The 61,491-nt window shown below is 38.5% G+C and overlaps 1 pseudogene; it reads left to right on the forward strand.

Annotated features, from left to right (window-relative positions):
* Positions 1-22,726: 22,726 nt before the first annotated feature.
* Positions 22,727-33,786, forward strand: LOC110745289 (DNA-directed RNA polymerase I subunit 2-like; annotated as a pseudogene).
* Positions 33,787-61,491: the final 27,705 nt, after the last annotated feature.

Raw genomic sequence — 61,491 nt, forward strand, 5'->3', positions numbered from 1 at the left:
CTATTAAGGGAATATAATTGTTCCAAATTATGTTACACTGTCCCCCAACAACCAGATTTGTGTGCCTTTTGTATGTATTTTAACATTAGTCATTATCTGCAAAGGACCCACTAGTGTAGTAGTTTGGAATAATTGCTCCTCTCTGAAAAGGTGGTTCGAGTCCTAACATCCATGTAGTGTGTATGAGTTTAGTATTACTATCGCCCCTCTCAATAAAGGTCCTTAAAAAAAACCATTAGTCATTATCCGAATTCTAATTTGGGATTAGATTGGAACTACCAACAAGTAAGAGAACACATATAATATTAATGACTAAAAATATAATATGGAATTTCATTACGACCAAAAACTAGAATTTCATTTTGGTCTTCATAGAAGAATAAAGAAAGAGGGGACATTCTAGTCTTGCAAGAAGCCCCAAACAACAATTCATTCTAGCATTAAATTCATATTTTTACTCAAAACAATTTATGGCTTTTTACTAATTTAGTCATCTCATGAGATATATAGTGTGGGATGTAAAACACGATCAACCGACCGAGCTAAGCTCAAACTTAATAAGAAAATTTACGTTTAACATACTTATATCATATATGCATAGGCAAAAAAAATTGGGGGTCCTAAAAAATTGGATTTGCAGTGGCTTCGCTCAAGCCCGTCTCTAGATCCAAATTGTTTATTATTTTTTATTTATTTATAGAATTAGCGATAGATATATTGCATTGGGGAGGGGGCACTTATCCTGGGATTCGAACAGGTGACCAAAGGGGGGAAGGGGGAGGGACCTCACCACTAAGGTAAACCCCTCGGTCCAAATTGTTTATCTTTTAGTCTTCTATATTGGTGTTTAGTTAGTTTTTTCTGTTCTTCTTTTGTGGTCTGGGTTGGACTCTTTTGTTAGTCATTGGTATGTGTGGTACTCTTTCTTAGCCTGCGATTTGTCCCAAGTTTGTTTTCCTAGAAAGGTTTTAATGAGACTACTGTATTCATGTCAATCTATGCATGCCATTTTGGCTTACGAATGAAATATTTTCAAAAAAACAAAATATTTATGAGAAACATCTAAATAATCACAATGATTGGACGATGCCTCAGGCTTTGTCAAATAAATGAAACATTGTCGCTCTCTCAGTTTCTCAACATTGGACGGTGCCTTAGGCTTGGATTACTCAGATCTAATTTAGATATGGATCTCAATCAAATTAGACATATCCAAGTTAGATATGAGATATTCAGATATGAGCCATCTCGTGCGATGCTTGAAGGTCGTTGCCTTTAACTTGATGTTGCCTCTCATCTTCCAAAACCGACGAAATTGACATACCAAACCAACACACAACAATGTGGTCGGGTTTGGTAATTATCACCACCGTTTTTCGCCGAAAACAAAACTTATCCGAACTGACAAGGTGGCAGCAATTTGGTCAGTTGTTGAAGGGTGGAGGTGGGATTTGATTATGGCGGGGATGCAAGTAGAATAGAAAAACTCACATTGAGTTTAGGGATAATCAGGCTCGAACTAAGGTCAAACCGAACCGTGCCCACCTATATCGATTACTTCAAGTGATATACTAAAAGAAAAATAGAAATATATGCCCAGCTAAAGTAGCAAATTGAGCCTACGAGGCTGGACCTTGTTTCATGTTTTGTGTCATATTTTAACCTTAATTGGTACCCAATGTAACCCTAAGTAGGACTTTTAGGGAGTTATCAAAGTGATCTTTAAGCTGTATGAGGAAAACACTTGACTGCGTGCACTTGTTTTTCATCTTTCTTCTATATTGAATATTCCTATATATACAATCTAGGGACACTCGTACTGAATGACCCTCTGCAAATTCTTTTATATTTATGTGCGATTATTTTTCTCGATCGCGTTTATATTATTTTGCATTTTTCCTTTCCAGGAAAATCAAGGGCCGATTTTCTACCATTTAACTTTTCGAGGTTCTCTTTTATGTTTTGCAATGTGAGCCACCGCATTTATAGTGGCCCTAACTTTCTGGTCCAATTTTATTTGTTTCTTTGTCAAAGAGTATTAATTCTGATGTATTTGGGATTTAAGCTCATAGCTTAAACATGCTTGTGCAATCTTATTTTGTTTAGTAATATATTCTTTTGCCGTCGGTTCATGGAGGCTTAAAATTGAGCGGTGAACCATACTTTTTTGGTTTCAAAAGGAAAAAGTTCAATGCATAAAGCAATATCAGAAAGCCCCATTTTCCTAACTCATATATGGCAGCATCTTTGACATTCCTTAGTTCTGTTTCTGTATGACAATGGAGAATGTGATTGGCAAACAGACGTAGAAAATCTTCTAATTTCATTATGCTTATCAAAAGCTAAATGTTCGTGCTAGGGAACTTTAGATGGCTTTGTAAAGTTTAAAAAAGAAGTCGAACCCACTCACATTTTAGATGGTGCTATGATAAGAAGGATTAAATATTTTATTTACTAAGTCTAAGATCCATCTAAAGTTGTTCCCAAACAAGGACCAACTGAGTACGCATTAATATGTGTGTACCAATTTTCTTAGCAATACCAAAAGCTTGATGTTTCCTTTCCTCATTTTTCTTTATACATATGGTGATATTTTATTAACCAACTAATTTTTCGCGAAAGTTGTATTTCTTTTCTTCAATGATATAGAAGATCCGCAAGCAAATCAGGCAGTTCCGCCATCCAAACAACAACATGATTTAATCCCACAGCATAACGTGCTAGCCTATGAGCTACCCGGAGCTTAGTTTGTTTCTAGATATATTTAAGTATCCTTGTACATTCTTGAGCATGTTTGGGTTTGTCTTTGATTGTGGAAAGCATTACTGCGCTCGTAAGGCTGGGCTTTATTGTAAATCCCCTTTGCACACAGTTTTTAGAGAAAATAAAGTCTGAAAAAAAGGTACAGACTTTACGTGAGTTGAAGCATTCTTTCATCCTAGTCATAACACACAGAAATATATATCCAACAAAAACCTCTTGCCCCCAATGCATGCATGTCCAATATGGTGGACAAAGCAATGCATGTCCAGTATGGTGGAGGACAGAGCAAAGAGGAAAACATGCTTTTATTTTATTTGAATTTTTATTCAACCTCATTTCTCAAGAGACGGAAAGATATTAAAGCAAAGCATGCAGAGAATCTATGTATTTTGTGCTTTCCTTCCTTTTGGGTTGCTCCCAACCTTTTTTATTTGTTAAAGTGAAAAACTTTCTAATGTGGAGAGAAGAAGGTTGCCTCACACCAGTACCCCCTTCTGCTTTGTCTTTGATACAGTCCAAAACCTTCCTAAATGCCCCACTGAAAAAGCTAAAATAATTGAAGTAAAATAAAGGGCCTCGACAGAGCACAACAGTACGAAAGTGTGAACATCCACACGTGTACGGTGTATGTACGTACGTAAAGCCCAAGAAGGAGATGGTATTGGGTTGCTTGCTGGTATGGTTAAAGTACATTGATTATAATTGGATTGGATTTTGGCAATTGAATGCTTTCTATCTACTCTAATATTTTAATGGCCATTCCACTTCAATATAGTTCTAATACTACTATGGAATAATCTAATATTGATCAGGATTGGTTTGCTAATTAGAAAATAAACATGCCTCCAATAAGGTCTAACTCAGTGAAAAAAGGTATTGATTTACAAACAAGAGGTCTCGGGTTCGAATTCCAATGACATCTTAGTTGTGTGTGTGTGTGAGAAATCCCCCCTCCCCTCTAATTTAGACTATCACTTGTACTAAAAAAACCAAAGCATGCCCTTAAACCAATTAGAAGAACATAATTCTTTTTTAATTTCAACCTACATATAATGCAACTTAGATAAACATCACCAAGTTTGAGCCAAAACTTTGAGTATGAGATTAGGATATGAAAGAAAATAAGCAAGTGGCCAAGGGAAAACTTATGTCATCCCACCAAATTCTTAAGGCACCTCATCTCATAAAATATATAATCACTTCTTGATCCCAACAAGAAGAAAAAATATATAATTGGTTTTAAAAACTTTAAATCCAATGTAACTGTCGGTTAGGCAAGTTGGACAAAACGGTGTGTCTGCCCCCTTGTACTCGAGTTCGATCCCCTTTTCGTATATTTAGAGCAGTTTATAATATCGCCTTGTAATATAAAAAAAAAAATTACATGTCCAAAAACTTTGATCAATTTAATTGAACTATATAGGTGAGATGTTTTTTCTTCCTTTTTTCGGGTGTAGGCACCTAGATCATCACATGCACCCAGCTTTTATAACATGAAAAGAAATTGGCACCAGAAAACATATGTCCCATTTGTAATATGGAAGTTGAAGGATAGTTTGATTCGGAAATATCTATTTCTAAACAAACAGGCTTTTGGAAAACAAAACTTTTCTTTTTGAGATAATTACTATGGAAGATATGATTATGTTTTCTGGAAACCTGAAGTGGGATATACCACTGTGATTGACAATGTTAAAAGCCATGGAACTAGTAAGTCTTCATGCCAAGACCGCGATTCTTCTGCCTTATACGGCAACACACTCACAAGGATGAATTGTCGTCTGAAGATAAGTGAAATCAAAATAAAGGGGATTCAGTTTTTGTAAGAATGATCGCACAACCACGTAGTCCGGACAGCCAGTTATAAAGGTTTCACTTGAAAATAATCATCGTTATAGGTCAAGACTCAAACTCTTATTATAAGACATTCTCTGGCCTATTTTATTGTATATAGATAGACCAAGGATGGGTCCATTAACCCTGCACTATGTATAATTGATGGCCAATTTGGTGGATCTTATTTTTTTACTTAGCCAAGTTTGGTTGGTTGGTGTGGTCGTTGAACAACATCAATGAATTATGAACGATTGTTTTATGCAGAAAACTGCAAATACACAATAAAATGACAAAACTGAACATCTTTATGTGTTTTCAACAGATTCCATCCAGGTTGTCTTCACTTTGAATGATATCTATTTAAAATCACTTCTGCTGGTGCTCGGAAAAGAGAAAAGAAGACAACATGAATAGATTAATGCAATCAGCTGCTAGATTGCTCAAGTCCTTTTCATTGTCGGCACATCATTACAGAGCCCAGTTCAAAGCTGTAAGCAACAGAAAAATCATTACAATAAAACTGGGTACCAGTCTGGACAAGAAAATCTCTCCTTACCTGTAAGTTGGAACTCCTACTTTCCTACCAATCACAATTTGTTATGAGTATAGCGATTTTTCCTTGTATTTTTTATAAGTTATTTTTGCATGTGTCAGACTGTGATTTGCTGCTAAATTCTTATGTCATTGCCTAGAATGCCAAAGAAAGGTTTAGCAGTGAGTGTAAATGTTTATACAACGCCAAGTTATATTGGCCAGTAGGAAAGTTACTATGACACGATTTATTTGGGGCCAATATCATTCCGAAAACAATAATACTAGACGTCACTAACTATTTTTACCACATGCTTGAGATTGTTTTTGAAAATGCTAAAAGCCTTTTTTGACAACGAAAAACTTTTCTAATAGTGTTTGTTAGAAACACTCACAAAGCTTTTTCTTAGGAAAATCACATTATAGGTGCTTCTTCAAGAATCACTTCTAAAGGTTTTTTATTTTTTTATTTTTAAACACACTTTGAATTTTTAATAAAGATTTCAACGTTCTTCTAATAGAAGCGACTATGAGCAAAAATGTTTCCTGCAGAAGCAGTTACAAACGAACATAGTTCTACTTTTTGAAAATTCAAGAGGTCTATATACTTTTTGACATGTAGTTTTATTTGAACCTAGTTATTCCATAAGTAAATACAACAAATTTGTTTGGGTCAATAAAATTAAATATTTGTCCTCCTTAGTAGTTTTTTTTTTGGTTGAGAAAAGATGGTATTTCATTAAACCGAAAGAAACAATACATGGTAAGAACTAGCATGTTAACGACAACCTTGTTAAAACCTTTCCGGAGAAACCTAACGGAAGAAACATTACATGCTAACTAAATCAAATACTTTTTTTATATTTATAAAATGGGGGGAATAAACCCCAATAAACAACTATACTTTAACAAGGCAAATCTAACGAGAGCGAGGGACCCCTAAAAGGTCATCAACCAGAGCATCATTTGCCCACACATGAGCATTATAAAAACAAATGCCTAAGTCCAAGTTATAGCTCCACCTTGCAAGGCAGTCAAGGCCATTCTTTTCCCTATGGATATGCTGAATCAAATATTTTGATCATTTAAAAAAAAAATGATCGAAAAAAAAAGAAAAAGAAAACTCCAAAACTATGATAATCTTATATTAGGTCCAAAAGGTTTTCTTAAAATAAAATACTCCATTGAAAATTATAGAGTCTAAGTAATGTCATGTATTATGTCCTAACACTGGACACACGCAAAAGAACAATTTTGTGTTGTTCCTACTATGTTTTTCTACACTGCAAGTTGATGAGCTGGTCCTTGAGGTCTTGATTGACTGTTTTCCTATAAATTAATCAAACAATTAAAAATAATACTGATGAAACTTAAAACAAAAAAAAATATAGAAAACTATATATGTAGTGAATTCAATAAATTAAGATAACAAACCTGTAGATGTATAAACGAGTAATTGGAACAATGATTGACAAAAAAAAAAAAGAGTATTCAATGAATGCTACATCCATAAAGAATTGTTTTTTTTAAAAAAAACTTAACATTCTTCCACTTCCCATGAAACTGTTGGCATCCCAATCTTAACGAAGGACATGAATTGTGAAATTCGAATTTGGCCTTGATACTCAGAAAACTAAATAAAGCAAAGCAATCACCAAATTATAAAAAAATTAAAAATAAAAAAAATAAAAAAGCAATACATAGTACTAAAAAACAAGTAACAGCATAGATGATACCTATCTTTTGCTTGAACAAAGGAAGGAAGTCTGTTGAGCAGTCAACTCTTGGAGCTATTAAGTCTTCAAATATGAGCGCCCAAATTGTGGATAATCAAGAAACTATAAATTCTCAATTCAAGGGACTTCTGTGTTTTTTTAGGAATAAGAACGTATGCCTTTTCAGTTTCTATTGTTTTAATTTATTTTTTATATTAAATTAATCAAGAAAAGTGGAAAGTTTGTTGGATTAATTAATAGAATAAGGGTAAATTAGAAAAAATCTTATTAAATCATTGTTTCTCTCTCACATCAAACAAATAAAAAATAAAAAGTTAACTGTAGTTAAATCCATGGACATATGTCAATTTTTGAGAAGAGTAGTGAGGGTACACCTTGAGTTAAAGTGATGAGCAAAAATGCTCCCCTTTTTTTTTCCTCTTTTTTTTTTTCCAGCATAAGTCAATGTCTCAGATTGATATAATAAGCACTCATTCTAGAGAAACAACACGTACAGAAAAGATCAAACCAATTGAATAAGAAAGATTGGGAAGACATTTCTTACCTCTGGCGATTGGCCAAGTCATTGGTGGTGGAAATTGGAGTAGAAAGAATCGAGATTGACCCTCCTTTGAGTTTAATATGTAAGAGTATTTCAGAAAAAAAAAAAAACGAAACGAGGAATCAGGAAACTGGTGGCATTACTTTTTTTTTTGGTCATTGCTGATTGGAATTAATTTTATTGACTGGTGTTGCGTTACTTCTAATTTTATATTTATGGAAAAGCCCAAAAGAAAAATCTGAAAGAGGGTTTGGGTGACCAACCCCTCTCTGTTTTTGTTTTTTCTTCTAAGCCCTCTCTCTCTCTGCCCCTTAAACTTATCAAGACACCAATTGAGGGTGGAGTGGACATTGGGTTGAAGGTGGCTTGCGGTTGGGAAGGCTGGGAGGATGGATCTCGGGTGGTTGGTTGAGGAGGGGGCTGGGAATCGGTCCGGGAGGGGCAAAGAGAGGCAGAGAGAGTAGAGACAACAAAAAGAGAGAGGGGTAGGGGAAGGGAGGCGGAGGAGGAGGCGGAGGGAAGGTTAGAGAGGGGGAAGTTGGAGCTTTCTATCGGTTTTTTTAAAATTCACATGGTTAATTTTATTGGATATGTGAGCTCCACTTAAATTCCACATCAGTAATTTAATAGACTTTTCGACGGAATCTTACGATAGAGACCAATTTGATGTAAGCAGGGTAACACCAACAATGTCACGGAAAAACATAAAAAACCAAAAGTGATAATTTTGTAACTTTAAAGATCATTTGTTTAAAAAAACAAAAACAATTCCACTTACTTATTAGGCCCATTCAAACATAATATCACAGGGCCCAACAGGCACAAACAAAACAAAACTTAGAGCCCAACCCATAAAAAAGGAAAAACCAACATACCTACCAATGGGTTTATCTGGATGTTTGGGGTTGGGTCTAGGTTGGTAGTTTAGTTAATTAATTAATTCTTTCATGCACGTGATGATATGAGCCCGTCATTATGCCACACCACCATTTAGCAAAAAAGTAAACCCTACATGACACTGTCATGCAAATATAATGGGTTTTGCTCACTGTGAAAGTGATAGGAAATTCAATGTTTAAGCACAAAATTGACGAAAACAAAATTGAAGTAAAAAATGGTGGAACTCGGTAATAAAGTGAAAATTACCCATCCTTTGATTTTATCAACAATTTTTTTAATCCTTATAAGAATAAATAACCACATAGTATCGATACTCACTTTAAATCAATTGTCGGAAAGTTATTTAGATAGCAATTCATTTTAGGAAGTAAATATGTGGTTGATTTCCCAGTTTTTCCTGATTGCTTTGTTTATAATACTTACCTCTAGAATAGTTCTTGATTGTAGGAGAAGACTAAGCACGATTACTCTATATAATCATCCTTTCAGTATCAATGAAAACATACCTTGACGAATTATCTAATACCAATTTTATATGGTATCAGAGTAGGGGAAACTCTAGCTCGCTGCCCCCCATTATTCTCCAGTTTCTCCTGCTGCAACCAGTGGCTTCTTTTTTGTCGTCGTTGTTGCGCCAACTTTCTTGACATGGACAACAGACAAACCAGCAGGGAAGGGATCCAGATTGATCCCCCCAATCCTTTCTTCCTCTATCCTTCCGATCACCCTGGAATGGTCCTTGGCCCCAAGAAGCTCAATGACAACAACTATTCTACGTGGAGTCATTCTATACGCGCCGCTCTTAGTGCAAAGAACAAGTTAGGGTTCATTGATGGTTCTGTGGAGGCGCCATTCGTGCACAAGAAACCAATTGATTTTTCTTATTGGTAGCGTTGTAACGACATGGTGGTGTTGTGCAATTGATACCACGCTTAACTTGAATTGTTAGAGTAGATGCCATGCTTAAATTGAATTGTGCTTCTTGCAATTGATACTAGATAACTCAAACCCAAAACTTACACCATCTCCTTTAGATCTTTGTTTAAGGGTTAAAATACTTTTTCGGTCACTAAATTTTACATGAGATTTCAATTTGGTCATTGAGCACAAAATTTGGTCAAATTGGCCACTTTATTAACCAAAATTTACAATTTTTAGACTTATCATAAGGGAAAACCCACCCACAAGGCTTATGAGTTATCCATGCCAAATAACATTGTATAGGCAATGAGTACTGGTACCGAAACTGCTTTTGGGGCTTTTCTATAGGGTCAAATAATAGAGTTCAATTTTTCTGTTTCCATTTATGATGTGTCCGCATGTGTCTTTCTTACTTTGTTGACATGTGTCCTCTAACTTAACAAAAGGTTAACACTGTTAAGTGTCATTTTTATTAATAAAATATTAAATGTTAAAATAAATTTATTCAAAAGCACGGTCACTTCATCTTCTCCGGCATCCACTACCACCCCTCAGGCAGCGATGGCAACATATCCAGATCCACATCCTATATATGCTTCATCTTTTATGGTCCCTTCATTTCAGCAAACATGCCCTCTTTTCCCCCCCCCCCCTCTCTCTCTATCTCAAGTAATGGACGGGCTTAGACCAGCCCGAGGTCTTATGGGTATGGCTTGGGCTATGTTTTTACACCCTCAAAACACCCGGCCCGATTATAATTAATTAACTTTATTTCTATTAATAATGATTATAATTAAATGTAGTTTTATTTAAAAATGCATGTCTACTAAAATATTTGTAAGAAGTCTTAGGATGAAGCTTTATATGGGACTCCAACTTTTGTGCCATCCATTTTCACATCACACCAACATGTGTGCCATCCACAATCATGCCGAAGAACATTCCTTCGTGCTATCATTTGTATGCACACAAATATTCATATATACATATATACTAAACATAGGAGTATATATTAGTTTAAGAGTATGTATTTTTTGCTAACATGCTTGTTTGAATACAACAAAATGCATGTGTGATTATTATATTCAACCATACTATATGACAAAAATGCATGTACACTTATATATTCTATATATGTGTCTATCTATTTTTTGTTATAATGTATGTGTATATATAAAACATACATACATGTATGCATAAAAAGTATACACATGCCTATGTATACTAAAAGTTTATTATATATACATATATGCGCATATGTACAAGAGTAGTATCTATTACAAATATAGGGAGTAGTGCACAAGAGCATATGTGTACTTGTTATTTCCAAATATATAATATTATTCCCTTTTGTGTATTCCATTTAGTATTCCAATTGTCTAGAGCAAGACTAATATTTTGTTAAGAATGATAGTCTTGCTCTAGACAATTGGAATACTAAATGGAATACACAAAATGGAATAGTATTATACTCCCAATATTTGGAAATAACAAGTACACATATATGTATAACAAGTACACATATGCTCTTCTACATTACTCCCTATATTTGTAATAGATACTACTCTTGTACATATGCGTATATATGTATATATAATAAACCTTTAGTATACATGACAGGACCCGACCCGAATTCCCTTTCGAATCCGTGCCAAATCCTGCTACCCTTCCGACACCCTTAGGGTGCCGGGCCCATTTACTAAAATAAAGGTAGAGAAGCATAAAAGGGTCAAGGCTTCTACTAAAATTTCGGCAGAGAGTCTCTCCTAAAAAATGAATATTATCAAAATTTACATCTGCAACAAAAGTACAAATAAAGTTCCCAAGTGCTAGCACACAATTTAAACATACTACGTACTAATTTAGTTAGTTTACAAGCCGAAAACATAAGAACAGTCACAATACAAAAAATCCTACAGATAAGACAACCGCAGAGAAGGAGATTCTGGTCTTCATTGTAAGTTTCTTCAAGTCATGGCTTGGGGAAAAAGGGGGGGAAACCATAAAAGATGTGAGTGGACAAAAATTAAGATTTAAACATAAATAAAACAACATACTAACCCCACCCTTTTTTTTGTTGAAAATGTTAGTCCAAAAGCCATGCATGTAAAACCCTTTTTAAAGCGTGCCTGATTTAAAAACCTGTTTGATCTCAAGAACCCTTTTATACAAATAAACCCACGCACATCCATAGTTATGTACCAGGGGAAAAACAATAAAATGCGGGGATTGTTTTACTAGACCACATGGCAGAATCCTCAATGCGCATGTGGCTAGGGAATGAGCAGTCCAACCAGGGGACTATTGCTCCCCAGACATGCACGGTAGATGGCCCGTCAAAGCCTTCGGTACACCCTGTCAAGGGTGCCCAGTTCTCGACATGCCTTCGAAGAGTTACCGTGTGTCAAAAATATAAATATACAGAATAACAGTAATGGGGGAGGTACACACTATGGTAAGCATAAACAACAATCAAACCATCAATAATATATATACACATCGCATGCACAAACAATACTAAAATTCCTTTTTACTTCCAGATAGTGCCACAAGATCTCTTATAATTTCTGCATGCAAATATGCATAAATTTTCAATAGTTCCCATATCAAAGTAAAAACAAATATTAATTTAAAATCCCTTTTTATGTATGAAATTTATACTTAAATAAATGCTTATTTAAAACAAAGTCCACTCACAAAAAGTTCAAGCTAGTATGGCACGATGGGGGTCCCGCCTGCTAGCTAGCCATAGCCTAAGCACCTATTGAAGAAATATTGAGATATGTTAACAATTTTATTTCGAACACGAACTTTAAATTTTGGAAGAAAACTCTGATTCCCGGGATTTAAATGTGTATTTTTAGTTAAGACGGTTTCGATAGGTTTGTAGTTGACAATTTGGTCAACTCGGGCCCATGGGGCCCACGACCTCTGACTTCCCAACCGAGAGTTCCCAAAGGTCCAACTCAAAATAAACAACAAGTCCCAAGGGTTTGGTATTGATCGAGCAATCGAATTACTCTCGAACGCACAATCGCACGGATATTGGTTACCCAACCTTAAACTCCTTGAATCGAAGTATCCGATACTTTGATTCCCGATCCGCGAATTCCTACTCGATCGTAAAGGTACTTAGATCAACATACTTGGAAATGGAGCCGATTCAACGGTCCGAACATATCGAACCCGGATATTGCCTAATATGCATAAATCCGATCGATCGTCAAACGATAACCAAATTCGAATCCGAGCATACCGTCGTGCTTGGGATGACATGAGGAACATTTTAGAACCAAATGGGCCACCCAACCTTAGTCCACGCGCCGGCAGGGCTTGGGTGGCTTGAGAAATTTTCGGTGATGGAAATTTCTCAAATCACCCAACAAATCTATACCTAAGTGATTAGGGCAACTAGGGGAGCAACTTTTATAACTGGGCCGACCTCAAATTTGGTCAGGAAGTGGCCGAAAAACGCTGCCAAAGTTGGACAAAATCTAGGTTCCTAATCGAACACTCACGGCTCCAAATCGATCCAAACCAACTATCAAAACAGCTTGAACACGAAAAATGGAGGAAGAAGCATACCTCACACGTCAGATTCCGTTGCCGGAATTGCCGGAAACGGCGAAGGAAAAATCAAGTTTTGCCTCTCGTTCCAGTCGCTTCACTGCTCGAAATCGGGTCTGGAAATTTAGAGGGTTGTGTAGTGGAGGTGGAGAGGAGTGTTTTGCAAGTTACGCCATTGAGTTTGATGGCTGGATGGCGCTGGAATAGCCGTTGAAACCGACGATGTCGCGCTAAAAAGAGAGAGAGAGAGAGAGAGAGAGAGAGAGAGAGAGAGAGAGAGAGAAGAGGGAGTCGTGAGGGAGAGAGAGAGTGCGTGAGGAAGAGAGAGAAAAGCCAGATTTTTAAAACTCAACTTCAACAAATTTACGGTTGTGCCATTGCACTTCCGTTGACCATAACTTCTTCGTTAAAACTCCAGTTTGGGCCCACTACGTGTCTAAGAAATCATAAGAGCGAGCTCTACACAATGGCACAACTCAATTCCCCAAATTCCTTTCCAAATTAAAAGTGACCAATTTACCCTTACCCTTAAGGGTAAAAATGTAATTTCACAATTAAAATTTTAATTTAAATAATTATTAGATATCGGGATGTTACAATACATAGGCATGTGTATCCTTCTTATGCATGCGTGTATGTATGTTTTATATATACACGTACGTTAAAAAAAAAAATAGAGAGACACATATATAGAATATTTAAGTGTACATGCATTTTTGTCATATGGTATGGTTGAATACAATAATCACACATACATCACAAACTATATTTTCCATTACTGTGTATATATAAAACATAAAACATTTATACAAACCAAGATTAAACTATATTTTCTAACTTCAAGTTAGTGCATGACAACGTGTATCTATATGCACACAAATTAATTGAAGATCTATCTATTAGAAAGAACCAACACAAAGCATGGTGCATCAAAACATAAGTAAAGAGTGACTCATAATATGAGTCATCTTATAAAGGGTCTTGCCTTGGCTTTTGAGGTTTTATGAGAGTGGTGGATGTCCCACATCGCCTGCAAACAACCACTTCAGTTGTTTTGTGCTTTATTATTATCTTCACCCACACCATCAAAGCTTCACAGAGACTTTAAGGCCAACTAACTTATGTACGTGGGCCTGTAATGTCATGTGTAGTTGGATTATGCAATTTTTGCTGAATTTTTAGTTGAGATTTTTGATAAATGCCTTAATTGGTATTTAAATTCTTTAAAAATTATAATTTTTCAAAAAATGGCATGGGCCGTATAGGCCCTAACCAAAAGCCCTAATTTGTTGAGCCCATGGGTAGGGCCTGGGCTTAGCATATTTTATATAGGGTCAGGCTGGCCCGACCCACTCTCTTCCTATGGCCAAAAAAGCCTGTTATAGGGTAGGGCTTGGGCTCACTCATCTTAGGGCCGAGTTGAGGAAAATGCAAAGGCAAGCTCAGTAAGCCAAGTCTTAGGGATCTAAACGACGTAAGAAGGATTCGACATTAGTCAAAAAGCCTTCTACTGCAACTGATAGGTCAACCGGAAGAAAGACTTCAACTAGAAGTTCCAAACCCGAAAAGTTTAGGCGGAACGGAAAGGATCCCATCAAGGTTATTCTCAGCTAGGAGGAGTTAAAGGTGCAAATCCAGAAGGAACTGAAGGACGGCACAATTAACATCTACCGTGAAAAGGATCCTCCCTTTTCACATGCTGGATTATCATTCCTTAAGGAGTTCCACAAGAGATATTCGGATATCAATCTCTATGGCATGGTCCCTGAATGTCGAGGAAATCCGCATCACCAAAAGCTCTGATCCGGTGATAAAGGCCTTGTATGAAGTGAATCATGAAGCCATGGCCAAAGGGTTGCCGTCATACTAGCCTAACATGGAGAGGTTGGAAGCTAGAGCTCCCTTCACCAAGGATGACTTGCCATATCTGCGCCAATACTTCTCAGTGACTCCGATGGATGTCCTGTTCGGCCCAACTTTTGAGGAAAAGATTCGGATCAGAAGACTAGATGAATATCTCACGGCTAGATATTCCTTGACAGAGGCCAAGAAGCTTCTGAAGAAGGACGAAGCTTCAACCAGTGAAGGCTCGACCACTAAAACATTCACGGCCGAGGAAGATCTTTCTGAGGAACCAACCAAGACACTAACTCATGGCCCCCCAAGACTCCAACTGAAGGTCAAAGCTTCAACCAGTGAAGGCTCGACCACCAATCCTCACGAGCCTACTATAGACTTGTCTAATGATGAATATTGAGGTGACTTTGGACATGCCGAGTAGGAGGGATATATCACTGAAGAAGATGAGACCAAGAACGTGTTTGTGCCTGATAAATCACGGCCATAAGCTGGCCGAGGGAGCCCCTTCTCTCGGCCCCGGCACTTGTTCATAAAAACTGAAACGCAGCGTTTCACCAGGGTACTTCGCCTTCCTAAAGATAAAAGAAGAAATGCGAAGGCATGATCATCTCGGCCTCAAACGCAGGACCAGGCCGAGGCCGAACAAAATCACGGTCAAGGCAATAAAGGCAAATCATCACGTGACAGCAGGGTCCCAGGCTTCATTTAATGAAGTAGTGCCTGTTTAATGCAGCAAACCCATTGGCCACAAAGAAGCATTTAATGCATGAGGGAAGGTGGGAAGTGATTGAAGTCAGGATTTGGTGATGAGGATCAAAGTGATTAGACGTAGACATTCTCACAAGAATTCTGACAGCCTGAGATATTGGTTCACCAGCTATCCAGGCCATAAATGCGTCTCCACGGCCAGAGGCTCAGAACCCACGATCAAGAGCGGCGGCCGAGATTCACCGGGATTTCTGGGGTCACACCACCATACTTCACGATCCCAAATGTCGATTGGACTGCCCATTTGCGCTAATCAGACTCCACTATGCGTAAATTCAGCCTCGATTACTCATTCAGGGACTCTTCCTATAAATACAAGACTCGAGCTACATTCAAAAGGTTCAACACCAAAACAAAGCCTCCCACGGAGGAACTTATTTTTTCCTGTAATGCACTTTCAATATCTTTACTTGCTTTCCTAGGAGTAGTGGTAGATTGTAAGGAAAATCTATTCATCAATATATCATACGACCCTTGATTTTCAAGGCGCCGGAGCACCATCCTTGTTGTTCGTTCACTCACCCCATATATCACACGACCGTCGCTCCCTGAGCAGTGCGCCGGAGCACCGCCCAAAACCCACCACCAACACCATCACTCAACGGCCTTGTAGTTCAGGCCGTGAACCTACCAGCCGAGACCAGTTCCTCTCTCGGCTACAATCGTTTGACTAGGAAGACAGATCAAACAGGCGCACCACTTATCCATCCAACACTCATCAACACATCGACGCATGGTAGACCGTGCTGGCACGCCCGCGCACAACCGTACCGCACCCAAAAGCAGGAAACCGCGTGTTAACGCACATCCCCTCAGCCCGGAACCCCAGGCCGTGAGATTTGCGAGGCAGACAGAACGAGGACCTATTAGGGCCGAGGAAGATGAACATCAACATGGTCTTGGTCTTGCCATTGAAATTTTTGGCCCCACAAAGCCAAGGGAGTAATATTGATGGCAATGTTATTGAAGAAATGCCAGACTTTAGGCTGAAGTCAAAGGAAGAGTTGTTGGCCATAGCCTTCCACAAAGTCATTCCAAGAGATGAGCCGAACAAGTACCGACACCTCAAACCCCTATATATCTCGGCTCATGTGAAAGGCGTTCCAATTTATAGAATTTCATCAACTGTAGAGCTACAATCAAAGTCCTTCCTTATTCCCTGATGAAGAAGCTGAACAAGACCAAGGAGGATCTCATCCGATTGAGGTGGTCATGAGCAGTTTTGTCAGTAATAAATCCAAAACCATTGGAGTGTTGCCGTTGAAGATAACTGTGGCCGACCAAATGCTAGTATCAGCCTTTTATGTTGTAGAGTCAAACGTAGACTACAACATTTTGCTCGGCAGTGACTAGATCCATCAATCCAACTGCTTTTCTTTTGGGACGGCCCAAAGGTGTCAATTCACCCGACTGACGAAAGCCCTTTGTAGCTAGGATGTTAGATGGGTTGTTATAAGCGGCCATGATGCAAACGGCCGACCCACAAGAACTTTAGCCAGGAAGGTCTTGAAGCTAGGTGCTGAGAATGTCCGGAAGGACTCGATCTATCAAGTTGGCCATGGCCGACCTGATGGAGCGACTGCTGGAGCACTAGATCGAGGAATCTTTACGGCTGACCTAGTCAATAATCTAATCGAATTCTTACATGAATCAGACAACGACGATGTATAAACTATCGACCACTTGGATCTTGCACTTTCTGAGATGGAAGACATCCATTCCGAAGTTCAAGATCTTTTGTTGGAAATAAATGTAGGAACTGAGGCAGAATCACAACCACTCTTTACTAGAAATTTTTTGAACCCTAAGCTTAGTGCCGAAATTATCGGCTTGCTCCATGAGTATAAAGACTATTTTGCTTGTGATTACCACGAGTTGCCTGGATTGCCCAAGGATTTGGTGGAGCACGAGTTAAAAATCAAAGACAGGTTCAAACCTTTCCAACAACCACCACGACGATTTTTCTTTGAGGTACAATTGAAAAGTTAAGGAAGAAATTTGAACGGCTTCTCAAAGCTGGCTTCATTCACACTGCTCGATACGTTAAGTGGCTGGCCAACATTGTGCCAGTATTAAAGCAATCTGGAGCTCTAAGGATTTGCATAGATTATGAAATCTTAATCTTGCAACTCCCAAAGACGAGTACCCTAAACCTGCAAACAAACCTGTCAGTGGATGAAGCTGCAAAACATGAGTTTCCATCCTTTATGGACGGCCATGCTGGGTATAATCAAATATTTATCACCGAAAGTGATGTTCATAAAACGGTGTTTAGATGTCCAAAGGCTATTGGAACTTATGAATAGGTAGTCATGTCATTCAACATTAAAAAAGTCGGGGCAATGTATCAATGAGCTATGAATCTCATCTTCCATGAGTTAATCAGCTGAACCATTGAGGTTTATATTGACGATGTTGTTGTTGAGTCAACTTCTAAGCCCATCATGTGGATCATCTTCCACAGGCATTCGAGCGAATGTGAATGCACGACCTGAAGATGAATCTTAAGAAATGTGCATTCGGTGTCATGGCATGGAACTGTCTGCCGCGCAAATCTCACGGCCTGGAGTTCCGGGCCGAGGGGATGTGCGTTAACACGGGGTTTCCTGCTTTTGGGTGCGGTGCGGTTGTGCGCGGGCGTGCCAGCACGGTTTACCGTGCGTTGATGTGTTGATGAGTGTTGGATGGATAAGTGGTGCGCCTGTTTGATCTGTCTTTCTAGTCAAACGATTGTAGCCGAGAGAGGAACTGGTCTCGGCTATCAGGTTCACGGCATGAACTACAAGGCCGTTGAGTGATGGTGTTGGTGGTGGGTTTTGGGCGGTGCTCCGGCGCGCTGCTCAGGGAGCGACGGTCGTGTGATATATGGGGTGAGTGAACGAACAACAAGGATGGTGCTCCGGCGCCTTGAAAATCAAGGGTCGTATGATATATTGATGAATGGATTTGGTTTACAATCTACCACTACTCCTAGGAAAGCAAGTAAAGATATTGAAAGTGCATTACAGGAAAAAATAAGTTGCTCAGTGGGAGGCTTGTTTGGTGTTGAACCCTTTGAATGTAGCTCGAGTCTTGTATTTATAGGAAGAGTCCCTGGATGAGTAATCGAGGCTGAATTTACGCATAGTGGAGTCTGATTAGCTCAAGTGGGCAGTCCAATCGACATTTGGGATCGTGAAGTATGGTGGTGTGACCCCAGAAATCCCGGTGAATCTCGGCCGCCGCTCTCAATCGTGGGTTCTGAACCTCTGGCCGTGGAGACGCATTTATGGCCTGGATAGCTGGTGAACCAATATCTCAGGCTGTCAGAATGTCCACGTCTAATCACTCTGATCTCAATCACCAAATCCTGACTTCAGTCACTTCCCACCTTCCCTCATGCATTAAATGCCCCTTTGTGGCCAATGGGTTCGCTGCATTAAACAGGCACTACTTTATTAAATGAAGCCTGGGACCCTGCTGTCACGTGATGATTTGCCTTTAATGCCTTGGCCGCAATTTTGTTCGGCCTCGGCCTCGGCCTGCGCTTGAGGCCGAGATGATAATGCCTTAGCATTTCTTCTTTTATCTTTGGGAAGGCGAAGTACCCTGGCGAAACGCTGCGTTTCAGCTTCTGCGAACAAATGCCAGGGTCGAGAGAAAGGGCTCCTTCGGCCAGCTCATGGCCGTGGTTTATCAGGCACAAACATTGCCCCCACATCCCTGGATTCTTCGGCCTCGGCATGTGTAGGGGCCGAATGGATTCCAAGGGATGGACCCTTTGCATTCCTTTATGAAGTGATTGACAACTGGGGCATTAAATGCGCAGGCCAGTCGGCGTATTCCGCGCATTTAATGCCTCAAGCTCGTCGTGCAGGCCATCATTGCCCAGGGCGTCGCTTCGCTTTGTCAGAGGAAGCGACGACCTCTGGGCTTTTGACACGTCGTTGCGCCTGTTGAGCGTGCTGACAGAACATTACGTCTCTCGAGAGAGACACGCCTTTTCGTTTCGACTTCTAGCGCCAATACAAAAACCCAGACTTCCTTGCTTTCTCTTTACGCTTTCAAAATCCTCAGACGCCCAAGCTTTGTCAAAGACTCATTTCTCCAAACTTCAAAACCCATCAAAACCTTCGCACCTCCAAGGTTACCAGAGAACTCCTCGTGAGCTCGCGATTTTTCCAGAAACTACAGACCTTATTCCCCCTTTCAAACACTCATCTTGAACCTGCTCCAATGGCCTCCAATACCCCCACATCTGTTGAGGTTCGGTCCCAAACCTTCCAAACTAAATTCGAGGCTATTTGCCGAGATATTCAGGGCTCAATCCTCCCTGACATCATCGCGCCCTGGGCCGACGACGATGGCGCCCCCACTGATTCCTGCGTTCTCGGCCCCTCCATTAATGGCGGAATGCCAGAGAGGCTTGTGGCCCATCTAAAGAACAACCTGGTTGATCACTCGGCCTTTGACGGGGGAGACTTCCAGGACTGGAACGTCCTCAGGCCGCAGCAACAGTGGCCAACCGTGACCCCAGACTGGGAAAAATGGCTGCCGAGGATGAAGCATTTCTTCGGTTAACAATGGAAGGATCAAGGCATCTACCACTTGATCAAGCTATTCGATCGGCCACTCGTCATGGATCGGTCGCTCTTGGCCGCGGCCCTGTGCTTCTGGTCGTCGGCCACCAACACCATGAAATTTCGGTTCGGCATGATGACGCCGACCGTCCTAGACATGGCCGCCCTATCCGGCCTGTCCCCCCTCGGCGTGGAAGTAAACGCCGCCCTGGTTGCTCCCGAGGTGGAAGGGAGCTTTAAGGCTACGTGGCCTATTCTTGCGAGAGTCGCTGGGAGCAAGACGAAGAACATGCTCAACTACTCCAGCTTCTACAGCAACTTCGGTGTAGAAGACAGTGATGAAGACGACGCCGTTGCCCCTCTCGGCGAGGTTGAACACGCCGCGTTCTTGCTGTACTGGTTGTGCAAGTTCGTGTTTTGCACCCAGGAGAACAAGGTCACCCTGGAGTTCGCCCACCTGGCCGATTACCTAGTGCAGGGCGGTAGGTTAGCGCTCGGCCCGTTCCTACTCGGCCACATCTACCGCACGCTTCATGACATCGTCACCGATGGGATGAAGCCGAAGCACGGTGGTCCACTGTGGGCCTTCCAGTTCTGGCTGCAGGCCTACTTCCCAGAGATGAGGGGGGGTGGCCGCCCCCCAAGACAACGAGCCGCTGGCCAACGCATTTGCTCGCGCCCCCAAGAAGCATAACGCCACGGCCTTCTGCTACAAATTCTTCTACAGCTTGGCCGAGAGAACTGGTACGCAGTTCCGAGTCTGCCTTGCTCGGCTGTTCCCTCTGTTCCTGACCCACGACCTCTCCGTCGTTCCTGATGTCGAGACGGAGAACGATCTGAAGGAGATCTGGGGCTCCTTTCTGGTTTCGCGCGACCTCCATTGCTGCCTGTCCAAAGCCGGGGTCGAGGTGTATCTGCCGAACCTTGTGGCACGGCAGTTTGGCCTAATCCAAACGGCCCCACTCCCACCCTTGTCAACCAACCGGCTATCGTCTTGGAGGGCCGACGTCTCTCAGCAGCACGGCGTGGCTGAGATCACCTTCCAGCTCCAGAAGGGAATGACCTTCCTGACTCTGACGCCTTGGTCGCGCCGCAATGCGTATGACGAGGATGGAAGGGTCTGGTATGAGGAGTGCATCTCGGCCAGATTTATTTGGCCTGTTGAAGAGGCCGTGAGGGCAGCCCTGACGAATGCAGATTGGGACCCTCTCACTCCCAAGGGCAGCAAAATGAAGAAGGTATCAGCTGGGCCGTCTCGGTCAAGTGCCCCGGCCGTGGTCGCCCCCAGGGTGCCGGCCCCTCCCTTGGCTAGATCAGCGGCCGTGGCTTCCATCGTGGCCCCATCATCAACCGTGGCCCCAGCTCCTAGGGCGACGCCTGTGGTGGGGGGTCGCAAGACGCTAGCGCATAGGACCGTGCCGGCCTCCCCAACGTCTCGACCGTCCACTGTTGCTGGTAGGCCATGCTTATTTTTTTTTTCTTATCATTTATTCTTCACCGGCCTCTCTAAACCACTTCTGTCTCTGGTCATCTCACTCTTGTCCCTTCTCTTTGTATACGCAGCCTCGGGTCGCAAAAGGAACCGAGAGGCGTCGGGTACTGAGGCCGCACCGGCCCAGAGTGCCGCAACCGAGATGGCGGCTGTGCAGCGGCCGAGGAAGAGGACCCTCTTTACCTCCTCGTAGGGCAGAGGTGAAGAGGAGGCTCTTTCCGCGACTGTGAGTGAGGCCCCCCCTGCGAACGTAAGTATTACTCCCTGGCATCCTTTTTCCTCTCTTGTGCATTCTGGTAATCTGGTTCTTTCCTTAGGTCGTGGTAATAGTCGAGGAGGAGGCTACGGTCGAGGTGCCGTCCACAACGGAAACGGCTGCTGCCCACATGGTGGTCGAGGAAGTGGGAGCCGCAGGGGCAACGGTTGAGGAGGCGGCCGCTGCCGACGAAGGGGCTGAGGTCCAAGATGCTGAGATGGCGCCCGCAGAGGTGCCGTCGGTCGAGGAGGCTGCAGAGGGGGCGACCGAAGAGATCGCCGAGGAAGTCGCCGAAGAGGCCGCTGAGGGAGCTGCCGAAGAGGCTGCTGACGAGGGCGGTGAGGAGGCCAATGAAGAGGCCGCTGAGGAAGTAACCGACGAGGCCGCCGAAGAACCTGCTGTGGACGTGCCAAGTGGGCCTTTGACGTCCACCCCTCGTCGCCCAAGCGGCATCTCCTTTCGCTCGGTAAGAATCCACTTTCAATATACTTGGCTTTATTGTTTTCTTTTGATATGTTCTACACTTCTGACCGAACTGTTTGTCTCTAGCCTCCCCAATCGTCGCCGCCGCTGGCCATGGTTGCCATGACCATGCCTCCTACGCCGTCGTCCCAAGACTCAACGGTCGTGGCCGAGCCAGTGATGACTAGTGCCACGGTCGTGAGTGTGCCGAGCCTCCTGCGGACTACCTCGGCGGTGATGACCGACCTTTCGCTCCCCGTGAGTATTCGACCTCCTTCTTTGTTTATCCCTTTATGTCCTAGTTAATTATCTCTTACCCTTACTCCCTCTTATGTTCAGGAAGCCACCTCATCCGACGATCTTGATGAGTTATACGCCAGCCTCCATGAGGGAGGGGGAAGCTCGGCCTCGGTTCCTTTGGACGAGGATTCCTAGACCGTCATTGAACGGCTCTGGGAGTTCCTTCTCCTTGACGTTCGGCAGATGACCGCTGCTGGGGCGATTTTGGAGTTTAGGTCCTGCTTGGATACGGCCATGGCGCTCGGTCTGCTCGACTCGGCTCAACTGGATGAAGTGCAAGCCCGCCTGGCCCAAGGCGAGGAGATGATCGGCCGGTATGCTGAAGCCGTCACGCGGATGGCCGAGGGGAGCTCGCTCGAACAGGATCTGGAGGTGATTAAAGAACAAGTTCATCCTGCAATGGCTCGATTGAAAGAAAACAACCTCGTCGTCCAACGAGAGAATGAAGAGCTTGCGCAGGTTGAGGCCCAGATTACCGAGCTCCAGGCTCACCGAGATCTCATCCTCCAACGCCGAGATGGCGCAGTCGCGGCCGGGAGCGAGCTGAAATCCTCGGCCAAGCGAATCCTCAAAGCAGTGACTGAGACGAAGAAGGCCCTGGCTGAGCGGAAGCTGATTCGAGCGAGATGGCAAGCGGACATCAATGGTGGGGACATCGCTTGGAGAAGGATCACCTGCTTGATCTGGGGGATGTTCAGCGAAGGGGTCTAAGCGGGCGAAGAGCGGCCACCTCAACTATTTTTTTCTTTTCTCTTTTTGGGATGTAAATAAATAACCACATACAATTTTAAATTATTTACACACAAAGTTTATCTTTTGTTTTATTTCGGCCGTGGCTGGCCGTTTTCTGTTTGTAAGTAATGCCCCTTTTTTTTTTGTTTAAATACAAGGGCCTTCTTTTCTGAAAAGCTATATGTATATTGTTGTTTTATTTTGACCGCGCCGTTCGCTTACCCTGGTCGCCTACCTTCCTCTTTTCTTCTTTTTGACTTTTTTGTCGTAGGTCCTCGGCGCCATCTTTTTTTGAATTTGCGCCGAGTTGTAGGCGTCGAGTTCCGACTGTTCTGAATTCTCTGAACTCCTGGGCCTCTTCTGCGAGTGGCCCTTCTTCTCTTGGCCACGCTGCCCGATACTTTGAGGAAATAGAACCCTCTGCTTTGGTATTTTATCGGGGTCATGGCCGTTGGCCAAGACATAAGGGGTTATACCCACGGCCGAAATTTCTGAGATACGGCGTGCCCAAAAAACCTTAGGAAATAAATTGTGCGCATTGCTAAGTTCCTTAGACAGATGCGGCCTTGGGTAATCTGGTGCCCCCAGCTCTCCCTTTATTAAATCGTCTTTCACAATAGGCCGGATGTCCTTAAACCGAAACCCTTGACGCGGCCTGCTTCGCTGCGCATTGTTTCGCGGCCAATCTTGCCGGGCCGTCTGAGCAACGGTCTCGGTCGTTATGACCGAGCCGGGTAGTTTCAGCGGAACGTCGTGGGTTTGGCCGAGATAATCTCAGTCGGTTAGCCATCGAGGCATGGTCACCTACCTAGGCGCGTTTGCATTGTCGTCTGAATGGCCGAATCGTGTATTTGCAATGATAGTGCAACAGTCGTGCCTTTTTGCTCGCACCGTTGTGGTAACACTTCGGTCATACTGCTTTGGCCGGACCGTGCTTGATTGGCCAAAATATGAGCTGGGCCGAACTTCTCGGCCGCTGGTACCGTAGGACTCCTTCCGAACGCTTTGGTTAGAGCGTGGAGCGGGCTGCATACTTTCTTTGCCGGTTGGTTTGGTTCGGGACTCTCCCTTGAGGCCTGGGACTGCCCCCAGCCGTTGGTCGGCGGCAAAGAACGCTGACCGTAGCCTGACGCCGGGGTACGGGAAAAGACGCCAAGGTTGCCGCTTTCGCCGTAAGGCTCAATCCTTTCACGTTCCTGGCTTCTATATCCGGCTCCAGGGAGTGTTGCGGGCGAAGTCACCGGCATTCTCTCCTGGAAAAGCGTTCGTAGCTCTGAAGAAAATCTGTCCATCGTGGCCATGAAAGATGTTTCCATCCTGCAAGCCTGCCTGGACATCAAATCCTCCATTCCTGCTTGTTCCTGTATAGACTCGGCCGTTCGATCCGTCATTACCGGAACGCTGGCCGAGATCCCGACCGTACGTTCGGTCTCGATATTTATGATTGGTGAGGTGGACTCAGGACTCTCGGAAGTCATTTCGACTGCTTTGTTTTTGAGCTTTGCTTGTGCCCTAGTTTCCACCATAAATTTTTGACAGTTGTCCCACTAGGCGTGCCAAAAGTGTCTGCTGCGCAAATCTCACGACCTGGAGTTCCGGGCCGAGGGGATGTGCATTAACACGGGGTTTCCTGCTTTTGGGTGCGGTGCGGTTGTGCGCGGGCGTGCCAGCACGGTTTACCGTGCGTTGATGTGTTGATGAGTGTTGGATGGATAAGTGGTGCGCCTGTTTGATCTGTCTTCCTAGTCAAACGAATGTAGCCGAGAGAGGAACTGGTCTCGGCTGTCAGGTTCACGGCCTGAACTACAAGGCCGTTGAGTGATGGTGTTGGTGGTGGGTTTTGGGCGGTGCTCCGGCGCGCTGCTCAGGGAGCGACGGTCGTGTGATATATGGGGTGAGTGAACGAACAACAAGGATGGTGCTCCGGTGCCTTGAAAATCAAGGGTCGTATGATATATTGATGAATGGATTTGGTTTACAATCTACCACTACTCCTAGGAAAGCAAGTAAAGATATTGAAAGTGCATTACAGGAAAAAATAAGTTGCTCCGTGGGAGGCTTGTTTGGTGTTGAACCCTTTGAATGTAGCTCGAGTCTTGTATTTATAGGAAGAGTCCCTGGATGAGTAATCGAGGCTGAATTTACGCATAGTGGAGTCTGATTAGCTCAAGTGGGCAGTCCAATCGACATTTGGGATCGTGAAGTATGGTGGTGTGACCCCAGAAATCCCGGTGAATCTCGGCCGCCGCTCTCGATCGTGGGTTCTGAACCTCTGGCCGTGGAGACGCATTTATGGCCTGGATAGCTGGTGAACCAATATCTCAGGCTGTCAGAATGTCCACGTCTAATCACTCTGATCTCAATCACCAAATCCTGACTTCAGTCACTTCCCACCTTCCCTCATGCATTAAATGCCCCTTTGTGGCCAATGGGTTCGCTGCATTAAACATGCACTACTTTATTAAATGAAGCCTGGGACCCTGCTGTCACGTGATGATTTGCCTTTAATGCCTTGGCCGCAATTTTGTTCGGCCTCGGCCTCGGCCTGTGCTTGAGGCCGAGATGATAATGCCTTAGCATTTCTTTTTTTTATCTTTGGGAAGGCGAAGTACCCTGGCGAAACGCTGCGTTTCAGCTTCTGCGAACAAATGCCAGGGCCGAGAGAAAGGGCTCCTTCGGCCAGCTCATGGCCGTGGTTTATCAGGCACAAACATTGCCCCCATATAGCATCCGACGTGAATATTGTAAATGAAGAGTACAGCCGTGTGATCAAAATCGAAAAGCGCACTCTGCTAGCTCTAGCCTAGTGGGGAAAGACTGTACCAATCATGGTGATTGAGATAGTTGAGGATGACTGGCGATATCCCATTGTCAAATATCTTCACGATTCTTTAGGCAATCACGAGAAGACTATACAATTCCGAGCTCGGTGGTATTTGATTTATCAAAATGAGCTTTATCGTAAAGGATCTGACAATCTATTTCTCCTATGCCTCAGTGCTAAGGATGCTCGTGTAGTCATGAAGGATTCCACGACGGAATTTGTGGGGCTCATTAATCTGGCATAAAAATGAAATGGTTGATTAGAAGACACGGCTATTACTGGCTGAACGTTCTAAAAGATTATATTGAGTTTGCAAGGGGATGCATCACGTGTCAGATATACAACCACATACAACAACTCCCGACCGAAGCGTTGCATCCAATCACCAAACTATGGCCGTTTCAAGGATGGGCTATGGATATTATTAGCAAGATTCACCCACCTGCATCTAACTAGCATGCTTGGATCTTAGTAGCCACTAATTACTTCACCAAATAGGTAGAAGTGAAGTCTTACAGATCAATCTCTAGTACCCAGATGGTTAAGTTCTTCGAGAGCCATGTTGTCCACAAATTTGAGATCCCAGAAACGATCACGGTGGAAGAACCCTATCTTTAGCTCTGCCGTGACCCAAGAGTATACCGAGAGGTTGGGAACCAGGCTCATCCATTCGATCCCTTACTATCCTTAGTCTAATAGCTAGGCCGAAGCTAGCAACAAAGTAATCAAAGGTATCCTCGAGAAAATGATCGAGGAAAAACCCACAACTTGGCATGAGTTGTTGCTGGAAACATTATGGGCATATCGAACTTCAAAGCGATCAGCCACATGCATTTTTCCATACACCTTGACCTAAGGTCATGATGCCATCCAGCCTATAGAGATTAACATTCGATCCCTTCGTGTGACCAAACAACGTAGCCAAAGTAAGAAAGATTATAAGTAGACTATGTGTCAGGAGTTGGAAGATTTAGAACAAGCAAGGATTGACGCCTATAATATGATGCAAGCTCAAAAACGAATCGCAGCGAAAACATATAACAAACACATCAGACAAAAGGCTTTTTTTGAAGGTGATTTAGTTTGGTGAGTTGTTCTTCCTATTGGAACCAAGGACCCGAGGTTCGGTAAGTTTTCACCGACTTGGGAAGGGCCATTCATATTCAATAAGATTCTCAGCATAAGGGCATTTCAACTCAAAGACAAGGATGGCAAACAACAGAATTTTCCGATTAACGATATGGGAGACGGCCGAGTAAAATCTATGGCGAACAACAGAATTTTCCGATTAACGATATGGGAGACGGCCGAGTAAAATCTATGAGAACTTATAGAAACTTTGTAAAGACAATATATTTTGGGCAAAAAATGGCAATAAAATCGATTCAGCTGCACCAAAATCGATTCAACTGCATCCTCAACTTGTGATAATTGCAAGTGTACGAGCCATTCAGTAGTATTGCATATGTAAGTACGAGGTTGATCCCACGAAAATTGAGAAAGTTGCTTGTCTCCATATAGTACCAAAGCGGAACTACGTAAGTAATCCTTTTCATCTTATTATGTAAGGCAACAAATTTGTTGGAATTTGATGCATAAAAAATTGTTTTGGAGGAAGCATAATGACTAGCTCAACTTGATTTTCTTCTTGTCTTCCAGCCAATGAGTTTGGTGGAAAAAACATTTCGTGATCGAGGAATAAGATTTACTGATAAAGCAATTGAAATAAGGTTTGGTTCTTTATCCCACTCATAACAAGTCATTATCACAAATATGTAAATCAAACTTACATTGTGATCATAACCCCTTGCATGTAAATGAGATGAAAAATATTATTCAGCTTCATTGTGAATAGATTTATGGTTTGTTACAAAGGTTTTGATTCTACTTTTATGGTCATTCCAGATGTGTAAGAGAAGATCAGTTCGCAGTAACAGTCAAATTGTACTACCTTGAGACTGGAAATGCAAAACTTGTATTTCGGTAATTGATCTACGTTTGATACTATGAAAGAATTTGGGTTGCTATTTTGATATGCATCTAAAACATTTATATTTCAATTTTGCATAATACAAAGAAAAGAATATTTTGTTGATGTGGGGGTTGTCTTATAGGTGATCAGTTGTATATTTATTATGAATATCCATTGCATTACTTTATATAATCATGCCCTACGAAGGAGAATTTTAGCTATGGCTGAAGATTTATGTATTTTAACTTTTACTTTGATCTCTCTCTGCTTGAATTATGGTTTCCATACATTCCGAGGTCAAATATACTGAAATGAAATCAGCAATCAAGAAATCATCTTCGAAATGCTTTCTCGCATCTTTAAACTTTTTTTTTTGGGAAATTAAAATCATAATGCAATCACATGCTGAGCTCAATAATTTGTGATCTTCTTCTGCAAGTGAAGTTATTTATAGTTTTTTTTTTTTTTTTTTGTAATTGAAAGACTTCATATGTTGTTATTATTATTATTATTGTTATACTTAATATATATATGTTGGTTTATTGATCATGAACTTAACAGGCTCTTAATGATGGGGAAATTAATAGCCATTTTTGTTTAGAGGAACCTGTGAAAGGTGTAGATGTTGCGGCGGCAATTATTCTAGACAGCGTGAGAAATTTGGCAGCCGAAAGAGACTCGTCTCATTTCACTCAAAGTGAATGTATAGAATACATTGGTATGTACTATTGCTTTATCCTCGTCTTTCATATTGGATTTATGATATTAACTTTTTGTATTGGTCCTTTATATCACAATTAGGAGAGGTCTTCCAACCTGTTATAGGTGGACTGGATAAGGAAGCTGTAAGTGATGTTGGGCAATCTTTTGGTCTTTATAGAGTTAGGAAACTATGTAACAAATGCTGTGCATTGTTAGTTTGCTTATATTTGCCAACTGTTTTCATTTGTAGGTTGGAAATGTTGTTTTAATGGACTACATATTTGTTCACCTTAATGACAATATGAACAAATTCAGTCTTCTAATGTTAGATTCTCTCTCTCTCTCTCTCTCTCTCTCTCTCTCTCTCTCTCTCTCTCCTCCCCTCCTCCCCTCCTCCCCCGCCATGGTGTGTGTATAGCTTTGTTTGGTGCTTTCAATTTCCACTCTTTTTCACAAAAGATATGTTTCTTGTGTGGTAGTTTCGTACATCATTTCTCATATTTAGTGTCTTTAGATTTATGGTGCAGAAACGTTTTTCACTTGTTAGTGAGAAACCTAAGAAAGACAACCCAAATGCCTTGCAAAATCAAGAAGTCTTACTCCATGATCACTTGATTACCATTTATCTCAAGGTATAAAGATAAACTGCTGTGTTTTTAGAGATTCTTTCTATTTGTATAAGTTATTGTGGGTGAAGCAAGTTGTTTAGATGTCTGGTGTGCTCGCTAGGATTGTATTCTGCTAGTGTAGCGTGTGTAGTAGTAATGTCTTCAGAATTCTATGTTCTAAAGCATGTCAATGGTACCGAAATATGTGTTTAGAATAGTAGTATGTCTCTAAATAGCATCTTTTAATATGTAGCAATAAATTGGTTAACACTAAAATAAAAATGATATCATGGTTTAGGATAATGCATCCCCTAGCAAATAATTACTTTCAGTTGGGAGTTAAATATATTGTGATTGAGCCATGATCAAAACCAGCAACTCAACCGTTTGATATTCTGTATGTGTTTGAGTTCAGGATTGTGTTCACTTACTGCTTTTCATGGTTTCTAGGAAAAACTAAAAGGTTGGTTGCAGAAGACCAAAAGACTTCTTGAAGATGAGATCAACAACAAAAGCAAGAATTTCGAACTTTGCAGCTGTATATTGTCCCTCTCTCTTTTAGTAGTTTGTGTTACACAAACTCACACTTGAGTAGTTTTTTATTTCGCCAAAATTTTCTATACATCAAGATATTCATATTCCTTCTCTCTTTTGAATTGACACTTCTATCCTGCAGTACCTGATGTAAAGAAGGTTATGAATAAAAATACTGCAAAGAACATCAGTTCATTTATAGCAACTATTGAAAACTAGGAGAATTGATAGTTGATCGGGTTTGGATTTACAGCAGGTATGGGAGTAATTCTGGTCAATTTTTCCTTAGTTTTCTATTAAATGCAATTCTTCTTTTCTCATATTAATTAAAGTTACTTGGGTAGGGAGTAATTCTGGTCTATTTGGAATAACTAATTACTCATATTTATTCATATTAATTTAAGTTAATGATCTTACTTTCACATTCTTGTTGGGAAAGTTAAAACAAGAATTGGTGTAGTATATGAGAATGCTGCAAATTTTATATTTAACTATGATATACTTATCTGAATCCTATTTCATGTATAGTATTTGAGTTTTCATATTTCAAATATAAAATATAAAAGTTCAAGCTATCTCCATAAATATTTGCATAGTTATTCATGGGGGGTTATTTTTTGTTATACAATCTATTTCTAGAAAGCATGCTTCACAGTTCTGGCAGAGAGGGTTAATTATTTACGTTTCATATCGCATTTTCGTGCTGTTCATCAAGGCGCTTCATTTGTTGGACATAACATCACAAGTCATTGGAAATTGCAAACTAAGTAAAAATTTGGGTTCAATCATTTTGTTTATTTATTTTTTAATCTACAGATCTTAGGGTTTTCTTTGCCCTGTGCAAGCACCGGATGGACAGCTATGTGGCTTGTTGAACCATATGACTTCCACTTGCAATAAGTGAACATTTTTCTTCTGGGGTGTGTTTGTTTTTCCTTTAAATCTTGGTAACACGTCTTTTAAATTAATAATATTTTAAAGATGGATGCAATGGCCATCATATCCCCAATTTCTTGTTTATTGCCACACTTTTATTGGACGTAACATCCTTGAATCTTATTTATAATATGAGTTGCATCCTACTTCGATGCAAAGGGAAATATTAGAGATTTTGTGAAGGTCCGAGAATCTATTGTGAATTATCTAAACACTGTAACTGGAAAGAAACTGATGATAGATAAAGATGCGATTTGTACTCTTTTAAATGGGTCTCCTATTGGATATATACTTTACAAAAAGTGCAGGGAGTTGTGCGTAATTTAAGGGGGATGAAATTGTCACAGTCAGAGGTTTGTTTTTGCCCTTTATTTTTTGTTTTATTTATGTTTACTCTTCTTTTGCCTTTCTTTTCTTTGTAATATCAAATATCTAATTGTCTGAAATTGATATGTGTCTTCAGTTTCCTGATTTGGAAGTGGGTTATGTTCTTGTAAGCCTGAATGGGATATATTCTGGTATGTACCTTTTCACGTCTCCAAGATTTGTTCGGCCAGTTAAGAATCTTGAAGGTCAAAACATTGAACTTATTGGATCCTTTGAACAAGTCATGATTGTTCTTCATACTAGATTTCCTCCCTTGATAAGAGATATCTTTATTATCGTCTGACTTGGTCTTGGTTGTTTATCAAGGTTTTCATGGAGATACATTGTCTTGATGGTAGAGATGGTTTCAGGAAATGTGGTTTCCTTGCAACTCATGAAGAAATTAATTCAATCAGGATGCTCAGTGTGGTTGCTAGTCTTACACCCAAGTCAGATCATAATTATAGCCCACGAAATATGCATCAGTGTCAGGTTTTTTTACTCATTTTACCTTGCTTTCTGTCCTTGATCATTGTTTTTGAGAAGTTCTAAACTCAAAGCTTTTGCTATTTTTTGCAATTCACTTACTGTTCCATTTGTTACCTTCCATGTACATTTGAATTGTAGATGGCAAAACAAACAATGGGATTCTCTTTAGACGCACTTCATAGTTGTGTTGATCAAAAGTTGTATCATCTTCTGGTTGGTTATACTCTTTATCTTGTTGTATTTTAGCCTTATTTGTATATTTTGATTGTGAGCTACCTTCCTGCACTAACTTGTACTTGTTTCCCTTTCACCATGGTTTTAATGCTTTTCTTCCTCACACTAATTCATTGTTAAATTTAAAATTGGGGCATTCTCAGACTCCTCAATCTCTCATTGTACGCACAAGTGCACATAAGAATTACTGCATTGATGAATATCCAACCGGCACAAATGCAATCATTGTTGTAGTTGCATATACTGGGTGAGAAACTTTGGGACAGAAAATAACTTATATATAGTTGTTTCTTTTGCTTTGTAGGATTTATTAATCTTTTGTTTGTTTTTTTTTTCTTCCATATGAAATCTAGGTATGATATAGAGGATGATATGGTTCTAAACAAGTCATCTGGGGAGTATGCAATGTTTTATGGACAAATATATCAGGTTTCTTCTTGCAAGATTACACTGTGCTACCCTTAATAACTCTTTTATTTTTTATTTCTTTTCTGGGGACAGTCAAGTTTCCAAAAGTATCGTTCATTATGCTTAGTTTTATTAATCTTTTACTGGTTCTTCTTTAGAGGTATCTTGTTCTTGAGCCTATGCTCGTGCTCACCAAATGATGGCTTTTGCAAACATAAACAGTTGACTTGTCTGATCATAAGAGCAGGTCTCGGAAATATTTCAGGGGAAGTAGCATTGAGAGGCATTGTTCGATTGATTCAGATGGGCTTCCTTATGTTGGTCAGATTAGCATTCATGTTCTCGATTTTTATTTTCAGGTCCATATTATCTTGTTCTGTATATGTTGAACCTAGGTAGTTGGGTTCACGGTAACAGGAAATGATGGTTGGAGTAAATTCACAAAGAAATATACTTGTATATTTATGGAGAGAGAAAAAAATATAATTGATGGAATCGTGTAAATGCAGGATGTGAGAGGCCTGTCACATGGCCATGTTTTTCCGATTGCTTAGCCTCTCACATCCTGCACTGCTGGGTCCTGTCCTGTCTGAGAAGGGCCCTAGCATGTACTGACTGTATTCTTTGCTAAATTTCAGACAATAAAACCAGATGAAGAATATTATAGCATCTATAATGAGGTATTTAATAAGCAAGATGCCGTCAAACGAAAAGGCTCAAAGGCTGTTGTCATTGACTCTGTTGCTATGGATGTGAAGAAGTGTCTTGAGAATTATTGGTCCTATCTCTCTCTCTCTCTCTCTCTCTCTCTCTCTCTCTCTCTCTCTCTCTCTCTCTCTCTCTCTCTCTCTCTCTCTCTCTCTCTCTCTCAGATAAGATGACGTGACTCCACAACATAATCACCACCACTCCGTCGCCACCTCCAAGTCGTCGTTGTCACCTCCAACCTCAATCGATCTCTCTCTCTCTCTCTCTCTCCCTCTCCGTTCCCTTCTCTCCATCTCTTGCTCTCTATCTCAATCTCTCTGTTCCTTTCTCTCGCCGACACCTCACATGTGACGCCTCCTCCACCTACAAATAGACACAAGACAAGTGAGGTAAGTGATTTTGGGTTTGATTTTGAGTTTTTGTCTAGGAATTTCGAATTAGGGTTTTGATTTTTAGGTTTGGGGCTTTCAGGTTTAGGGTTGTAAATTGCAATTGGGGTTTCAAATCAAGCATTTGTACTGTGATTCTAACTATTTTTCTTTCATGGATTGACATTGGAAAAAAAAAAAAAAGGAGTTGTTGATAGTTGTGGTTGTTGCTTTGCTAGGGTGCTTTGAGGCAGATATTGAAAATTTGAATATGTTAAATTGTTTAGAAACTGTTTTGGTTAGTTTTATGGTTTTTTAACTTGTTTATAATCAATTTTGTTTTAAAGTATTTGAAAATATGTTTTTGATGTTTTTGTCTCTGTTTTAGGATTTTTAAGTTGTTTAGAATATGATTTAGGTTGTTTTAACTTGTTTAGAATATGTTTTAATGTGTTTGGCTATGTTTTAGATAGTTCCTAGGGAGTCTAGCCAATCAAACACACTTAATGCCTCAATTAGTGCACCTACGATTAAACCCCAAACACAACCCCAAGGGCAACCCCAACCACAATCTCAAACACAACCTCAAACACAAAGGGCAAGAAGAAAAAGTTGTGTCATCTCATTTGGCAGGGAAGAGGAAACCGAATAAGAGTATGGTGTGGGATCACTGTATAAAAATTATAAAAGAAGGATGATATGGGGGTTGAGAGAATAATTGGGGTTTGCAATTATTGGAAAGCGGAGATGCCGGCGGATCCCAAGAGAAATGGGACAACCGGATTGAAAACCCGCTTAGAAAGGAGCTGCAAGCTATCTCTTATCTATGGAAAAGGTGATGCAAACCAATCAGGGTTAGGACAAAGGGGCAATGAGTAGTGCTTTGGTGCCTCACACCTTCAATCAAGCAAGATCGGAAATGAAGTTTGTGAAGTACATCATCAAGGATGAAATCCCTTTTAGGGTGGTGGAGGGGACAAGGTTTAGGGATTTTATCCATGATCTTCAACTTAGATTCATGATCCCTAATATGAAGTAGGTTGCTAAGGGAGTTTTGTTCTTAGTTGAGAAGACTAAGATTATGAGTGTGGTAAGTGATCAAAGAGGAAGTACCACAACCGATACTTGGACCTCTATCCAAAACATCAACTACATGGTAGTCACTGCCCATTTCATGGGTCATAAATGGAAGTTGCATAAGAGGATAATAAATTTTGTTAAGATCACAAGTCACAAGGGTGATGACATTGGGAGGTGTTTAGATGCTTGTTTGAATAGTTGGGGAATAAAGAAAGTGTTTAGCATTACGGCTGATAATGCTAGTACAAATGATGGGGCAGTGGAATATATGGCTAAGAGGTTTAAGTCATTGAACACTCTTATTCTTGATGGAAAATATTTGCATATGAGGTGTGCTTGTCACATTCTTAATTTGGTTGTTAAGGATGGGTTGAAGGAGCTTTCTAGCTCAATTGAGGGGATTAGATGAAATTGTGTGAAGTACATACACTCTTCACCATCAAGGTTGGATAAGTTTAGGGATTTTTCCATTTTAGAGAACACGGAAATTATAGTAAACATTCCTTTGGATGTGGCAACAAGGTGGAATGCACTTATAAGATGCTTGATGGTGCATTTAAGTATAAATATGTCTTTGCTAGGATGGCAAACGAGAATGCTCCATTTGTTGCTTACTTTAATCAGCTTGAGAAGGATGGAAAAAAAAAAACCTTGTGAAGAGAGTTGGGCCACCAACCGAGTCAGATTGGGAGAATGCACAAGCCTTTATGCATTTTCTTAAAAAGTTTTATGAAACCACCCTACAGCTTAGTGCCACCAAAACTTGTACATCCAATATCATGTTTACCATTGGTTGGGTTACAAGTTGAGATTGAAAGAACAATTAAAGATGAGGGGAATGAAACTTTGCAAAGGTGGCTTCTTCAATGAAGCTCAAGTGGGATAAGTATTGGGGTAGCTTTGAGGGTGTCAACAAACTTGTGTTTATAAGGAATGTGTTAGACCCTAGATGGAAGCTTGCCTTGCTCAAGATTAGCTTCCGCAATCTTGGAGCCGAACCTTCGAAGGTTGAAGCTATTGGGGATGAAGTCAAAAGTGCCTTGCTTACTTTGTATAATGAGTATAAAGGGGTTGGTAACTTGGGTCCTCTACAAACACTAGATAAAGGGGATGAGGAAGGTTTGGAAGATGAGCTTGATGGTGATGATGCTCATTCTCAAATGTTGAAGGAGATGTTGCTTCAAAGGAATGAGGAACAACAAATGGAGATCTCTAATGAAGTTGATAAATACTTTGCCGATCCATTTGAAAACCCAAGGAACAAAAACTTCAACCTTTTGGATTAGTGGAAAGAGAATCAATCAAGATATCCAATCCTTTTCAAGGTTGCCAAGGACATATTTGCAATCCCTTCATCTACGGTTACTAGTGAGAATGCCTTTACCCTAGGCAAAAGGATTGTGGATCCTTTTAGAAGCTCCGTGACTCCAAAAATAGTAGAGGCATTAATGTGTACTCATGATTGGCTTAGGGCGGACGAATTTAACTTATACAAGGAACCAACGGATAAGAAAATTGCTTTTTATAAGGAACTTGAAAAAATTCAAGCAAGTAAGTATTTCAATTATTTATCTTTAGATTTTATTGATGCTTTGATGGTTTAATGCTTTTACTAATATGTACATATTCTTTTTTTTTTTATTGTAGTGGTCGCTAAGGCTCAAGGTGGTAATGCTCAAGTTTCAATTTCAACAAGCATTTTCCCTCCTCCAACTCCATCACATTTGTTCAAGTCAAGTGCCTTTATTTGGGTTGTAAACTAATTAAAACTTTTACTTTTTTTTGAGTTGTAAACTAATTCAAACTTTTTTTTTTTTTTTGGGTTGTAAACTAATTCAAACTTCTTCTTTTATTGGATTGTAACTTAAGTTTAACTATGTCGTACTTTGGATTTGGATGTTTAGTTTTAGGCTTCAATTTATGTTTTGGGCATGTTTAATTGTAGTTTTAGCTTTTAGGCTTAAATTTCTTATTTTATCATGTTTGCCCAAGTACAACTGTCCAAAAACAGTCCTTAAAACATTGCCCAACAAAACTGGGTTTAAAAACTGCATTCAAATATCAAATTGTAGTCCAGAAAATGTGAAGTGGGCTAAAAAAAATTGGTCAAAAAAGCCCAATCTGTTTGTTTCGGTAGGCCCGCCATCGAACCGGCCCGACCGATACTTACGGTATTACCGACACTCGTAGAACCTACTGCAAATCAGTTAGCGGCGCTTTCAATTTTTGGTAAACCGACTACCCTCGGTCGGTCATCGGTACCGAACCGATTCCAGCCCTAGCTTTATGTTTCTGTTTATTTTCTAATTTCTTTATATGTATTTGTGATATTCTGTTGTAGGGACTTCATTTTAAATAGGATCCAGAGAGTTAGTCGGCTTATTATATCACCAAATTGGAACTATGTAAGTGAGCATTTTCATCTTATGTAATGCAACACATTTTGTGACAAACCATGATCCTTGTAGCAAAAGTGTTATCTATCCACTTCATAAACAGGAGGCCAACTTAGGGTCAACCTAGGTACAGTCGCAAACTTAATCAAACACACAAACTTCCCAAATTAAATTTTATCCATGTTAGAATTAAAGGGTGTTCTCTTATTAATGAGATATTGTAATTAAGAGACACATTGTCTTGAGTAGGTCATACCTAAATTAATAAAACCCAAGTCTATCAGGATGAGAGTGAAATTGTGTTGAGTGGAGGTTCATACGAATTTCTTGTACAATTGCAGATGCAAGTGCACTACCTCTCTTCCTCCAACAGACGTATGTGATCTTCTTTTGTTTGAAATTCAACGGCTGATATTTATTGGCTGTTACAAAAAGAAAAAATGACATAAAATTTATGAAGTACAGTTTTTAATACCTATATTGACGTACATAAGAAAGTTATATAAATTCGGATAGATATAGATGTTCAATTTGTTTTGTAAACGGGTTGATGGATTCAGACTGTAATTGGATATACGGATTAGAATTGCTTTACTCTTTCCTGTTTGTTTAAGTGAATTGGTTAGGAATATGATTACAATCCAATTCAGTGCCACTCTTAGTTGTAAGAAAGAATGGGTTTCAGTTGCAGCTTCTTCGTGCAAAAAGATTTATGGTTTGTTTTGTCGATTTTGATTATGCTCATCTGGTCATTCTAGATGTGTATAAGAAAAAATCAGTCCTCAGTAATAGTCAAATTGTACTACCTTGAAAGTGGAAACGTGCTTGGATTTGGGTAATTGATTTAAGGTTGATTATATATATGAAAGAATTTTTGTTTGCTATTTGGATATGCTACTAAAACATATGTGTATTTTTTATTTATTTAAATTTGGGTGAAGTCCTCAATCACTTTCATATCTTTTATTTTGTATTAGTAATTAATATAGGATAGCATCAATGAGTATATTGCATTACATTCTATATCATCACCTGCGCTGGAGAACTTTAGCAATGATTGAAGAATTACGTATTTTTAACGTTTAGTTTGATCTTTCTGTCATTTGATCTCTCTCTACTTAAATTGTGGTTTCCATATGTTCTGAGGTTGATTCATAAAGATGAATTTGTTATACAAACTTAGCTTAGTTTGCGAGCACATATTCTTTGTTTTTGTGCTTGTAATGACCAAGGAACTTCTGAAGTCATCTTTGAAGAAAAAAAGATTCTTGTTGATGAATGGCAAAATTTTCACCCTCTATTTGGATGAATGAATTGAAAATTACATAGAATTCTAAAATGACAGAATTTAGATTTTCATCATTTCAATTTCTAGCAATTGAAGATTTCAGTGTTTGGATTTATGTATGTCAAATTTTGTAAATGGCACTGTGGAAATTGTGAAATGAAGATTATTTTGGTGGAAATTAAACTCGGAAATTTGATGCCCCAATTTCCACTATTTTTTTCCGCATTGTCATTTAATAAGTTGAGCTTAGACCCATAAAATTCATTTTAAATCACCTAAAACCCTTCCTTTTATTTTTCTATTTAAAATACCCATTTTTTTTTCAAATAATACCCGATAACTAGGATCCAACTAAGCAAGTTATCTAATATAACTTAAAATCTGATTTATTGTATTTTTCGGATTCCAAAACTACCTATATTTATAACTTAATGTGTTATGGGAGAAATTATAGAATAGTACAGTATCACCATGTCGACTGGTGATACTTCCATTAAAAAATTGTCATGTGTATTATTAAACTTTTTGTTCCAACTGTATTTGAAACTCCAATTTTACCCTTAAATTAAAAAAAATAAAAGAAATAGAAGAGAAAATATTCCAGCAACAATCGCTCGCCCTCAATCTCACTATCGTGCCGTCGCTCTGCCTCCCATGGCTGCCGCCCCCATCCTCTTATTTCATTCCTCCATTTCTGTATTTTTGCAATTAGATCACATCCCATCATTGCCCTTCTCCCCAATTGTTCCAAGCAAGCTCCTTTCTTCAACAAACAATACCGTGAAGACGACCCAAATCCCATTTCAATTTGTTAATCAGGTGCATAGCAATTTGCCCAATCCTGCAAGCATCAAACCCATAGTAGCAAGTCTTTCAATCACGTTGTATGTGTTAGACATGAAGATATTATTACGAATTTGGTCACTCCGCCGGCCCTTCGTCTCTCTCCCTGAAACTACAACTTCTCTTTAACCCACGGAAGCACCTGCCAATGGGTCCATATTCAAACAAAGAGGCTTTAATCATTATCAAATTGAAATACTAATTTACTGAGACATTTGAATGAACATCGAGTAATGGAAAGACAGAGAGGGAGGGCCATCGGATGATGGTGTCAATGCGATGGTAGGGGTTGTTTTCATTTTCTCTATTTTTCTAACAATTTTTTTAATTTTGTTGTGAAGGGTAAAATTGGAGTTGCAAATCCAATCGGAACAATAGTTTAATTTCTTATAAAAATAATACATATGACAAATTTTGAATGGAAGTATTACCAGCTAATGTGGTGACACCGTAATATTCTATAATTTCTCGTGTTATAGAGGGGTGTAACTAATGACACACGATGAATTTGGAAAGATCCAAATGGTTGTAATGGATGTAGGAATTAATTTAGAAACTTATTTGAAATTAAATATTAAATTCAACATTAACGTATTAGTAATCCATAGGTGATTAAGGTTTTGTTTTATTTAATAAAAAAATTATTTTGTTTTCCTTTTATGAATTATATGGCTAATAATTTATTTTATTATAGTTTTATCAATAATAGTGTACATTCTAATTATGTTGAAAACCTTTATTGTTTGATAATCTATTTATTGTTTGTTTTTGGAAAAACCTTTTTTTTTTTAAATGAACCCATTTTTTCTCTAAATAATGTACCTTTTTTTCTCTAAATAAAGCACCTATTACTTGTTTTATGAAAAATAACTTGATCATCTTTTTATTGTTTGTTTTCTGAAAACAATTTTTTTTTAAATGAACCTATTTTTCTCTCCAAATAATGTACCTATTTTTTTCTCTACTAATGTACCTAGTATAATAAACCTATTTTTTCACTAAATTTTGTAGCTATTTCTTTCTCTAAATAATGTACCTATTACTTGTTTTATGAAAAAAAAAAAATTGATAATCTATTTATTTTTTGTTTTATGATTTTTTTTTTTTAAATGAACCTTTTGTTTTCTCTAATAATGTATACCTAGTAAAACAATTTACCTAGTTTAATGAACTTATTTTTTTTCTTCTAAATAATGTACCTATTTTTATTTTATAAAAAATATTCATAAATTTCAATTATACAACATACCTATTTTCTATAAATTATTGTGTACCTATTTTTAATTTATGAAAAATGTACGCAAATTTCAATTACAAATTATTGTGTACCTAGTTTTTTTTTTATAATTGTTTTGGTAAATAATATACCTATATTTTTATACGTATATATTTAGATTTATATTTATATTTTTCATATGTACATTATTGGATATGTAATTTACATATCTTTTTTTTGGTTTGCAATTTTAGGGGGCAATATGTTAGAGGGAATGACAACCAAATGAAATGGAGTGATTGATATGCTATTAATAGGGAGTTTTAGTTACAATTATGGTAGTTAATGAAATGCTTGGAATAAATTATAAATAAAATATGAAGTCTGATGGTAACGATGTAAAAGCATAGGAATACTATATCCTACTAGTCATTTAAGTTTGAAATTGAGTTTTACATATAGATTTATAGAATGCTGGGTATATGTCTAGAAAATAGAAATTGTAGGGACCTATATTAGACAAACCCAATTGTCAATTTCTCCTCTTAAATTCTCTAATTTTAACTAAATTACGAGTTATTTTCCCTCATACACACAAAGAGTCAGTTTGTTTAATCGCTTCATGAGATCATCATCAGTTTATACTTTTTGCCTTGATCCATTTACTAAGACACGTCATCTGTGAAATGCTTTCTCACATCACTTTACAATTTCTTTTATTTGGAAAATGAAATTAAAAAAGCAATCACACGTGGGGCTCAATAGTTTGCAATTTCTTGTGCAACTAAGGGGGCGTTTGGTATTCTATCCAAGTAGGGAATTCAAAAACTTTGATTATTTTTAAAAACAAAGGAGTTCTCAAATCCATTTTTTAAGATTCATATACTTGTTTAGTGTTGGGGTCTTTTTCCGTCGGAAGGCTCGTTCGGGCTTGTTGATTCTCAAACCGCCATAGAGTGATGGATCAAGCTTTCGTTGCTCCTTTTTCTGAGTTAGCGAGGACTAGGCCACACAAATGTTTTAAAAAAAGAAGTTATACCTCCATACTAGGTATATTAAAAAATTAACATGATGACAAAAAAATTCCATCAAAGAATTTTGAAAAACTCAATATATAAATTAATAGCTAAAAGGTAGGTATATGCTACCAATTTAATAAAGTTACGAATATAGAATTCTAAAAAATATTGTTTCCATATGTATATAGCTGAAATTTGAATTAAATAGGTTTCAATCTGTGACCCATGAAATCATCATTTAAATTGAATGTCATAAGCTTGATTGTAGGAGAAAACTGATATTTAAAAGTGGTATTTGCATGTACTTGCCATTTTCAACCAATTTCATATATTGTAAATGTCTCAAATATGGTGGCTACAAGGTTCGCTTACCTGGCCATACAATTGATTGGGAGGACTGCAATTGAAGAGAGTCCAATTAGTGTCCGGCATCCATTGTATCTAAATGAAAATGGAACATATCGAAGAAGCCCTTTTAGTAAATTTGATTATTCCCCTTCAAACTAATTATTTCTCACCTACAACCCAACATTATATTTTTCTACAAACAATACCAAATTTTTATAAGTAAATCCCGATGACTAGGATCCAACTCGTCAAATTACCTAAATAAGCTTAAAATGTGATTTATTGTACTTTTATAGATTCCAAATGTACCCCTAATTAGAGTTTACGGTTATGCACATTAATGGTGTTTCAATTTCGCATAGATTTAGGAATTTTTTTAGTCAGTTTTTTATTATTTTTTATTAATGGGTCTGCCATTTTTTTCTTTTAAACAAAATTAGAACTTAATGATATGTTTTGAGATATACTCGTTAAAATTTCAGAATTTAATAATTTTATGGTTTGAAATTAATTTGTTCAGCTTGCTTCCTATAATTCTTAAATGACCTACATTTCTTAGGTACATTAATATACATCAAACTAAGGTAATTTTCGAGTAAAAAAAAAAGGAAAGAATTATCGGTACAAAATACTAAATACAAATAGACACATGTCACTCTCGTGTAAGGCCACACGCCAGAAACTCAGGCGACACAGCTTTCAGCTGCTATAACGTTTTGTTATCATCAATTTATTATTAATTTTTTATGATTTAACTTCTAAAATTCATAATAAATTAATTAAAAATATGAAAAATTCCTACGAACTCGTTTTCACATTCTCTACACGCCCTAATGCTCCAAAAATATAATTTTGATACATCAAAGTACAAAGTGATAACAAAAACTCAACTTTAGTTAATTTTCTATAAGCTAACACTCTTGTTTATTTGAACCAGTGAAACTTAAATGTGTTGAACCATGATTTTAGACCTTTATTTGTAGCAATTTTAAGTATATTTTTCTTAATTTTAATGATTTTTTTAAAGATAAACACAAGAAAAGTAACAAAATGACACGTGGTGCAATCCTAGAAGGACACTGGCAGAAACACTTAAATCACCCTCTTCAACTTCTGCCACGTATCAGCTCGTACCATTTAATATTATCTTTTTAAGATTTAACTTCTAAAATTCATAATAAATAAATTAAAAATCTAAAAAATACACCAAAAACTCCTTGTGATGTTCTTTACGCCCTCATACTTCAAAAATATAACTTTTACACATCAAAATACAAAGTGATAACCAAAACTCAACTTTGTTTCTAAACAAACCCAAAAACACTAGTTAATATTTTATGAACTAACAATTAATCTTGTTTCTTTGATCTAATGATTACCACTCAAAATATGGTTAATCATGATTTTAGACCTCCATAATCGAAGATAAGGTCGTGAGGAGTTTGTCACAATTTCTGGTGTATTTTTCTGATTTTTAATCAACTTTAAGATAAACATAAAAAATGAGAATAAAAATGACACGTGACGCAATCGTAGGACACTTGGCTAAAACACTAGCCACAGCCCTTCTGTTTCTGCAACGTGTCTCCCTATACCATTTAATATTATTTTTTTAGGATTCAACTTCTAAAATTCCTAATAAGTAAATTAAAAATCAGAAAAATAAAAGAAAAAATATATTTCCTATGAACTCCTTGTGACTCTTGTTTTACTACCGAATCATTCCTGGATCAAAAGCATTTCAATTTTCATGTCTGTCAGGGTGAGGCTATGTAAAAACAGACAAACGTCATAGTTTGTTCCAAAAACGCAGAAACATATGTCTCAGGTGGCATCCCATGTTTAATCAATTTACCACAAGTTCAGTTCAACAAGTAAATTTAACCGACCATTCCACTAGCTCCCATTCCATTTCATGCACTTTTCTCATCTCAAAACAGAGTGTACTAAAGGGCATCTACACTCGTTTTAAGTGTTTCACAAAATAATTAACACTCATTACTTAGTGTTGAATGAATGTTGAAACACAGACAAACACATACAAAAGTCGTTAGCCCTTGAATTCAAGCGAGTTCAGATTACAAGTACAGACAAAGGCTCAATCTCTTCTCGCCATTGATTTCTAAACACGGTATCAGCTCTCGCTACCTGCATTACTTAGCTTGAGGGTCAGTTCTATGTTCAGCAGCTAAATATCCGAAGATATAGGGCATTAAAACTAGGGAAATACCGCTAAATGCCACCCACAATCAAACTTTTAATATGCAAATACCATCCTTAGTCACACATTTTGCAAATACAATCTATATATACATACTTATTGCCCACTTAACATTTTTTCTCAATTTTTGTTTTCTCTCTCTCTCTCTCTCCATTGTTGCTCCGCGACCACCACCAGTCTGTGTCTCAGCCCTCTCTCGCGAAACCCACCATCAACCCCATCTCCTAGCTCTCTCTTCCAAATCACCTAAGGTCGTAGCTGCTTTCAACCTTGAAGCTCAACTCCATCGCCGACCTCCAATACACTAGCAAAACTAGGTAGAGGGCTACCATGGGCTCTAGCCCAAGTACCCTTTTTTAAAATTAAAATATATTATATGTATTTTAATGTTATTCATCCCATAAAAGTCCACCCAAATGTAGTCTTATAACTCAGTGTCCACTTAATTTTGTAGGCCTATAATCATGTTATATTTAATTTTTTTGCTAAATTCAGAAACTATTGTAAAACTAGAGAATTTGTAGGGAGAAATAAGAGGAAGAGAGAGACAGTATAATTTGCTCAAATCAACTTGTATTCCATTCATATTTGGTGCCACTATTTATAGGGGTAGATAGGCCTAAATCCTTTACCACCTATAATTGGTAGGTTACAAATATATAATGATGGGTATTATGATAGGTTAATAGTGGCTATTATGGTGGGCATCCATAACTTATAAACCCATAACGTATGGATTTATAACAGAAACATAACTCTTAATAAACACTCATGATTTTAACTCTCTACTTTTTACTATTTTATCCCAATGTATACTTTTATTTCTAGAAAACTATAGAAATAGTAAGTACCCAAAAATAATTGGTCATTAGATGTGAAACCCCATATTTTTTAATATATATATTATTTTGGGAAATTAAAAATTTTGTTACATATTTAGTTCATAACATAGATAGTTAAATGTGCATATATATATATATATATATATATAAAATTAGGGTAATGCTAGGCTTACCACATTTTTCATACCACATTCATACCACCTCTCTAATAGAGGTGGAGCCCACCAATACAATGGGGCCCATCTCTATTAGAGAGGTGGTATGAATGTGGTATGAAAAATGTGGTAAGCCTAGCATTTTCCATAAAATTATACGTGTTATATTTTCAGAATTTTTTATTAGTTATTAAAAAATAGTAATATTATAATAAATATATGCTTTATTTTTTGACAACTTTATCTCTTTGTTTCTTTCTGACCAAGTTCAATAGCCTAGATTTTTTTACAAACACACTTTAGACTCCAAGTGTCATTTTACCTAGGTGACTAAGCTTTATTTTAGCGTGAGGTGTTGGCAATTTGATAATAGTTATCCTAATCTTGGAGCCCAAGTTCCCACGTGGTCATCACCTCCCCACCAATTAGAACAAATTGATTCTCCCCTAAGTATTACTATGTTTTCCTTTGCTTTTGAAAAAAAAACTAACCTTGCATGAAAGTTCATGTAAAAGAGAGAAAAAGAGAGAAAAAAAGAAAAAAAAAAAAAGAAAGAAGAGAGAGAGTAAAGTGATGAAATTCTTGGAGGAGATATATGGCTTAGCTTGTGTTTTCTTAAAATTTTGAGCTGAGCTTTGGAATAGAGATAGAGAAAAGTAGAATTGTTAAGAAAAAGAGTGGGAGACTGAGTTTGTAAATGCGGTGGAAAATTGGGAAACACCTTACGTTTCTAGCAAAAGTTTTGGTGTCAAGGTAGGGGTTTCTTGGGGGCATTTTTAGGAATTGATTTAATTAAATTTTGTGAACACTATATTATGCATGATATAATTATTTGATTAATATTCTTGTTACAATTGAATGTTTTCCCTAGAATGTTTATGTGTTATTGACTGGTTGAATAATGTTGGCATAATTATATATATACATTGGTGATGTTTTAAATGTAACATTGTTGTGAGATATATGGATATGTGAAATACATAATTATATCATGTCTTGGAAATTAGTTGGAGTTGTTGGGTGGAGAAAATAATAATGGAAAATAGGGTAATGAAAATAGTCTTTTGTGTAGTTAAGTCTAACTCTTGGCAGATACCAGGTCTCAGGGATCCCACAGTGCACATGGTTTTTATTGGGTGATTCGGGACTGGCGACAAGGAGTTAGACAAGATGACTAAAAAAAGGGGAATTATGGGATGATTGAGATGGGTGTTAATTCATATAAATGGGCATTCGGGACCAAGTGGTATAAGCATGGTATAGGACGTGCAAGTCTGCTTGTCCAGTTATATGAATTAATGGGATTAGATGAAGAGAATTCATGCATTATTATTAATAATGTGATATTTGGTTGTGTAATTGTATGTCACTTAATTTACTTATATCAATTTCATGTATTAAAAATAAAATAAAATAAAAAGGTTTATGTCTCTCCTGAGTTGTGGTTTCGCTCACCCCCTAACAGATTTTGCAGGTACCAAACCTAAAATCTAGAGCTTGTGATGATTTTGGCATATCTATAGAGTGTATACATAGCTTGTGGATGAATAATGAACTACTCTTTTAGTAAACACTCGAGTAGTTCTAACTTGTAAAATAATGTAAAATTTTTAAGATTTCAGATGTTGTGATTTCTGCTGAATATTCTATGTGAAATATTTATTTTATTTATTTAAATGTTTCTTCACATTTTAGTTATAATTTTTATTAAATTCTATAATTAAGGTGTGAATCATGTCTTAACCCAATGTTATGTAAATCCGTGGGTTGGGGCGTGATTTTAGATTTTAAGCTAATAACTTCAGCTAGCACACTCATTGAAAAATTCATGGTTCTGCCTTGCTCTCATAGGCTGCCTTCTTTTATTATTTGGTGTACTTTGTATGGGTTTCTATCAAATGGGTTTTGTTTTGATTGCTCTGATTTCCTACTTTTAGTCTTTATGGTCATTTTCTTAATCTCTATGGGTTCCTCTAAAATTGGTTTTATTGTGATTGCTCTGGGTTATCTATTTTTAATAATCTTCATGCTCATCCATCTAGGTTTTTATCAAATGGATTTAGATTGCTCTGGATATGTGAATCTTGAAACTTGGGATTTTCCATTTGATGTAGTTGATTTTAATTGTCTGATTATGATGATTCTTTGTTTGAAACAGCCAATGCGTTTGTTCTTTGTTGATTGATTCTTGCATTTATGTCTAATGAATTGGTAAGAGGTATTTTGCAATTGTGATAGCTTGCTCTGTTGTACGTGAACTACCTCAAAATGTTTTCATTGTTGTCGTGAGTTCAATAACAGTAAAAGTTTTTAAATGATAAAAAATTATGAAAAGCTTATACATAACAGACATATAGTTGGAACATAGCTAGAGTGTATGTCTAGAAAGATGTCATTGTGCTTTAAATCATCAAATTTGTGGGGTGAAAGCACAATGATTGACATGCCATTCTGCATTTGATGAAAATAATTGATGACTTTGTATGGAAATAGGCTCATTAAATATCTTAGATTCTATCAATGAATGAAATATTTGTCATTGAGAGCTTCATGTTTTTTGGTTTGTTATTCTATAAATGAATGAAATATTTTGGTAGATTGAAGAGACTAGTCAGTTAGTGAATTTTGGATCATGACTTTTGAAGAGAACTAGCAAATAAGTTTGGCTTATGCTTGTTATTATTAGACCCCAAGAATTAGTAATTTGTAAGGACATCTAAGACATTAATATGTCATTGTTCAGTTTTGAGAAAGAATGATGGGAAAAGAACAGAAACAAATATAAATTACAATAAAGAAAACAAATAAAATCACTGCTATCAAGTACGTTTTGCTTCACAATCTCTCAGAATTTGGGAATGGGTTCTGCCGAAATGGAAGAGGGGTTGGTTGAAAGCCCAGAACTTGAAATCGCAATAGCAGCAAGAGATGGTGGTAGAGAGACGAGGAGGCGATCATGGGTTTGATTTGAGTGGGAGTGAATAGGTAAAAGACTGTGATGGGTTTGAGTTAGATTTTTTGTGGAAGCCATGGAAGCCACTGTGCTTGCTTGCCGAGGAAGGGAAACTCAGAATTTTTTGTGTGTGGGGTTTTTAGATGTTTGGGCATTTCAGTTTTTATTTTTTACTTTTTTTACCCCTCAATTTTATGGAATATTTGACAGCAGGATTGTTTTGATACCAAATGAAGAGATAAAGGATTATTGAAGTGAAAAATTTAGTTGATGGACCAAAATGATACTAAAGCACTAGTTGGAGGACAATTTCGGTTGAAAACCTAAAAAAAAATTTAGAACTCCAAAAAATGTTCTTCAAAAACCCGACACTCATTTTAAGCGGAAAAAAAAAACAAAACTGAAATTTTCAAATAAGAAAGTACGCACTAAAAAAAGATAAAAAAATTAAACTTAATTAATGGATTAACAACAAATGCAAATAACTATATAGACAAGACAAGAGTAAAAACTCGTAAGAACTACAAAAATGATTGCCAATTTGAAATCTAAACCTGTTTTATAATTTAAATAGATTCTTAACATCCCAAATAATACTTCTTTATGGATATAGCTTTGATCAAGAGCCCAAAAGTGCTTACTACTTCTTGGGTGAGTAAAGCCTTTGATCTGATCCATGTGTCAGAAGTCTAGAATGTCCCCCTCAAAAATCAAATGATAAGGAAAGAAAATTACTAGTCTTTTTGAACTTCCAAGAGCAGGTCCGTTATATTCCGGACGACGCTTGCCATTCCTCCTCAACAGCTAACGTGGCTTTCTTTACAAGCATTCTCCTTATATTCCTTCTATTAGAGAACATGTTATCCACCAATCCACCAACTCATTATCCACCACTATCTTAGCTTTATGTTGTTAATCTTTGTATCCATCATGTACCACTTTGTATTGTCTCTTAGTTTATTATTATCTATCTTGTATAAATACCGATGAATCAATCAAGCAAAACATCGTTCAATCATCAAATCTTTCATGGTATCAGAGCTAATGGCTAGCGCCAATTAGCGATCCTTCATTTGCCGCCAATATTGAGAGTCGTTGGCTCTCCTCACCCGAAAGGGTGTTTGCTTCTGTATAGTTCTCCAGCTTCTCCTCCCTTCTATAAAACCAATATTTTTTTTTTTTCTCAACCAGTCCCTACCACTGCCATTTCCTTTTATTTTCAACCCTCCCTGTCAAGCTCTCTGCTCCTTGATTGAGCCTTTATCCTTCACTCTCTATGTCTAGCTCTCTGTTGAAGATTGAGCCCTTTCTCCCTTTAATGCTCTCTGTTGAAGATTGAGTCATTTCTCTTTCTTATGCTCTCTGTTGAAGATTGAGCCTTCTCCCCCTTGTCATGCTCTCTGTTGCTGTCAGATTGAGCCCCTTCCTTTTTGTTACTTTTCTGTTTCTGCGATTGTGACTACTTCATCATTCACCGAAGCATTTCCTCCGTCGAGCACTACCGTGGAAACCTGCGGCTGCTCATCCATGTTCCTTAGCAACCATGCACGTGACCCTTGTCACTGCTCACTGAGCCCTTCTCCATCCAGCTCTCCCGTGGCAACCCACGACAGCTCCATTTATCTCTCTTGGCCATGATGGCCCGATCTTAGTCTCCTCCGTGAGCCACGTCATCGCTCGCCGAGCCTTGTCATGTCTTGTCCTAGCCGGCCTTTGTCCCTGTCCTGCCATGCTACACTGCCTCCCTTAACTGGTGTTGTTACTCTCTTTGCACAGCCACTTGCACGTAAACAAATACAAAATACAATAAAATAAAAGGAGGGAAAGTACTGGATGGGACCCACTGGTATGACGCAAGCCATGCGACGTCACTCACTCAGGTGAACTTGTATGAGAAGCTCAGCTCAAAATTAGTATAAATACAGCTTCACTCTGGTGCTGTTTGCTCACTGAGCCAAAAGCATTGATTGATATAAGTCTTTTAGTTCACTAGGAGGAGAAGGAGGAGAAGGAGGAGGAGGAGAGATGAGCAACAGCGGCGGCACAACAGATGGAGGGGTTTCAGTGCCGACGAGCCTACTACCCGGATTTAGGTTCTCTCCCACCGATGAGGAACTGCTTTCCTACTACTTGAAGAAGAAGATAGCGGGCGAGGACTCTGAATTCAGCTTCATCCCTGAAATCAATGTGTGCGAGCTCGAGCCTCGTGATCTGCCTGGTAACCCATTAATCATTTCGAATGTTACTCTGTTTTTGTTTCTATAAATTTATGATCTTGAACTTGATCATGATCTTGATCAGTTCTGTTGTTGTTATTGAGTAGCTTGGTTTCCAAATTTTGTTTTGTGCTGCAATTAGATTTCAATGCTATTGAAAAGCCAACCCTTTTCTCATTTCTAATGTTCTGTTTTGCTGTATGCATAAATTTATGATCTTGATGTTCATCAGTTATGTTGTTGTTGTATGAGTAACTTGGTTTCCGAATTTTGTTTTGTTCTGCATTTCGATGTCAATGCCCTTGGAAAAGCCATCCCTATTCTCATTTCTAATGTACTGTTTTGTTGTATGCATAAATTTATGATCTTGATGTTCATCAGTTATGTTTTTGTTGTTGTATGAGTAGCTTGGTTTCCGAATTTTGTTTTGTTCTGCATTTCGATTTCAATGCTCTTGGAAAAGCCAACCCTTTTCTTATTTCTAATGTGCTATTTTGTTGTATGCATGCATTTATGATCTTGTTTTGCTGTTGTGTTGTTGAGTACTTGAAAGACTTGAAGTGCGTTGGTTTCATGTTTTCTATATTTTCCATTTCAGAGTACTTCTTCAGCAAACCTAATTACATGAACACCAACAGCAATCGCTGCTTTAGGACAACAGGTGAGGGCTTTTATAAAAGCACAGGCCATGTTCGTGAGGTCAAGGCTGAACTATCCCAAGCTGTGATTGGTAATAAGAGGATTTTGCCTTTCTTGGAAGGTCGTGCGCCCAAAGGCAAGATAACCAACTATGTCATGCATGAGTTTTCTCTCCCCAAAACTAAACATGCCCAACTGGGTCCTAATCCCAATCAGCAGGGGGAGTAGTTCTAAACCACCTAACAACTAAGTCAGTGAATTATAAGAAGCGGAGGTATGATTCAATCTGCGATAAATTAGCTGAACCTGGTATCGCCTCCAATTATAAAGATGATCAAGCTGCTGCTGCTGCTAATATGATTCTAGAGCCCGAAGAGCATCTCGCAGAAAAAGATGTTCTGTTTGGCAGTAAGAAACGTAATGAAGGCGCCGAGTCAGAGTCTGCAAATGGTTCTTGTCTTATAGACAATAATGATATTTCAACCCTTGATGTTGGTTTACCTGGTGGCTGCTTCTCGTCTGGTTCTGATATTCTAGCTGTCAATGATTCGTTTCATGAGGTGATAATAAACTTGCCTTTTGAACATTTTTTTTTTTTTGTCAAACAATATGAACTTTCTATATCAGCACAAGAAGCTTATCAAACCTTAATGCTTGCTTGTTATGATTTTTAATGCAGGTTTCCTTTCAGCCAGACTACTGGGAGATGTTGTGTATGCCAATAACACTCTAATCCCTATTGGCATGCAATGATGGGTCGCAAATCTTCAGATAATCTGGAGTTTCCGATTCTTTTTCCCACAAAGTTCTTGAATAATTTCATTGGTGACCAAGATTATTATCCTGTGTAGAAACAACATGCACTATACTTTCAGGTTCTCTATTCTACTAGAGCCATTGGGAGGAGTGTATGACATTGATAGCTATAGTGGAGTAAGAAGTGAGAAGAACACTGAATTACTCCATGGATGGGTAGTAGGTTTTTTCTGCATTAGTACTGCAGCATAGATAGTGAACCGCAACATTTTAGTTGTAGGAGAACATCGTGTTGATGTGTAAATTGGTTTACTGATTTACTGTTACTGTTTTACTGCTTTACTGCTTACAGCTGGAATGTCTAAGTAACAGCTTAGATGTATTTTCTGCTAGGAGAATTTTGTGTGGCTCAAATGCCTATAGGAAATGGCCAAGTGTCATACACACATTGGTGGTTCAATTTTGTACCTTTGCTGATGTAAATCGTTTGATAAAAAGAAGAGAAATATAGCTGAGCTTTTTAGCACAGCAGCTAATACGTTTTTCTGCAGAAACATATATTCTTCCAGCTCCTTCTCTCATCTCCTTCCCTTTTTCTCCCTAAAATCCAAATCAGTACCTAATACTTTAACATGGTATCAGAGCGCCAGGTTCGTTCTTGAATCTGGGTGTCGATTCCGCTGCGGGTATTTGAAGATTTCAACGCAAAATCTTCATATCCTAAATCGATTCAGTCTCACATGGCTGGTTCGGTTGGAAGGGAGTCACGAACTCCAATATTCAATGGAGAAAACTACGAGCTTTGGAGGATTCGTATGAAGACGATTCTCAGATTGTACGGAATCTGGGAATTGGTTGAAGAAGGTGTACCAATTCCAGATCCAAAAGGCAAGAAGAAGGAGACGGAGACATCAGACAAGTCGTTGTTGTCTGAGCTCTTGAAGCAAGATGCAAAGGCACTGGATCTCATCCAAGGAGCTGTTTCAGATGAGCTCTTCCCCAGAATTTCAAATGAGGTGACTGCAAAAGGAACTTGGGATCTGTTACAGCAAGAATACAGAGGAGATGAGCGTGTTAGGTCAGTCAAACTACAAGGTTTGAGAAGAGATTTTGAGTATACTCGTATGCGTGAAGATGAATCTCTATCTGCTTATTTGACTAGACTATTTGAATTGATAAATGAAATGAAGAGCATGGGTGCCCAAATTAAAAACTCTGAAGGAGAGTTATCTAAGAGTAGAATTGTGCAAAAATTGTTGATACGTCTTACTAAGACTTATGATCCTGTTTGCACGGTCATTGAACAGACCAAGGATTTGGATACAATAGAAGTGCAGGAGGTTGTGGCCACCCTGAAGGTGTTCGAGCAAAGGCTTGAGAGACACTCTGAAAATATTGTTGAGAAGGCATTTGCTAGTATGAGTATGAAGGGAGCCAACTCCTCATCTTCTGCAGGCAGTGGTCAATCCAAGAAGAATTGGAAGAATAAAGGAAAGAAGTGGGAAGATAAACCCAATTCGGGTGGGAAGAATGAAAACTGGAGGGGTGATCAATCTAACAAGAATGATCAGAACAAAGGAACTTGCAAACACTGTAACAAGTTGCATTATGGTGAATGTTGGTTCAAAGATAAAGTTAAGTGTCATCGATGCAGCAAATTTGGTCACATTGCTAGGAATTGCTCTAGCAATATACAGAACAAGGCTGGACCAGTTGCTCATTTTGCAGAGAATCAAACATCGGAGACAACCAACATGTTCTATGCCTCTCATTCGCTGTCAAAGCCAACTGACTTTGGTGCTTGGTATATTGATAGTGGGTGCAGTAACCATATGACAGCTCACGAGTCACTACTCTCTAACATTGATAGGAGCTTGAAGTGCAAGGTGAAGATGGGAACAGGGGAATTGGTTCAAGCTTCTGGAAAAGGGACCCTTGTAATTGAGCTGAAGGATGGTCCCAGATACATACAAGAAGTGATGATTGTACCGGGCTTAGATGAAAATCTTCTAAGTGTTGGACAAATGATTGAGCATGGCTATTGGCTAGTATTTGGTGATTCCATGGTGAACATATATGCTGATAAGGAAATGAAAGAGCTGGTGGCTAATGTTCCAATGAAAGGGAATAGATGCTTCCTTATGAAGTTTGAATTCATGAACCCCGTGATGGCAAATAAAGCAGAAGTTGAGGATCACTCATGGAAATGGCATAGAAGATTTGGTCACTTGAACTATGTTAGTCTGAAGATGCTACAAGATAAAGAAATGGTGGTTGGACTCCCTAAGTTGGAAAGTTATAGAGATGTGTGTGAGGGTTGTGCTACGGGCAAGGCTCACAGAGAAGCATTTGACAGAACTGAAGTGTGGAGAGCTTCACAACCATTGGAGTTAGTACACTCAGATGTGTGTGGCCCGATGCAGGTCACTACAATTGGAGGAAACAGATATTTCCTCACTTTCATTGATGATCATACAAGGATGTGTTGGGTGTTCTTTTTGCAACACAAATCAAGTGTTTTCTCAGTGTTCAAAAGATTTAAAGCCATGGTGGAGTTGCAAAGTGGATTTCAGATCAAGAAGCTAAGGTCAGATAGAGGTGGTGAATACACTTCAACAGAATTCAGCAAGTTTTGTGAAGACTTGGGGCTTGAAAGGCAATTAACAGTGGCCTATTCTCCTCAACAAAATGGAGTTGCAGAGAGGAAGAATAGAACCATTGTGGAGATGGCTAGAACAATGCTTCATGAAAAGAGAATGCCTACCAAGTTCTGGGGAGAAGCAGTTAACACTACAGTCTACATTCTCAATAGGTGTCCTACAAGTGCTCTTAAGAACAAGACCCCGTTTGAAGCATTCAGTGGAAGAAAACCTGGAGTAAAGCATATGAGAGTGTTTGGTTCTCTCTGCTATACTCATATTCCATCTCAGCAGAGGCATAAGTTGGAAGAAACTGGTGAGAAAGGAGTCTTTGTTGGATATGGAACCTGTGAGAAAGGGTACAGGGTGTTTAACTTGAGAACTCAGAAAGTAATTGTGTCAAGAAGTGTGATATTCGATGAGAAATCTCTATGGAATTGGGAAACAAATGAAGATGTGCACATGTCAATTTCTTGGAACAATAGTGAGGAAACAGGGATGACTGAAGGTGAGATGGAGTTTGAGTCTCCTAATCAAACTCTATCTTCTCCATATGCCCGATCTCCATCAAATGATGCCTCACCAAGTACCCGATCTACATCAAATGAAGCTGAAACTTCTGAACTTTATGATCACACACCTGTGAAGTGGAAGAGTCTAAATGACATCTTTTTACAATGCAAAGTAAGCATTGTGGAACCTGAAAACTTTGCTGAAGCAACTCAAGATGAGGCTTGGAATCAAGCTATGAGAGAAGAGATCACAATGATCGAGAAAAATTCTACATGGGAGATGATTAACAGACCTGGTAACAAACCAGTTGTGGGTGTGAGATGGATCTTCAAGACAAAGCTGAATCTTGATGGTTCTATCCAAAAGCACAAGGCACGGCTTGTAGCTAAGGGATACACACAGAAGCCAGGAGTAGATTTCAACGAAACTTTTGCTCCAGTGGCAAGATTGGATACAATTAGAACTCTAATTGCTCTGGCTGCTCAAAGGAATTGGAAACTTTTCCAATTGGATGTGAAATCAGCATTTCTAAATGGAGTGTTGAAGGAGGAAGTTTACATCGAGCAACCTGAAGGTTTTGAAGTTAAGGGAGAAGAAGACAAGGTTTATAAGTTAAAGAAGGCCCTTTATGGCTTGAAGCAGGCACCAAGGGCCTGGTATGGTGAAATTGATACTCATCTACTCAAGTGTGGATTTCAGAGGAGTATAAGCGAAGCTACTCTGTATGTGAAGATCAAAGAAGGTATGGGTACAGTTATTGTGTCAATATATGTAGATGATATTGTTTACACTGGAAGTTGCAATGAGATGTTGAAAGAGTTCAAGGAGGATATGATGAACAAGTATGAGATGACTGATCTTGGCTTGTTGCATCACTTCCTTGGAATGGGAGTAATCCAGAAAGAAGGGAGAATCTTCATTCATCAACAGAAGTATGCCAAGACTCTACTTAACAGATTTGGTTTAAAGGACTGCAAACCAGTGAGCACACCACTAGTTCCAACAGAGAAACTCAAAAGAGAAGATGAAAGTGAGCTTGCAGATGAGGAGACCTATAGGAAAATTGTGGGGAGTTTGCTGTATCTTACAGCAACTAGGCCTGACATCATGTATTCAGCTAGTTTGCTTGCCCGTTTTATGCATGGTCCCTCAAAGAAGCACTTTGGCGCTGCAAGAAGAGTATTGAGGTATGTACAAGGAACTCTGGATTTTGGCATTGAATATGTGTCTGGAAAATCTGCTGTCTTAATTGGTTTTTGCGATAGTGATTGGAGTGGTTCAGAGGAGGATATGAAAAGCACATCTGGGTATGCTTTTTCATTTGGCAGTGGTGCATTTTCTTGGGCCTCAGTGAAGCAAAACAGTGTTGCTTTATCAACTGCAGAGGCTGAATATGTCAGTGCTGCAGAAGCAACAACTCAAGCAATTTGGCTAAGATTTGTGCTAGGAGATTTTGGAGAAGAACAACTTGAAGCTACACCAATCATGTGTGACAACACATCAGCTATAGCTATGTCTAAGAATCCAGTGTTCCATCAAAGGTCAAAGCACATAGGAAGAAAGTTACATTTCATCAGAGATGCAATTCAAGAAGGAGTGGTGGATCTAATCTATTGCAAAGGTCAAGATCAAGTTGCAGACATCTTCACGAAGGCATTACCAAAGGAAAGGTTCTACATTCTAAGAGAGCTACTCGGAGTGAAATCAGCAAACCATTTAGAAGGGAGTGTTGATGTGTAAATTGGTTTACTGATTTACTGTTACTGTTTTACTGCTTACAGCTGGAATGTCTAAGTAACAGCTTAGATGTATTTTCTGCTAGGAGAATTTTGTGTGGCTCAAATGCCTATAGGAAATTGCCAAGTGTCATACACACATTGGTGGTTCAATTTTGTACCTTTGCTGATGTAAATCGTTTGATAAAAAGAAGAGAAATATAGCTGAGCTTTTTAGCACAGCAGCTAATACGTTTTTCTGCAGAAACATATATTCTTCCAGCTCCTTCTCTCATCTCCTTCCCTTTTTCTCCCTAAAATCCAAATCAGTACCTAATACTTTAACACATCGATAGGGGCCTTGTAAACCACAAGAGGTCTTGGAAGGGTAGAACATCACCCTTACATACTGGAGGATTTGGAAACTTGTTGATAGTTGTAGATATTTATGTCGGACAGGACAAACGACACAGGTTAAGTATGTTCTTGTTCTTTCGGCCATCGCTCAGCATTCCTAAGTATTGGAAACTTCAAACTTGTTAAGTGAACATGAGAACCACCGGCAAGTGCTAATGTTTGAGATGCCATCTGGAACTCTACTCTTCTCTGACGAGTCTGAACCAAAAACAAAAATGTATTTTCTTAGAAGTAGTACTGTGGAGACCGCGTCTCTCCCAATTGTCTTCAAATAGTGTACTCTCTTAATCATAGGACACACCAACCTCAATGTCAACTACCATCCATTCATGTCTTCACACACGGGAGGTGCTCCGAGAAGAATCCGACTGCAAAGCTGTATCACAGGACAAGGTGAGTGAATTTGACCTGAAACATGAAGCGAAGCCTTTATGACTATCTCACAGTAAATAAAAGCTTTTGTATTGAAGTTTTGAGGAGGCTATTTGCTATTTTTCACTAAGGTGATTTCTGTAACTCTGTGTGCAGGTTAGGGATGCTGCAGAGTATTGTTTTGCTCTTCATCTGAAAACCAAGTCCTGGAAGCATACGGTTTGAAGCAGGCAACTATAGGGTTCTTTCATGTTCTTGGAAGCATCTCCTTGAAACCATTAATCAAGTCCCCGATATTTTGGTAACAAGTTCTAGCTCTAGCCTCATACTCCGCTTTCGTTCTAGCTCTAGCTTTATACTCGGGCTTTCGTTCCCAAGTTTCTAGCTCCACCATTGTACTCGGGCTTTCGTTCCGCAGTCTATTATTCTGGAAGTGGCATCATGCATGATCTGCTGCTACATGGCTGCTGGAGTCTCAATATACAATACAGTAACCAGACGCTAATCTGACGTCATGGTTAATCGTATGGAAGTTTTGAGGTTCCATCCTTAATGGAGTAGTAGTTACAATCATTGTAAAAGATTATGAAACACCCAAACCCTACAATCAAAAATTGTATTCTAGTAAAGTTTGTTTTTGTAATTGGCCTGTATCAACTGCTGCAGTCCTGTGCAGCATTCCTTCTCCCTTTTTGTACTGTATTATCAGTGTTAATATTGTGTAATTAGAACCTTTCTGTGTTGAATGAATTTTGTGGATTATATTATCTTTTCGAATTTTTATAATTTAGAGATGAAAGTAAAAATTCGTAAGAAGTACAAAAATGATTGCCAATTATGAAATCTAAACCTGTTTTATAATTTAAATAGATTCTTAACATCCCAAATAATAATAGTTTTATGAATAAAGAGTCTAGAATGTTCCTGAAATCTCTCGATTGTGTTTGTTTTCCCCTAGAAAATGAATGAGAAAATGAAGAAAATAAAATTACTACAAGAGGGGTGGAAGAGATTCCTTGAAAAGAACAGAAACAAATATAAATTACAATAAAGAAAACAAATAAAATCACTGCCATCAAGCCTACGTTTTGCTTCACAATAATAATGCTATGAGAATTAGGGAATCGGTTCTGCCGAAATGGAAGATGGGGTTGGTTGAAAGCCCAGAACTTGAAATCGCGACAGCAGCAAGAGATGAGATCATGGGTTTGATTTGAGTGGGAGTGAATAGGTAACAGATTGAAATGGGTTTGAGTTAGATTTTTAGATGATTGGGCATTTCAGTTTCAAATTTTTTAATTTTTTAAATAATATTTCTTTTTTTAACCCCTCCATTTAACGGAATATTTGACAGACTTTGACGGTATAACTGATTAGATATCAAAATGATTCTAGAGCACTAATTGAGGGACCATCTCAGTCAAAAACCTGAAAATCAATTTAGAACTCCAAAAGATGTTCTTCAAAAACCCAACACTCATTTTAAGCGGAAAAAAATATAACAAAACTGAAATTTTCAAATAAGAAAGTACGAACTAAAAAAAGAAAGAAAATTCAAGTTAATTAATAGATTAACGACAAATGCAAATAACCATATAGACAAGACAAGAGTAAAAACTTGTAAGAACTACAAAAATGAATGCCAATTATGAAACTAAACGTTTTTTATAATTTAAATAGATTCTTAACATCACAAATAACACTTCTTTATGGATAAAGCTTTGATCAAGAACCCAAAAGTGCTTACTCAACTTCTTGGGTGAGTAAAGCCTTTGATCTGATCCATGCATCAGAAGTCTAGAATGTTCCCCTCAAAATCAAATGAGAAGGAAAGAAAATTACTAATCTCTCTGAACTTCCAAGAGCAGGTCCATTGTTCTTTTTGTGAAGCCTTATGACATGATGCTTTGTTTCATTGGTTTTTGTGTATTTTTTTTTATAGCAATTCTATGAGTTGTAGGTGAACTCATTGCTTGCAGTTAACCTGTACTTAGTAGCACACAATAGTCAAAAATTATTTGGGCCTTTGAAATTCAAATTTGTTTTTATTGCTTGTTTATTTCTATTTTTTATTTTTTTTATTGTCATTCTATTGCCATTTTATTGTCATTCTATTGCCAATTTATGACTTTGAGCCGTCCATCTTGAAGTTCAGAATGTCGTCTTTCCAACCATGTGTCATTTGGTCTAATCCAAGGTCGGATGAAGATGTTAAGGTTGAAACGAATTGCTAACTCAGTCTGCTCATTTTTGCACCATTTTGCATCTTTTCCTAACCAAAGTCACCATTGCTACCTAAGGCTCAAATAACTGAATGGTAAACACAAAAGAGATTAAAAGCACAAGTTTAACTCAAAAACATAACCAAATCATAAGATAGAAGGATACAAAATGATATACAATTGTGAACCGATCATCCTATACAAATCACAAACAGATAAAGAAAAATGATATCAATATATATTCCTATTAAATTACAGTCACACAGCAATATAACACCAAAAAAAATCAATATAACAGTAATAGCATAGCAATACCACTACAATACAACTATAATAAAACCACAATACAATTGCAATTGCAAATCAACAATGCTACCTCACTATAATCATAACAAGTTCATATATATGGGTCGTTACAGAAAATCCCAATACCAAATGCAAGAATTAATCGACAAAGAACAAACACATTTGCTGTTTCAGACAAACAAAATCCCAATATAATGTCAGCATGATTGTTGCTGTAGACAGTAAGAGTAGTGGTATAATTGTAGTTTTATAGTGGTTTTTGAACCAGTAGGTTCTGCAATCATAATGGAAGTGAGGTTAACATTTAATTTTGGCATCCATGCTTTCAATGATATGCTATCATGATGAGATAAGACAAAATCAAATCTAACCCAAATAAGAACCTTCCTTACCAATCACTGGCAATTTTTTATCCTCTGTTATTTGAGTAAGAAGGGCATGTTTGTCTCTCTTGCCAAGCTCCCTGCAAAAAGGGCAACCTTGGAACACCTTTTTGTATGTAGTCTCCATGGCCCCGAATCAACCTTGATAGTGATCTCACCAAGCCTAGAGAATTTGGTGCAAAATATGCCCTTAAAGCCAACTAATTATGTCATAGTTAGAGTTAAGGACATCTTTGATAAAAGACATATTATTTTATCAATGGGCAAGAAAGGTCGTTTTATACATTAAATCATCCTATATTATCTTTCAATATGTAGAACAACCATAGTCCAAAGTATACACAAGTGGGTATGAGGGCTATGTAATGAGATTGCATACATGGAGACTTCTCATCATCCCTAAATCCTGAATATGTTCCTGGTCATATGAATATTGATTGAGCGTCAATATTCCACAAAGACCAGTACACACAGTATCGTCTCTATATGTAGGGAATGGCAAGGTCTCAAGTAATTAAGTGTGGAGACACATCGATATGTGTGTAGGTGCCTGTAGAAGAACAAGTACACTGAATGCGATCCAACACATGAGTTATAGGATGGAAGTCTTTACTCACATGTCAAGCTGGAACTCATAAATTGCAATGGTGCAACCTAATCCTTAGACCTGAGGCATCATAGATGTCTTGTGGCTATGTTGTTAATCTTTGAGGACACTATACGGTCATGCTGAATTAGGCATATATTAAAGGTGCTCATCAGGATTCTTAATAGAGTCATGGAAGCAAATTAATGTACAACAAGAAATCTCTACTCTTTAGTCCTGGGCACGGTCCGATTTGGACCGGTTCTTAGGCAAAATTAGAACCGAAATCATACTGTTCATCCAGTTCGGTCCGATTCAGTTTGGTCCGATCTGGTTTTGACAAAAACTCATAAACAAAACTGACCCAATCTAGACCTACCGGTTCCGGCTCGGTTCTTGCGGTTCCCAGTTTTGAAGCTTCAAAACAGAAAATAACATAAAATAATAAAATCTTAGAAAAAAAATACCACAAAAACAAACAAAAAAATATCATATCTTCAAAAATCATATACCTCGTTTTCACAATAACAACTTAAAAAGAATCCCCAGATCTACAAGATCTTAATCAAAATATACAAACTTAACAAGAATCCCCAGATCTACAAGATCTTAATCAAAATATACAAGAACTTAACACATATATGTACACTGCATAAAAAGTAGAAACAAAAAACAAACCAGAAAGAGGAAGAAGAAGAAAAAGAAGAAAGAGAAAGAGGGATGAGAAAAAAAAAATTCAGAACCACCATAAGGGGGATGAAGAAGAAGAAGAAGAAGAAGAAAAAAAAAATCAGAGTAATAGAAAATCAGAGAAAGAGAGGAAGAAAAAAGAAAATAAAGACGAAATGAGAGGAGAAAGAATAAGAGAGAAGAAAGAAATAATAAGAGGGAAAGAAGAAAAAAGAACTGAGAGGAAAAGAGGCAGAAGAGAAAAGAAAGAAAGAAGAAAAAAGAAGTTGAAGAACCGAGAGGAAAAGAGGTGGAAGAGAAAAC

Source organism: Prunus avium, chromosome 6 (genome assembly GCF_965620075.1).
Source record: "Prunus avium chromosome 6, drPruAviu1.hap1.1, whole genome shotgun sequence".
Classification (NCBI taxonomy): Eukaryota; Viridiplantae; Streptophyta; class Magnoliopsida; order Rosales; family Rosaceae; genus Prunus; species Prunus avium.